Here is a 65,326-nt window from a genome sequence, read left to right as displayed (position 1 = left end):
TTTAATTTTTAACACTTTTTTCTGGCAATAAGAGTAAAACAGGTAATTCTCTGGCAGTCCAGTGGTTAGGATATGGCACTTTCACTGTGGGGGGCCCGGGTTCGATCCCTGGTTGGGGAAGTAAGATCCTGCAAGCTGTGTGGCTAAAAAAAAAAAAAAGAGAGAGTAAAACAAATGGCCAATACACAAGAAAAAATGTTCAATTTAAGTAATTAAATAAAAATGCAAATTAAATACATAAGAAAGCTCAAAAATGCAAAAAAATATAAAGAGTAATTCCATATTTTCACTTTATAACTAGGCAGTTATAGCTAAGAAATAACTGTTATAAGGTCATAAAACTAGTAGCTAACAGATAGGATTTGGCTCTGAGTCTGCTGCTTCAATGCTGAGGGAGCATCTTCTATGTGATGCGTGCTTTTGTATAGTTTTATTTAATATTTTCACACCAACCCTGTGGTGGAGTTCATGTTAATAATCCCATTTATTCAAGGAAACTTAGACTTGGGGCCATTAAGTAAACTTGCTTCAGGTCACACAAATGGCATGCGAATACAGCAACATCAAGATATGGTCACTCTGGAATGGATAAAGAAGATGTGGTACATATATACAATGGAATATTACTCAGCCATAAAAAGGAACGAAATTGGGTCATTTGTAGAGACGTGGATGGATCTAGAGACTGTCATACAGTCTTACAGTGAAGTAAGTCAGAAAGAGAAAAATATCGCATATATGTGTAATGTAGAAAAATGGTGAACCAGTTTACAGGGCAGAAATAGAGACACAGATGTAGAGAACAAAATGTATGGACACCAAGGGGGGAAAGTGGCAGGGCGGTGGTGGTGGTGGTGTGATGAATTGGGAGACTGGGATTGACATGCATACACTGATGTGTATAAAATGGATAACTAATAACCGGATGTATAAAAAAATAAAAGGTAGGGTCACTTTGACCAGTCAACTCACCCAAAACCTACACTTTACTTCTTAGCTTTTTAATTGATTTCTCTGTCCTTTGGCCCAACTCCAAAAGTGTGTTTTACCACTTCCAGATATACCTAAATATACCTAAAATAGATCTTTTGCCTCAAGTAATATGAAAGATCTACTTTAAGGCAGGCCCTCCTCTGTAATAGTGTGGCTTCAGAGGACCCAGGGAAGTTCTTAAATATCTCAGTCATTAGTATCTGAAGTGCCATCAGGGAACTATCAAGATTTTCCATCCACAATTAGAGATGAGGTTTAAAATGTAGCACCCCTCTTTTCCCTGTATGACTGATATTTGATCCTTTCTTAAGAATACGTTTCCATTTGAGAGGAGTTAGAAGCTAAGTACTTAGAGAAGATACTCCTGGCCCAGGGATCGACCAGTGGAACAATAATCCAGATACAAACCCATGCATATATGTAACATTTGTATATAACACAGCAGTCATACAGATTTGTGGGGAAAAAATGGACTGTTGAATAAATGGTTCTGGGATAGTGGGATGTCTAAAAGAAAAACACAACACCTACCTGGCACCATAAACAGAAAAATAAGTTCTAGGTGGATTAAAGGTTTTAAAGTAAAATGGACTTTTGGAAGAATATGTAGATGAAGATCTTTATGACCTTGTATAGGGAATATTTCTTAAACTAGACACAAAAAGATAACCAAAAAGGAACAGATTAATAAATTTGACCCCATTTTAAAAAATGGTAAAAAGACAAGCTCCAAGATGGAAGGGGTTTGTATTTTATATTATCAACAAAGAAACATAAAGAGTCACAAATCAATTTGTAAAAAAAGAATAGCCCAATAGAAAAATGGACAAAAGATGTAAATAGGCATTTCACAATGAGGAAAAATAATTGCAAATAAAAATGAAAAGACCTCCACCAAGAAATGCAAATTAAAATCCACAGTGGGATGCTATTTCACACCTATATTGGCAACCATTTAAAAATTTGACAACAAGAATTGGTGAGAATGTGGATCAAAAAGGAACTCTCACACACCGCTATTTTGCCATTGTAAATTAGAATCACCACATCAGAAAACTGTCTGATATTACCTTGCGGAGTTGACACACATGCCCAAATGTTCAGGATCAGCATAGAATACGATACAACCTCTGTGAAGACAAGTCTCACACACACACACACACACACACACACACACACACATGCACAAACATACTGTTTGCATAAATGATACCATTTAAGAAACACAAGAGAATAATAAACAGGTAGGGAGGGGCACACAGGGGCAGCAGTCCTTCAATAACAAATGTTCTAATGCTGCTCTTTCTTGCATGTAAACTATTTCATAAGAAAAAAAAGAATGAGTAGGAGTTAGCTGGGCCAAGCAAGGGTTGGTGGTGGGTTTGGTGGGAAGGGTCTGGGTAGAGGTGGCAGCATAGGTGAATGGGAGAGAATGGTTAGCTGGGCATCTGCAAGTGCTGTAGTAAATTCTGACGAGCGGGTGAAGTGTGAGAAGTGAGAGCAGACAGGAGGGAGCAGATCACTGAGCACCTGTGTGCCAGGATAAACAGCTTGCATTAACTCTGGGCAGTGTTATGGAGCCCAAGCTCGCTCTGCTCACCACACGACAGGCCAATAAATGGGGAGACCAGTTGTTGGGGCAGGAATAACAACTTTAATTGGAAAGCCAGCAGACCGAGAAGATGGCAGACTAGTGTCTCAAAAAACCATCTTCCTCAGTACAAATTTGGGCTCCTTTTACACAGAGGAAGGGGAGAGTGGGGGCCCACTGCGATGCCTACCAATGGTTGAGTGGGACTGCTATTGGTCGCGCCTGCCCTGCCCTTATTACAAGTGGAGTGAGGTCTCGGCAGGGTAGAGACAAGGTGGCAGGACAGTGAGGAAGTCGTGGTGACCTTGCTGAAAGATGAAAGCCCAAGCAAGGCCATGGCTAGGAGGAGGATGAGCAGAGGAGGAGCTCGAGAGACGTCTAGGAGGTAAAATGGTCTGAGCTTGGTGACTGGGTGCAGGATGTGAGTGGAAACCACGCTGCTGCCCTCAAGGAGGTGGAGTGGAACTCCCCACTCTTTAAGGGTGGATTGTGAAATGACTTCCTTCGAAAGAGTACAATCCAGAAATGGGGAAATTAAAGTAACTTTACAGGGGAGAAATCTGACAAACACTACCTCAGCAGGTGATCAAGGTCAGCCTTGGCAGTGATAAGTCATGGTGATGGTACCTTTGACCTGGTGGCATGAGGATGACACTTTACCTCTGTGGTCTTCCTTCCAAAGCACCCCAACCCCAATCTAAATCATAAGAAAAACATCAAACAAATCCCAACTGAGAGACAGTCTACAAAATACCTGACCAGTACTCCTTAAACTGTCAAAGTCATCAAAAACATGGAAAGTTTGAGAAACAGCTGTAGCCAAGAGGAGCCTCAGGAGACATGACAACTAAGTTTATTTATATTTATTTATTTTTTTGGCCGCGCCATGCGGCATGTGGGGTCTTAGTTCCCTGACCAGGGATTGAACCCACACCCCCTGCTTTGGGAGTGTGGAGTCTTAACCACTGGACCGCCAGGGAAATCTCAACAACTAAGTTTAGTGTGATATCCTGGATCGGATCCTGGAAGAGGAAAAAACAAAACACAAAACAAAAAACGGCATTAGGGGCTTCCCTGGTGGCGCGGTGGTTAAGAATCTGCCTGCCAGTGCAGGGGACACAGGCTTGCAAGGGACACGGGTTCGAGCCCTGGTCCGGGAAGATCCCACATGCCGCAGAGCATCTAAGCCCATGAGCCACTACTACTGAGGCCTGCGTGCCATAACAACTGAAGCCCGCACACCTAGAGCCCATGCTGCACAACAAGAGAAGCCACCGCAATGAGAAGCCCGCACACCGCAGCGAAGGGTAGCTCCCCCTTGCTCGCTACAACTAGAGAAAGCCCACGTGCAGCAGCAAAGACCCAACACAGCCAAAAATAAGTAAATAAATTTATTTAAAAAACCAAAACAAACAAAAGGCATTGGGTAAAAACTAGGAAGTCTGAATGAAGGATGGAGTTATGTTATAAATGCTGTACCGATATTATTATCTGTGATAAACGTACCATACTCATGTAATGTGTTAATGATAGGGGAAACCTGGTGTGGGGCATATGAGAGCTCTACTATCTTCACACCTTTTCTGAAAATCTAAAATCTAAAATAAAGATTTATTTTTTAAAAATAGCCAAATCTATTTGTCTGAAAACTTAATTAAAACCAATTGCTACTCTCCTTAAAAACTGTTTTTTTAAAAAAATTTACTTATTATTTTTTCTGAATTTTATTATTTTTATACAGTAGGTTCTTATTAGTTATCTATTTTATGCATATTAGTGTGTATGTCAATCCCCATCTCCCAATTCATCCCACCACCACCACCCCGCCACTTTCCCCCCTTGGTGTCCATACGAAAAACTCTGTTTTCTGAGTTGAGTGATCCTTAGGCTCACAGAATCAGTCCTGGTTTTCTCAATCCCTCTTCTACGGGCACAACTGAGAAGGCGGTTTGTTTAGGCAGGAAGGATTACAACTCCCAGAGTGCCCCTGTGCGGTTGTCAGGAGCAACCACGGAATGCAGACTAACAGAGCCGCTGGAGTCAGGACTATCCACCGACTGACAACCAGCCAGCCATGGGCCAGGATTATTACTCTGTGCTCCAGATCACTCGCAATTCAGCAGATGCCCAGATCAAGAATGCGTGAGTGGGGGCAGGAGCGAGGCTTTTGGGTTGTGCTGGGACAGGCCTGCCCTCATCTCTTCCAAACTGAGCTTTCCTGCACAGCTTAGGGCAGGCAAGGTAGACCTTGTTCCTTTTCTTGCTTCTTGCACACCTACTTCCTGGCTTTGGGCTGAGTCAGGGTTCCCAATCCATCATTCTTTACTCTCTATGCCCTGTCTGCTCTCCTGGGTACCCTGGTTTTCCTAGCAATAAAATGGGAACAAAGGAGACTTTATGCTTAATATTATGGAGACCCAAAGTATTGTGAACAGGAGAGTGACCTGACCAGATGGATGTATTACATATTTTATTCTGGCTGTCCACGTGGGGTTTTGGCATTGAATAAATTACATCTCTGAATAGTTCCATCAAGTCTCGGGGACTTTGTGGTGTGTCTAAGACAGGAATCAGCACATTTTTCTGAAAATAAATTTTTTGACGAATATTTACTGAGCGCCTACTTACATGGGTTCAGTGCAGTCTCAGCAGCTACAGATATCGTGAATCAGACATGTACAGCTTAACTTTGTTGGTGGATGCAGATGTTGAATAAGTCACAGCAAGCTTGATGAATGTTACAAAAGGGGACATACAGGGCATGTGGAAGCTATCTTGGAAGGAGAGAGACCCCTTCAGGAGCTGTCATGATAAGGCAAAAGATGAGGCTTGAAGCAGGGCAGTGGGCTGGAGAGAGAAGAGAGAATGGACTTAGCTATAAATTGGATCATTGTAGGGTAAAGAAAAAAGGGAGGAATCTAGGACAATTTAATTAAGGTTGTATGATAATAGCTACACTTACTGAATTGTGCAGATGCTGTTCTGAGAACCTTCCATCATTATTTCACTTAATCCTCACAACAGCCCTGAGAGGTAGGTACCATTATTATCCCAAGGCTATGTGCCTACTAACCGGCAAAGCCAGTATTCAGACACCTTGCCTGCTCTAATTGCCTACCATGGGCCAAGTCCCATAGGGGATCTCAGTGGGGTAAGTGGAGAGAGTCTACAGTGTGGCTGGTGAAACAAGACACAAACTCGTTAATCAATTAGAGAACAATTCGGGACAGTGTGTGATGTCACCCACTGTTCATAGCATTTCATTGGCCAGTGAGACCTGTCTAGGGAAAGGTCACAAGGAGGGAGGGCAGTTGGAATGCAGAAAGATAAGCCCAACTTAAGCACTGGAAAGAGCCAGGTCTGAACCTAGGTTCTCCTATCTGCTAGCTGTGTGACCTGGGAAAATTGCTTAACCTTTCTGAGCCTCAGTTTTCCCATCTCTTAAAAAAAAAATGAAAAGTAAGAATTGTTTTGGTATTGAAATAGAATTATATGAGATAATGAGCATGAAAATGCCCAGCAATCATTTGCATCTGAAACCATGTCTTATAAAGAGTGATTAAAAGAACCATATATGTTCCATACAACAGTCCTTAACCTTTCTCCCCTGAAACAACTCTTTTTTTAAATTTTATTTATTCATTTATTTATTTTTGGCTGCGTTGGTTCTTCATTGCTGAACACGGGCTTTCTCTAGTTGTGGCGAGCGGGGGCTACTCTTCATTGCAGTACGCGGGCTTCTCATTGCCGTGGCTTCTCTTGTTGCAGAGCACGGGCTCTAGGCACGTGGACTTCAGTAGTTGTGGCATGCAGACTCACTAGTTTGGCTCCCGGGCTCTAGAGCGCAGGCTCAGTAGTTGTGGCGCATGGGCTTAGTTGCTCCACGGCATGTGGAATCTTCCTGGACCAGGACTACGAACCCATGTCCCCTGCGTTGGCAGGCGGATTCTTAACCACTGCGCCACCAGGGAAGTCCCCCTGAAACAACTCTTAAGGCATGAGTCACATGTTTGACACACTCTCCCATGGGAGTACCTAGATTTTTGACCCCTCCCCCCCAAAAAGGCTAAACTTACATAATGAAGACAAGCACCACGATGATTCATGATCGCCCATGATCGCCCAGCTATTAACTTCTTATTCATCCGAGGCTGCCACATCTGGGCTGTGACTTCGCCACTTTCTCTCCCACTCAGGAAAGCAGGTGAATGAGAGTGATGTTACTGCAGAGCTTAAAACCACTCAAGTTTATATGGAAAACTGAACTCTTCTCAAACCTCCTTACTTTTACTCACTGTTAGTTTTCCTGCAATTCTCACACCTGACTACAACCTTTGTAATTGAGAAGGGCTGGTTTAGAAGTCTCAGGGAGGGTGTGAAAATTGCCTTCAAGTCTGTCAAGGTAGACAGAGCAGATTCTGTCTGTAAGGCCCCCCAGGGCAGAGCCAGGACCAGGACCCTCGTGGATGGAGGCAGAGTCGCAGGACAGCAGACCCAGCTCAGTAAGAGAAAGCTTTGCCTAAAAGTCAGACTGGCCCCATAGTGAAATGGGCTGCCTTGTGGGACAGTGATTTCACAACATTTACTCACTGCACTTGGTGCTAGGCACTGAGGACACAGAGAACTGGACACGGCAACTGGAGGGACTCACAGGCTGGTAGGAGAGACAGATCCATCAAACAACTGAAGCACCATGTGCTAAGTATGAGGATCAAAGGCACTTGGGGATATGGGAAAGAGTATCTAATCTAGCCTGAAAACTGCAGTCAGGGAAGACATCCTGGAGGAGTTGACCCCTGAGTTGAATGTGGAAAGATGAATAAATATTTGCCAGGAGGAGGTGAAAGGAGCTGGAGAGGGGTGAGCATTCCAGGTAAAGGGAGGAGAATGTCAAAGCCATGAGCAGTGCGGAGTGTGGAGCTTGGAGCCTGGAGAGAAGGACAGGAGAGGTCGTGGGAGCAGGGAGGGAGAGCTGTGAGTGAGAAGGGCAGAGAGAGAAGCGGAAGTTGAATCTCAGAGACATTTGAATTTTATGCTGAAGACAAAGGGGGAACCAGTAAAGGGTTCAGGCAGGAGAGTGACTTGGTCAGGGAGCATTTTAAAAACATCAAATTAACAAAAGAGAGAGAGAGATCAAAGTGGTGGCAGCACACAGAATAGACTGGAGAGGGGGAAACTGGAAACAGGAAGACATGGTTCTGCTGTGGTTGTAGGGATGAAGAAGTAGCAAGAAAACATTATTTAGAAGGAAAAGCTGATGTGCCTTGGTGGACTGATGGAATGGGGGTGGAGGGGACGAAGGAGAACTTGGAGTGGAAGATATCAGCTTTTCCGCTTCAGGGTCTGGACCAATGGGGAAAAGTTTAGGGAATGAAAATGTGTGCACGTTTGGGTTCATTGAGGTTGTGGGGCCCGTGAGACACTGGAGAGGAGGTACCGAGTAGGCAGCTAGGTACAGACATCTGGAGCCAAGGGAGCGAACTGGTTTGAGATAGAGATTTGGGAATCATCAGCGTGTAGCTGGTGCTCAAAGCCGTCGGCCAGCTGAGCTTGTCCACGGAGTGTGTGTGGAGTGGAGTAAGAAGCACGGCGGAGCTCTGGGGTCACCGGCATGGAAGGTGGGACCACATGTGTACTGAGTGACTGAGGAGGCTGTGCGGATGCCCTCCTTTTGCTCCTGCAGACCCCTGCCCCACCTTTCTGCACCCTGCTCTCTGCTCTGGGAGACTGGCCCATATGAACTGCATCAGTAGACCTCCTGGCCCTCAGGCTTCCAGATGCATCCTGCAAAAGGAGCACAAGGCAGGAGATTGGGAGGGAGGAGAGTGGGGCAGGAGTATTTATTCCCACCTCCCTTCTTATGGGATCTCTTCAGGTTGGCTATGGCCCTGAATCAAAGATCATAGCTTTTACCAAGGCCCTGTCCACACACTCTCTCCTGTGGGATTTCAGTAACCTCTCCCTCCCCTCACTGCTACAGGCTCATGGGTGGTCAGGGCACCTCAGGACTCATAGCCTCAAGGGACTGTGCTGTCCCTTGTGGTTTCCTGCCCCACCTGTCACACCTTGGTGTGTGGTCCATTATTAAACTCTCCACAAATCTCCAGCTGGTGCCACGTCTTTCCTCCTGAGATGTAATGATACAGATCCCCAGATGCGCAGGTGTGGCATCACTGTGTGGTGGGATTGGGCAGACACATAAATGGGGGAAAGAGGGACTTCCCTGGTCATCCAGTGGTTAAGAATCCACCTTCCAATGCAAGGGATGCGGGTTCGATCCCTAGTCGGGGAACTAAGATCCCACATGCTGCGAGGCAATTAAGCCCATGTGCTGCAACTGCTGAGCCCGCGCACTCTGGAACCCGCACACCACAACTAGAGAGAAGCCTGAGCGCCGCAACAAAAGATCCTGCATGCCGCAGCGAAGATCCCACATGCCACAACTAAGACCTGCCTGACACAGGCAAATAAACAAATAAACAAATAAATAAATAAAAAAGAAATAGGGGAAAGAATGAGCACAGAGGGGCAGACAGCAAGACGACCTGATCTATGCTGAGTGCCTTTCTGTACCAGGCCCACTGACACCTTATTTTATCTAATCTTCCCAAGAAGCCTGTGTCAGTTCAGACACCAAGACAGAATTAGATGTGAAAGAAGTGTTTGAGGGAAACAACTGTGAGGATGAAGCGGGACTAGGAATGTGCCGGGGAGCCTTCACACCATAGTGCAGGTCTGATGCTTGTGAAAGGCAAGAGGGAAGGAAGGGCTGGGTAGGGAGGGCTGTGGCGTCATCCAGAGAAAATCTCAGCCAGGCTGATGGGGAGGCCTCAAGCAGAGGTTGGGCATTGGAGGAGGCCTGGGTCCTGTAGGGCTGGCCCAGCACTGATACCCCAACAAGCATAGGCATAGGTTGGGAGCAGCTTGGGGCCAGTGCAGCTTCAGCACAAACGGCCAGTGGGGCAGCTTCTGGGACTGTCAGTCAACCATGCTCCCGACACTTGGTTCTCTTCCAGGGGATCTGAGTGTTGTGCCTCCCTGGCCACCACAGCCCTGATTTATAGCTGGAACATCAAAGCTCTGAGAGACCACCAGGCAGCAGACAGCAGAGCCAGCTCTGAACCTTGGTCTGTGCCTCAGGATATTAACCCTCCTCGCTCTAGGTACCGGAAACTTGCCCTTAAGAACCACCCGTTGAGGTCCACTGAGCCATCCGCAGCGGAGGCATTCAGGCAAATAGCAGAGGCCTACGATGTGCTGAGCGACCGTGAGTGATTGCGACTGAACATGGAGGGCGGCTTCTCTGTCCCGCGTCTCTGTTAACATCATCCTCACGTCTCTGAGCGTTGGGCTTTCTGAGGGGGCCCAGCAGAGAGTAAGCATTCCTCTTCCCTGCCCAGAATCTAAACAAATTGAGAAAGAAAACATAATGAACTGCCTTTCTCAGTAGACACAAGCTAAGGTGGAGGACGTGGTGTGGAGAGCCCCCAGATTAGGCTGACGTGCTCCGCTAGTCTCAGCAGTGCAGGACCTGGGGCAGGGCCTCACCCCCCTCCCCGCCCCACATGCCCCACATGCCCCACATGCCCCATGCCCCACCCATCCCCTGCAGGACTGTAGAGTGAGATGCTTGCTGCCCAGGAAAGAAGGCTAAGGCTGAGGCAGACACACCCGGTTATTCCCTGATTACCAAGAAGCTAAATCTCCATCTCCTCAAGGACAGCATATGTACAAAGGGACAGAGAGGGGTCTGTGATTAGGAAATCTCTCTCCTATGGAAAACTGAAGCCTAGGGAAAGAGATCCCCCGCCCCTGCCCGAAGCAGTGCCCACATGGGTTCCCTAAGGGCTTGCCCTGGAGATTGTAATCATGGATACTGTGCAGAAGAATGGCCAGAAGATCACTAATGTTTCTCCAGCCCCGTTTTCAGGACTTTGGACTCTAAGATTTCAAAGCTCTAGAATTTGGAAGCTCTAGAATTCTTACATCCTACAATCTCAAGGCTCTAGGATTCTATTTACCCCACAAAAGACAGTAGCTGTGATGACTGAGTTAAGCCAAACCCCAGGATGATAGCCCGACCCTCAGTCTCTCACTGTCTTCTCCAATCCCCACCCCTCCCCCAGCAAGTTTCAGTCTTTGTCATCTCTCCTCTGGGCTATGGGGTCATACCTAGGTCCACCCAAGATGAAATGAAATCCCTAACTTCTAGAGTCGGCCAGACAGCAGGCACCTTAGAAATAAGGCTCTTTTTGTCCTGCCCCTTCCTCTCTGCCCCATATCCTTCTGCTTCCCAGCCCTCCAGCTCTCTTAGCCCCTATGCTGGATCCCTTCTCAAGGTGACACATATCCACAGCTGTGAAAAGAGGCATCTATGACAAGTTCGGAGAGGAAGGCCTGAAGGGCGGAATTCCTGTGGAGTTTGGATCGCAGACCCCGTGGACAACTGGTTACGTCTTCCACGGCAACCCGGAAAAGGTTTTCCATGAGTTCTTCGGGGGAGATAACCCCTTTAATGGTAAGAGGTCCTGCCTGCCCCTTTGCCTTACTGGGAAGGACATAGCTATAGAAGATGCTTTTCTCTGAGTAGTTTTGTTTACTTTAAGAAATATATATAGTCCATGGTAAAAAAAAAATTATTGTAAAAGAAATTCCAGTCCTCCATTCCTTCCCCAGAAGCAGCCACTCACTCACTGTTAACAGTGTTTGTATCCTTCTAGAAATATTCTGTGGATTTATGAGCTTATATTTATTTTTACATAGCCTTTTATTTTGTGAAGGAAATGGGACCACATTATATACACTGATTTTTTTTCACTTATATCTTGGAGATTATCTTATTATACATTATATTATAAACAGATCTACTTTATTCCTTTTAATGGCTGCATAAGATTTCAACGTACAGGTGTGTGTTAGTGAGATGAATACAGGGATGGATGTGTGAATGATCCCAGGTTTGAGGCAAACTGACAAAGAGTTGATTTCCAAGGCTCCGAATCATCATGCAAGGACAGTTTACCTTCAGACCTGTCTTCCTTCCTGGCTCCAGTTAAGCAACTCACAGAGTCTAGATTTTCATTGCCTGGCTGCCCCAGCCCCTTTTCCCTGGCTATACTACAGCTTGTCTGCATTTCAAAGCTTACCTCTTCCTCTTCTCCACATTGATATGTTAAGTGGGCTACAGCCTGCTCAGAGGCCCCTCCTACTGTGCATTGCCTTCTCCTGTCTGCCAGAGGAAGCTGAGTTTATAAACTCCAGGTGAAACTGGAAAAGCAAGGGACTTGAGTCAGAGGGCCTGTTTCAAATCCATATGCACCACCGCTTATGAGCCGTGTGATCCTGGACAAATCTCTTCACCTCTCTGAAACCTCAGCTTCCTCATTGTTAAACAGCCAGTTCCTCACAGGTCATTATCAAATGAGATGATCTTTATGAAAATGGGCTTTGGAGTCAGAAAAATGCCATACAATGGGCCTCTCTCTCCCAGGGACAGGTGCATGGAGAAGAAGCTGTTCAGGGGAGCGAAACCAGAGCTTACAGGGGTATTGCTCATTAGGGAAGGTCAAATTCATGGTATGGGGGTCCCTCAGGCAGTGCCCAGGAGTTATACTGCTGTAGTGCTTCACCCTAGGGGTTCGTGTGTCCCATCTCCCTGCAGAATTGAGGGGCTTGGCTTCCTGTGACCTGGCTTTTGGGGTGTCTGAGACCTGGCACACCATAGGTGCTGGGAGAACAAATGAATTCAACCATGCAAGAGGGGACCCGGTAATTCACAGGCCTCTTGATGACCCATCACATCTTTTTTTTTTTGAATTTTATTTTATTTTTTATACAGCGTTCTTATTAGTTATCTGTTTTATACATATTATTGTATATATGTCAATCCCAATCTCCCAATTCATCACACCACCACCACCCACCACTTTCCCCCCTTGGTGTCTATACGTTTGTTCTCTACATCTGTGTTATGACTCATCACATCTTAAGGGGACAGAGTGTGACACCACCTTGCCCTCCCTAGCCTAAGGTCAATCTAGCCTGCAAAGTTCTTTCTGTGACACTAACCAGGAGGGGCAGAGTACAGGAAATCTTAATTATGATAGTGACGCCTGCAGTTTACAAAGGGCTTCATTAAGCTTAGTGGTTAAGGGCACAGGTTCTGTAGTCAAATCCTCCTGGGTTCACATCCCAACTCTACTACCACTAGCTGTGGCACTGTGAGCATTTTGTTTGACCTCTCTGGGCCAATAAGATAATATCGCAAAGAGTTGAGAACAGCACCTGACACGTAGTAAGCTCTCAGCAAGTTTTGTTTTTAGTTATTTTTTTTAAAGATATTTTTGATGTGGACCATTTTTAAAGTCTTTATTGAATTTGTTACAATATTGCTTCTGTTTTATGTTTTGGTTTTTTTGGTTGCGAGGCACGTGGGATCTTAGCTCCCCGACCAGAGATCGAACTGGCACCCCCTGCATTGCAAGGCAAAGTCTTAGCCACTGAACCACCAGGGAGGTCCCTCTGAGCTAGTTTTAGTTCATCATCATCTTGTTATCTGATCCTAATGGTGGAAGGCAGGTCAAGCATGTTACCCCATCCCACAGACTGAGAAACTGAAGCCCGGACGATTGCAGTGCACCTCAAGGGCAGGGGCTCTTTGCACTAGGATGGAAGGTGGGGCAGCAAGAGGGGTTATGGGTGTAGAGCTGGGAAGGGCCAGAAGAAGTTGAGGAAAGAGGAGTTTGGAAACATGTTGGTGACATCTCTAATTTGTTAGGGATTAACCCTGTCTCTCCCCATCTCAGCTGCTGACTTCATAGAAATTTGAGCCTGGGGTCTCTAGTGGTCTTGGGCTGGGCTGAACAGGGAGGACAATGGAGCCTGGGGAAGGGTAGGGAGGACTGGCATGCTGTGACGCTCCACAAAAGCTAACAGCACATCATTTCTGGCACTACCAGCCACTGCCACCAGAGGACACTCCTGTCTCCTCTGAGGCAGCCTGAGTTGAGGAGCACTTCCCCAGAGGTAGGGGTGGGGTGGGGGAGGGAGGTAGGGAAGTGTGGGTGAAGGGAGTCCAAAGTGGGGGATGAAGCAGTAGTAGAGGGCATCAAGAGATGGTAATCCTTGGATCTACAGTTGAGGATGTTACTGAGTCCAAGCTTCTACTGCTCGCTGCAGGACAGGCCAATAAATTGAGAGATGAGTTGTTGGGGGCAAGGAATAGCGACTATATTTGAAAAGGCAGCAAACCAAGAAGATGTGGACTCATGTCCCAAAGAACCATCTTGCCTGAGTTAGAATTCAGGCTTCCTTTATACCAAAAGGGGAGGGGGTAAAGTCACGTTTCCTAGCTCCCGTCAGCCTCGGGAGGGGAGGTGTTAATTTCCTCCTCCCTGCAGTCATTCACAGGTGAGCCTGGTCAGGATGTTTTCTGTGAGCTAAACAAGGGTATTTTAGCTTATTGCTCATTACCTGGGAGGTAGGGTTCCCAGAGATGGGCCATTACGTATAATTTAAGCTTATAGGTAACATCTGTTTAGTGATTAACTTGTAATAGAATACAAAGGTTCTTCCCTATTACAAGGGCAGCTCGTTGGCCCCGCCAAACAGTCTGAGTCTGCGAGGTGGGAATGGGAGTCTGGGTATTACACTTGGGGACTGAAGAGGTGAGGGGATTGGCTATGAATCCGAGTTTCTGGACACAATTTCTCCTACTCCTCGCCTCTCCCCACCTCCTGCAGAGTTTTTTGATGCAGAAGGAAATGAGGTGGACTTGAATTTTGGGGGACTCCGGGGCCGAGGGGTGAAGAAACAGGACCCCCCAATCGAACGAGACCTCTACCTATCCCTGGAGGACTTATTCTTTGGCTGCACCAAGAAAATTAAGATCTCTCGAAGGGTGAGTACTTGGGAGCCACCTTCTATCCCCTCCAACCCTACTGGTTACCTCCTCCCTGACCCTAACTGGAGACCTCAGGTATGGTCTCTCACAGAATCATGGAATCTTAGATTTGGAGATGGTAGAATTCTAAAATCTGAAGTTTGGAAGGGACAATTGAGGGTATTAGCCTGGTTCTTTCCTGGTGCAGGAATCCCCTCTGTGTGCTTCTAACTGGGACAAGCTCTTTCCGTTCTTCTCAGTTCAGCCCCATCCCTGAGGGAAGAGGGAGGGCTGTGGGTGGGAGGAGTCTCCTGTGAATTCTGCTCTCTGGACAATACCAGACCATACCCTCTGGGTTTCATCTGGGTGTCTGCCTCATGAGTAAGAAGGAGCTGTGTGGGCATGGGGGGTGGGCTGGGGGACAGTTCCCAAGGGGACTGGTTGAAGAAGACCCTCAGTGCCCCAGGGTCCAGACCCTGCATTGGCCCTGTCCCATGGTCTAGCCCTGTGCTAGGCACATGAGCAAGGCCACCTCACACCTTTGCCCAACAGAGGAGATGCCAGCTGTAGCCATGCTTTCCACAGATGGCACCCATCTGGGTACGTGATTGGAGAATAGATGGATGACATAACAGAGGAATGCTTTGGGTGAGGCTGAGATATGTTGCCCTCTGTGGTCTTTCTCCCTTCGGGATTAAAAGACCTGCTAGAGGCTCAGGGCCAAAGCCTCTGGGGTGGGAGAGGAAGTGAGTGCGTGTTCACCGTGTCTGTTAGAAGCCAGGGCCTTGTAATTTCTAGGGCTGGAGTTGTGGCCTTGATCGACTCATGGTGACTGCTTGGCACCTCAGGCCCTAACCCCATGACATGCCCTGCCATCCTGGAATCATAAGCTCTTGGTTCCAGTGGAATAGGGTGGGAGTGGGGATGGCTCAGGGCAAGTTCTCCCCATTGCTAGAGAACTGAGCTGAGCACAGCTCCCATGGAGCATCCCTCACGTGTGTAAAGGCCAGCTGGGAAATCCTGAGCAAATCTCCCTCCCCTGTCATCTCACTACAGGTGCTGAATGAGGATGGGTACTTCTCTACCATCAAGGACAAGATCCTCACAATTGACGTGAAGCCTGGTTGGAGGCAGGGCACACGTATCACCTTCGAGAAGGAAGGGGACCAGGTGAGAAGAAGGGAAGCTGCCTAGGGACAGTCACATGGGTTCATTCGGTGGAGAGACTGAGGGGGAAGGAGGCAATGCTTTTTCTTGCCCCTATGAGCCCTGGTCTGGAAGGGAGACCGGTCTGCAGCGTGGGTGAGCTGATCCCTAATGTCCCTTCCGAGGGACAAAGCCTTGCACAATGCCTCGGGGATTGGGTAGCCCAGGGTTTCTCCCCATTTTGCAGAGTGAGAAACTGAGGCCTAGAGAGGGAAGGGACTTTCCCTGGGCAAGAGCACTGGAGCTGAAAGGAGAATCCAGTCCTAACATCAGTGTTCTTCCTGATTTTCTTTAGTGTTTCTCTGAGTAAAGCCCAACTATAGGAGCTACACAGAAACCATTTATTTATAATAATTTTAAATTAAATACTTACTTAAATAAAAATGTAAAATTATTGTCCAAGGCATGCTGAATCCTCAAGTCCTGAGAAGAGGCAGGATGACGGTGTCTTTAGAGCCAGAGAAATGAATTCCTCTGCCTGTACTTCTTGCCCCCTTTCTCACTTATGAAACACCTACTTTTGAAAACCCCACTTCAAGACCCAGCTCCAGTGCTCTGGGCATCCTTCCCTGACCTCCCCTCTGGGTCAGCGCCTCTCTGAGCTCCCGCCTCTGTGTTCCCTTTATCACATTCTTGAGCCTGCTGAGGATTCACTGTGTGCCTATTTCCTCCACCAGACTGGAAGCCCTTGGTGGGGGTGGGGGGGTGGCCAGTCTGATCCCTTTGTCCCCAGTGCCCAGAAGAGACCCAGCAGAGTTCTGGAACTTAATGAAGCTTGGCAGGATAGACTTGCAGGCAGTTCTCTGTACCCAGGACAGTGTTCTGCCCTCCAGCTGCGTGCATCTACTTGGGCTGCTCAGTAGAGGATAGTAATGTGGGTAGAGCAGGATTCTTTGCGGTAGGCTTCTCAGAGGAGGGGCTATGAAGCCAGACTGGAAAGGCCCTTCCAGAAAACCTGGTCTAATCTCCTCATTGTTCAGGGGAAGACATGGGGACAATAGAGGCAGAAACTTGGCCAAAGTCACACAGCCAATTAGGCCTTGTCATCCCTTGGCTCACCCTGCCCAGGGTCCCAACATCATCCCAGCCGATATCATCTTCATCGTAAAGGAGAAGCTACACCCTCACTTCCGCAGGGAGAACGACAACCTCTTTTTTGTGAACTCCATCCCCTTGGGCAAGGTGAGTGGGCAAAGTGGAGGAACAAGGGGTGGGCAGATCAGAGCAAGGCCCCCGCACCCCTGGGAGGCCCCGAGGCAAGCAGGCTTCACTCCCCTCTCCCCCTGGTGCATGGCACAGGCCTTCAGAACGTGGTAAGTGCCACACAAAACCTTTGTGGCTGTCTTCACTCCTGTGTGTGAGTGGCCCCTCTGTGCCTTCACAACCCAAGCAAGAAATTGGGCACCGGCCTAGACTTTGCCGCCCCTCCTCGACCCCACCTGCGGTCATGCACTAAGTCCTGTTAATTCCACCTCCAAATCTCTTTCCACTTGGTCCACTTCTGTTCAGCCCCACTGTCCAGGTCTGTACACCTGGGTGTATGCAGCAGCCCTCTCAGTGGCCTTCCTGCCTTTCTTTTCATCTCCTTCAGGCACTTCCCCACCAGGGTCTTTCCACAAAGTCATCTGACCCTGCCACACTCCTGTCTAAACATCTTTGCATGGCATTCAAGGCCCTCTGCTGTCTGGCCCCTGCTGATCTCATCCCCTGCACTCCAGCCACTGCCACTTAGAGTCCCTGCCCACTGGGTGCATTCTTTTTCACACCCTCATTCTCTTGCTTATGCTGGGCCCTCTGCCTGGAGTGCTGTCTGCCCACCTTGTCTAACTGGCAGGCTCCTCCTCACCCTTTAAGGCCCTCATCAGCTGCTACCACCACTATGGAGCCCTCCTGCCCCAGCCCAGAATGGTTCAGTGGACCCGCCACCTTGGCTCCCACCGACCCCTTTACTTCCCTCTGTCATAACATGTATCAACATCACTCTTATCTCCCAGACTGTGAACTCCTTGAGGGCAGGTGGTAGCCCGGCTCACTCACCTATTAGTCCTTGAACATCCTTCTGTCTCCAGTGTGTAGGGCCTGGCACTGAATAGTCTCATAAAGTGCCTTCTAAAGAGAATGGACATGGGGACCTCCCCCACTCCCACCTTTGGCCTTAATGTCCCCTAGGCTCTGACCTGCTGCACCGTGGAGGTGAAGACCCTAGATGACCGTCTGCTCAACATCCCCATCAATGACATCGTCCAGTGAGTCCATCTGCTTGGGCCCCAATACGCAGAAGGGCTGCCTGGTCCTTAGAGGGTGTGTTGGACAGGCTGGCCTGGTATAGTTGTTCAGGTTGTACCCAGCACAAAGGGGTGAGAGAGACTGAAATCCAGCCCCCTCTGTGGCCAAGCCGCGGGCCGCATTCACTTGGCAAATGAAGTGCCTTTTTCTAACGTGCATGAAGCCATTGTGGAGGCCAGAGGCCCCCTGTGTTGGGAAATCCTTGTTGTCTTCATCCTCTAGAAGTTCTAGAGTTCTGAGTTGTATCTCCTAAGCCCTTTTCCAAGCAAGCCCCTCTGCATGGGAAGCCCAGCAGCCCAGCACTCCCCCACCCCAACCCAGGGTCTGCTGCTTGTCCTGTTTCCCATCTAAAATGGGATTCCTGGAATCCACCATCAGAGCCTCAGTGTAAACAGTTTTCAGGGAGCAAGTTGTCTGGAACAAGCCAGTCTCCTCTCCCCTCCCACTGGTTCTAGAAGCTGCTGACTGCCCCACGCCTGAGGTTTTCTGGGCAGGGGCGGGTGTGCTGCTCTGGGGTGCCCTCCGAGCCCCCTTCTTTCATCTTCCCGTCTCAGCCCCAGGTACTTCAAGAAGGTGCCAGGTGAGGGGATGCCGTTGCCAGAGGACCCCACCAAGAAGGGGGACCTCTTCATTTTCTTTGACATCCAGTTCCCCACCTGCCTCACACCCCAGAAGAAGCAGATGCTGCGCCAGGCATTGCTGACATAACTCTGGTGGGCTGGGGACTGGAGCAGGGGGAAGAGAAGGCTAGCTGGGCCTGACCCCACCCCTACCCCCAGCACGGGGTGTGCACGGGAGCCAGCCCACTGCACAGGCATAATGTGAGGACCGGATGGCATGGGATTTTAAACTGATACAATAAAGTGTTATTTCCTATCCTCCAGCTACACCCAAGAGTGTGTGTGTTGGAGGGAGAAGAGCTTCATACAGCCGTTCTTGTGGAGCAGAGGGAAGGGCAGGGCTCAAGAAGCTGAGGACCTGGGACCCTGTCCTGGCTGTGTGAGCCTGGCCAGGTCCCTGAGGGTTCAGAGCCTCTGTGCTCCCACCTTGATAGCGTGGGGCAAGCTGCATCGTCTCTGAGGGTCCCCAGCTCTATTTCTCATGACACATGATCTTTGGAAGGGCAGTCCCTAGTGTGATATAGTCACATTGTACTCAGGAAAGCAAAGCACAAAGCAGGTCACACAGGGCTCAGTGGCAAAGCTGTCATCAGAATCTTGAAGGCCACTTCTCACAGCCTCACTCTGCTTCGATTAGAGGCAGCACGAGGGACACAAGTGCTAGAAATGGCTTTGGTTTCTGCCTGGCCTGGGCTGCCTCTAGGCAGGTCTTAGAACTGGGCTCTGCTCCCAGTCCTGCCGCTCACCCTTTGGATGTTACTCTCCATCTTGTTAGTGAAGCAGAACCCATAACCCTTCTCAGGCAGCTCACTGGTGTGAAAGTGCTTAGTGAACTCACTGCTTAGATTATCAGGGTTACAGCATTGCTACCAGTGTGGCCTGGGGGAGTGCCTGCCTCCAAGCCCAGCTGGGCCTTTGCAGACCACACCTGCTTCCCCAGCCTGCCTTCCATCGACAGTGCAGCATGCACTTCTTCTGTGCCAGGGGAGGTGCCCTTCACTTGAGTCTGGACTTGGGCTAGGAGAGATCCAAGCTTATGACAGAGAGGGTGGCCACCTTTGTGAAGTGACTTAAGAGGTGCCAGAGGGACTTCCCTGGTGGTCCACTGGTTAGGATTCCGCGCTTTCCCTGCTGAGGGCCCGGGTTCAATCTCTGGTCAGGGAACTAAGATCCTGCAAGCTGCGCGGAACAGCCCTCAAAAGAAAAAAAAAAGAGGTGCCAGAAAAGGGCCCCATAATATTCATATTGCTTGGATTCCACCATTCAAAGCATCATATTAGCTTAAGGTCTTTTTTCTTAAATGGGGGCTCAGTAGCACCAGTCAGCCACTTTTAAACCATCAGGGAGAAAGCAGCAGACCTTGAGACAGAGTCTGACCCAGGGTTCACCAAAGAATGGGGGCTTTGGAGTTAGATGCACCTCAGGTGTTCTACTTAACCAGCTGTGTACCCTTGGGCAAATCGCTTCACCTCTGAGCTATTTACAATCCCTATCTTGCAGGGCTGTGGAAACCAGAGGAGTGAAGCAGACTCTGCCCTGAGGTAGGACCCAGGTGGAGAGGTGGCGGCAGGTGCCCTGTTCTGAGAGCAAGCAAGTGGGTGAGGGCCTGCCTTGTGAAACAATGGTGCTCCAGCTGTCCTCTAGGGCAGCAGCAAGGCCTGCTCTTAACCTTTTCCTCATGGTGAGACTCTCAGGCCTGTGAAAGCCATTTATGAGATTGTTGTTATTACCTCAGTGTGGCCTTCAGTGCTACCTTGTGTCAGGTATTTTATAGGCATTAAGGGTTGAGGAGTTACGGAGGCCTCCTGGTATGCTGTCCAGTGGTTCCTCCCACCTTTCCCAGCCCCTCATTGTCTCAGGGTCATGCCTAGAACCGTGATGAAGTCTGGTGGCCTCATGTCCATGCCAGTGTCTGAAACACAAGGCTGGTGAATGAGCCAGCTGACAATGCCTAAGGCAACAAATTGCCCCTCAGCTTCCTCTGGTGCAAAACAAATCCTGCCTCAGAGGATTAATGTGCGAATTAAGGTGCATTAAGTACACTGACCGGGTCCTCCACTTATGCTGACTCCCTGCCACCTTCACCCTGGCTTGACTCCTGCCCCCAACCCTGTCCCTCTTGGGGACTATGAGACTTCAGCTCAAAAGTAAGGTGAGGTTGTAAATCAACTATACTTCAATAAAAATAAAAAGTAGCGTGAGGAATCCTGGGCCCTCTTTCCTTCTCTACAACCCTAATATCCTGGACCCCTTGCCCAAGCACTGAAGGGCCCAGCCTCCTGCTCTGACCAGTGGGGAAGGCACAGTAGCACCAGCCGACTTCAACAGGAAGGTCATGTTCTCTGGGCTTGGCTCCACAGCTGCCCAACAGGATTCCTGAAGGACCCCAGCCCCTAGGGGAAAAGTGCACAGGGGGAGGGCGGAATCTGATCCTAGTCCCAGTTCAGCGGCTGATTTCCTGTGTCCTTGCCTGCATGACCTGTCTCAGCCTTCAGCTTCTTCAGACATCTATAAAACGGGCCTGGATGGCTTAATTCTAAGGGCCCAGCCCTTCACGAGATGCCTTGGGATTCTGGAACCTCAGAGTCCCCTAACCCTTGAAACAGAAGTAGCCCTGCCCACCTGCTTTCCTGACTGGAGACAGATGGTAGGAACAGGGACAGGGAGGCTGACACCCCTGGTTTGTCACCACCTCCCTGGGATCTCTAGCCTGGGGTGAGGGTGAGACTCTAAATGGAAAGACTCCGGCTGAGGCTGGGTGTCTGCTCTACAGCCTGTCCCACCCAATGCAGTTATACCGCCTCCTAAGGGTATGACTGGAGGATGGGAAGCAACCTGACTTGCCCTCACTAAGCCTGGGACTTGGGGGAGGTGGATTTCCCATTTGTAAAATGGAATAAAATAAGCCTACAGCATCTAAGGTTCCTAAGTTCCTCTAAATCTTCCAAGCAGCCCAGGAGAAGCAGGGCAAACAGGGACACTCATTTTGCAGATTAACAGGCCCGGGGCCAGCTGGGGGGGTTGGAAAGGCAGGTACTGGAGTACCAGACACTGGTGAGTGAAAGCTCAAGTGGTGTGGCGAGAGAGCAAGGCCACTGCTGACTCCAGGCCGCTCCTTTACTTGCCACCTCAGCCCTGGCCGGGTCTGGAAAGAGAAGCAGACCGGATGACCTCCACCCAGATTGCTGGAGGAAGATGGGTCACACGCCCCTTTCCAAGTCAGGTGGCTCCTCCCCTGCCTACCAGGTGCCAAAAGGGCCCATTAGACCAAGACCTCTGGTAACAGAGAGGGAGGAGACGCCAAGGTTGAGCTTGTTTTATGGGTGACGTGCTAGTCGGGCTCAGGGGCAGGAGGCAGGACGAAGAGTCAGGCTGAACTTCTCAAGGGACTGAGGGCTTGAGATGCTGCCTTGCCCAGGCTTCCCACAGTGTCAGCTGGGGTCAACTCCATCAGGACTGTGAGAGGCAACGGGGAGCTGAGGGGTGAAAATGTGGGGAGAGGGAAGGGAGGTGGTGGGAAAGGGAGCAGAGGGAAGGGGTGGGGAGAGAGGGAAGGGGTGGGGAGAGAGGGAAGGGAATGAGGGGAGGAGGAAAAGGGAAGCAGGTCCAGGCTGCAGCCAAAGCCAGAGGTGATCAGCAGGGGAGGCTCAAAAGGGAGCATCCCGGGAAGCACAGGCAGCCATGAGGGCCCGTTTTAGCTGTTCATAGGTGACGAACATCACCACGTTCCAGGAACCCAATCGGAGAAAGGAGGGCATGAACCTACAGGGGAGAAAACACACGTCATCTCTTTCACCCTGCTGGGCCCTGGCATCCAATCCAACCCAGATGCTCTGTCCCAAAGTAAGCTGGGAGGGCCCAGGGAATGGAGCTGTGGCCTGTGAGCAAGAGTCCCCTGTGAGTCTCCATTTTAACACCCACAAAGTAGGCATGATAGCAACTCTGAGAGGAAGGAATTAAGAGCACGAGAATGCCAGGACCAGGATCAGAAATAGTTTGACACGTGGTTGCCACAGCAACCACTCAGTTCTGGGTGGTTCTCTCCCACCTGTGTGATAGGTACAGGTGGCCAGGAGGCCTAGAATTGGGTGGGGTGGATCAGAGGCTCACCCTTTGTAGAAGGCTTGGGGACCCTCCTTCTGGAGCATGGTGAGGGCGCAGTGGCCAGCACTGCGGTACTGGCATAGGGCAGAGTTCATGTATCTCGTCTTGACCACGTCGACAGGGGAGGCGATGATGGTGGTGCAGAAGCCCGCCGCGAAAGCGGAAGTGAAGTGGCAAGGGAGGTCATCTGCCAAGAAGGAGGAGCAGGGGAAGTAGTCAGGACTCCTCACCCCATAATTCCAGAAGGAAAGAGATGATTTAAGTAGCTAAGGTCTCGTGGTTTTAGAGACACAGAGACTGCAGCTGGGACCTCTCCCAGTGTCTCTGAGAGTCACTTTGCCAATCTAGCCTCAGCGCCTCAACGTGCAGAGTGGAAACTTCACCCCAGTTGGCTTCAGTTCAGTGAAAGAGAAACTCATTCCATAAGCAAAGGGGAAATGGGATGAAAAGATGTGGTCTCCAGGCAGACCCACACTGGCTACTGGTTTGGGGGAAGGTGAGACCCAGCATCATCTACCCTAACTCACCTGTCATTAGGTTGGCCTTCAGGAGAGTGTCCTTGATGAGGTCGTAGGTCACAAGCTCAGCACAGTTGACAACAGCATTACGAGCAACATTGGGAGAGGTCCCTGCAGAAAGAAAGGGTGCCTATGTGAGACCAAGGAATAGGGGAAGAGGAGGATGCGGAAGGGAAAACACCTGGTACACACCTTTCCAGAGTCCCCGAAACCCTTCCTCTCGGGCAATGGTCTTGTAGGCCTCAATGGTGCTTTGGTACCTCCGGCCACCTCCAGCCTGGGCGTGCGCTTGGAATCGGACCTTTACCACATCCGTTGGCTGGGCCACGGCCACAGCCAAGGCACCTGTGGTGCTGCCTGCCAGGAGGTGGCTCCCGATGCCGGCATCTGTGGGAGAACCATGGGGGTCAGTGGCCAGCTGGGTTTACACTCATTTCCCACCTCTCCTCACCAAAACCACGTCACTGTCATTTCCTGTCTTCACTATAACCTTTCGGTAATAAGACACAGACTAGCTCTGCTCTGAGAACTTTTTGCATCATACAGTATATCACTGGGAGTGTCTACTACGTGCTGGGCACTGGGACAGAGCGAGGAGCAGGACAAAATGAGACTTAATGCTTTCTTTCATAAAGCATTTTCATTCACTTCATTTTACCTACTCAGCAGCCCCGAGAAATCAGAACCTTTTCTTTTTTTTTTTGGCAGCGCTGTATGGCTTCTGGGATCTTAGTTCCTGACCAGGGATCAAACCTGGGCCCTGGCAGTGAAAGTCCTAACCACTGGACTGCCAGGGAATTCCCAAGTATCATTTCCATTTGACAAATATGAAAGGCTCCGAGAGAAGTGGCTTTTCTCAAGGACTGGGATTCATAGTACTTGGGTTCTCATCCCTGATCTACTTCTCCCTGCCGTGTGATCTTGGGAAAAGTCAACCTTTTGATCTGGGTTCTCATTTTCCTCACATGTAAAATGGAGGGTGGGCATGGCATGCTGAGAAGGTGCAATGGAAGAGTGCTGGCCTTGGAGGCACAAGTCCTCAGTGTGTTTTCTTTCTGGCTCCCCATTATGTGCCCTTGGCCAAGTCCCTCCCGCCCAAGCAAGCCTCAGCCTCTTCATCTGTAACACAGGGATGATACCACCTGCTCCCGAGGTGGTTGTGAGGACTGTTATGAGACGATGCCCTACTTGGAGCCTGGCACAGCCCAGGTGTTCAGGAATCATTAGAAGAATCAGGGACCCTTCTAGTTCTCAGTTCCTCTGATCTGAAATTCCTCCTAGAGGTCTTGGGGCCTAAAGGAACTGTGCAGCTAAAAGAACGAGGATCAACCATCATTGAGAAGAGGCCAAGAGGCCTATGGCCCAGCTCCACACTCACGCTCAGAGCCCTTGGTGTAGAACTGCTTGACAGAGTCGTAGAGGCCGATGCGGATGGAGGCAAAGCTCATCTGGCGCTGCAGGCCGGCGACCAGCCCTTTGTAGAGGCTGCGGGGGCCCTCGGTGCGCACCATGGTCAGGATGGTGCCCAGCACCCCGCGGTACTGGGCACTGGCCGCAGCGTGCACTGGCCCCTGCCTTTCTCCTTGGATCTGCAAGGCCAAGGCAGGTGGTTGCCCTCCCCATCTTCTTCCATCCCTACGCTCTAAAATTTACAGCGCCGAAAAACCCCACTGGCCCTTGAGGAGTCTGTGTCTTGGAGAGGGAGCAGACTAGCCACCATCAGAACCGCAGGCTTCATCCCCTCACCTGTAGCCGGACTTTAGCAGTATCCAGGGGAAAGGTGATGAGATCTGCAATGCAGGCAGCTGTGCCAGCCCCCAGGAACTTCACAGTGGCAGTAGGGGGCACATCTGTGGCCTTGAACCCAACCATAATGCCAATTCCTGCTACCTCCCAGGAGATGAAGAAAAAAGAAGGGGGCACCTTCAATCAGCAACAAGACGAGACAGAGGAACTCTGCTGGAATCTAAGCCAAGGAGAGAGAAGGTCCATCAGAAGCCGAAGCTCCAGACCCCCCCTTCTCACTACCCCACCCCACTTTCCCTGATAGCACCACCTCCCTAAGCAAGGACCCAGAGCTGCCCCTGGAGGGCAAATAGGAGTGAGCTCCACAGGCACTCAAGCAGGGGCTGGAGAAGCAATTCATTCCTGAGAAGTCCTCCCTTTCACCACAGGGAGTGTCTGGATCACAGCTATCCTAGTGCTACCTCACAGGCACTGGCCCAGCCCTGTGTCTGCTGGGTGCAGAAATTTCACTGATGCCCACATTCCTGATGCTGCAGATCTGTTTAAACGGCAGATAGAAGTGGGGAAAAGGTTTCAGCTAGACCAAGACCTAACAGGCACAAACCCACAGGCTTATGCCCTGGATGTCTTAAGCAGGAGAGGTTCCTATGGGTCTTGAACTAAGTCTAGAAGAAAAGGAGTGAACAAGACCTATTCAGCTCCTTCAATTCAGTCTAATTCTCTTCCCCACCAGCCCGCACACAGCTTGGGCTCTCTAGAGGCACTCTTTCAAGGAGTCTGCTTTGCTGGGCACTGGCTCACTGAGGCGCAGGAGACAATATCTACCCTAGAGGGGGGCTTATTGTCTGGCATGGGATGGACAGGTGATTCAAGCTGCATTTGGGGCTTGCAGAACATAGTCTCAAAGTGCAAAGGAGGGAACATCCAACTCCACTGGGAGAGAAGAAAGGGTGGGTAATCAGAAAAGACTCAGAAAAGGTAGCATTTAGCTGGGCCTTGAAGGATACTGAGCAATTCTCAGGGCTGAGAGTAAGTGCATAAGGTGCTCTACCCACCCCCACCCCGGGGGGTGGGAAAACTATTCCCTCTCTGGCCAGTTTCCTCTCCTCCTATAACACAGAGGGATCCACATCTTCATGAGAGGTGGGGATGCGGAAGTGCAAGTCAGAGCTATAGTGACAAAGGAAACCAAAACCTCCATTTTGTTCTCAGAATTGCAACAACACCTTCCTCCCCTGCCTTGGGAGGAAGTGAGCCCAGCACCCCAGTGGAGGAGGGTGACCTGCTTCTCTCCCCTGAGTTTCTTTCTTACACTACATAGGAGTGGCTGCTCTGAGCCTCACCTAATGGGCTGCCCCCATTGCTGGGGCCGGGAGGAAAGTGCTGGCCAGCAGAGGAATGACGTGGTGGCAGTCAGTTGTGAACACACAGACCCATGGAAACAAGATGCTCACCAGGCTTCTTCCTCCTGGCTTCTCATCCCAGGTGGCTGGGCCAACAGGGAAGTCTAAAGGCGACTCACCACTCAGTTCCTGGCCTTATTCATGCTTCCCTGGAGCCTGGCCCACATGAGGCTCAGTGAAGACTGGCACTCAAGCAGCAGAAGCGGTTGGTGAAGGTGTTCCAGAACCCCCAGCGTCCCTGCCCTGACATCCTCGTTCCCCAGGAAGTGCTCCACACCTTTCCTCCCCCCTCTGCCTGGCACATTCTACTAGCTCACTTACTTGTCAGTGCAGCCCTGTGAGGTGGCTGCCCTTACTTCCATGTTTCAGAACAGGGAACTTAGTAAGCGTCCTGTCTGCAGGCTCCAAAGCTTATGCTATTTGCTTTGCACTGTGCCCAGCTCATTTCTTTCCTGCTGTTTTCTCAGCCCCAGGCCTTTCACGAGGAGGTCCAACACCGAAGTTCTCTCATGACAATGTGACAGTTCTGAGAAGGTTCAGGCAAACGGCATTCCCTTCTCTGGGCATCAGAGACATGATGACATGAGTCAATCATGTCCTGACCTTGATCTGGGTTGCAACGTGTTGTGAGGGCCAGAGAAGAATAAGGCCCAGGCCCTGCCCACCTCAGAGACAAGTGCAAAGGCTAAGTTGCCATTTTGAATGTTGCCTTGGCGTTGCCATAAGTCAGGTCCTTCAGAGGCATGGGTATGAAGGCAAAGGTCTCTGTGCTAAAGACCATACTAAGAAGATTAAACTCAGGCCTAACGAGAAAGAGTTAATAATATATTACAATCCCCAGCAAATAACCAGTTTCACCTGATTACTAACTGCAAGCTTAAGGATAGTCAAAAGTTTGAGTCAACAATATGTAGTTAGAACAACAGGGTCCTGTCCTAACTCTGCTGCTGACTCCTAGGGTGACCTGGGGCTAATCACTGTCCCACCTGGGCCTCAATATCCTCCTTTGTAAAATGGGGATTACCATCCTTGGATTGTCAGGTCAGCTTAAGGGCTCTGGCCCTTAAGTGCTTTGTGAACGCTAAGAGTGACTTTACTGGGACGGTGGTGCTAGTTATTTGTGTTAATGTCCTGCTAAACCTGCCCCCAGACCACAGGGCTGAGGCAGTAGAAGACCCCTCCCTTAGAATGGACTCTTACCTGGCTCTGTTAGATCTCACGCTGAGGCCTTCAAGATCAAGCTTCTCTAAAGGCATCCCATTCTTCAAAGCTGCCAGTGGCTATCATGGCCTGATCCCTTTGGTTTTCCATAGAAAATGGCTGGGAGATGAAACACCTAATGGTCATACTACGTGTCCTGCAGGTGAGGGCAAAGGAGGAGAGTTTAGAAAGGGAAATGGACCTTAAAGGACCACACCCCAGCAAGGAAAGGGCCATCTGTTCAAGGCACATAAGCCCACTCAATCCTTATCAGGGGAGTGTGAGGGTAGGGCACAGGGTCCATTTCCCACAGGGCAGCTGGGGACTAATTGGAGGAGGGGGACACACTGGAGGAGAGGATGAACCCAGGAGTCCTCCCTCCCCCGTCTGCTCTCTTAGTATCACACATTGCTCTGTTGCAGATTTCTCCTTTAGTGGAACTCAGTATTCTGGAGAAGCGTCCCGCAACACAGCAGACTCTGGTGAGCAGGAGTGGGGCGGTGGTGGGGGAGTCACGATGGGTCAGAGACTCGCTGAGTCAATTAGGAACCAGAGCGGGGCTGCGAGGAGGTTATAGGGGCTGGAGCGGGCCCTGCTGAGGCTGCATCAAGCAGCTCAAAGCCTCCTGCCAGCAGAAAGAGCCCCAGGAATGGCCTGGGGCCGCCTGGAGTGGCAGAGGTCATTCTGGCCTTCGCTGAAGGTCCCCCATCCCGGCCGAGGAGAGGAAGTGGAAGGGTGAAGGCTTATATTACAGCCATTCGAACGCGAGAGGTAAAGAGCAAGACATGAAAAGAGTGAAAGAAGAGAGAGAAAGAAAAACAACAAAAGGTAAAATACAAAATAGGGTGGGAGGTGAGGAGTGAAATTAAAGGTGGCGCGCGGGTCCCTTCCGCCGGGGTAGCGGGAGTAGGGCAGATATAGCGGGCGCAGGGCTGGGGCGGGCCGGGGCCGGGCTCACCGGGCCGCAGGGAGAACAATCAAGTACTGGCAGATATGTCAGTCGGCGGGCGGAGCGCGCATCCACGGAGAGCAGACTGTTCTCGACCCAAAGACGCGGCCGGCCGGGCTTGCAGAGACGTAGGCAGAGGGTGCGGCGCGACTTCGGTCTATGGGGAGTGGCCGGCTGGGCGGGGGCGGGACCTGCGGTCTCCGAGGGCTGGGAGGCGGCCCTTTAGTTGCAGCATTTCCGCAGAGACCGCCACGCCCAGGGTTTTCTCCGCGCCTTCCTCCACTTCCATTTTCGGGAGCCGATCCCAGCGTCTGCCCCATCGTTCCCCCATAGGGTTACCCCTCGCCGCGCCAACTTCATCGTGAAGATGGCAAGACTGACTCCCGGAAAGAAGCAGAGGCTGCCCAGGGTCGTACACGCCTCTGGCCCCTAGCCAGGGCTCTCTCTCTTTTTTTTTAATGTATTTATTTATTTATTTATGGCAGTGTTGGGTCTTCGTTTCTGTGCATGGGCTTTCCCTAGTTGTGGCAAGCGGGGGTCACTCTTCATCGTGGTGCGCAAGCCTCTCACTATCGCGGCCTCTGTTGTTGCGGAGCACAGGCTCCAGATGCGCAGGCTCAGTAATTGTGACTCACGGGCACAGTTGGTCTGCGGCATGTGGGATCTCCCCAGACCAGGGCTCGAACCCGTGTCCCTTGCATTGGCAGGCAGATTCTCAACCACTGCGCCACCAGGGAAGCCCGGGGCTCATTTTAACAGCGCCCAGAGGCTCGGGTAGAAGAGCACTCTCTCCTTTTAGGGATGCAGTCAGCTGGTCCCAACTCAGCCGCCAGTGATTCCGCAGACCGCCCGCACTCCCCAGGTGCCAGCGCGGGACCCCGCGGGGCGGGGCCTCCCTACCGGCCTCGCTGGCGATTGGTTAAGGGAGCCGTGGGTCCAGAGGAAGAAGCCAATCTGGGCTGCAGCAGCAGGTGGCCGATCTCCGCCAACAGCCGTTGGGTGCGGCTGGGTTTCCCGCTGCCTCCGGGTCCTGTCCTGGGCTCCTCGGGGACTTCAGGACGGGGAGGGGTCACGGAGCGTGACGCTCCCGCCCCCACTTACAGAAGAGCCAATGGTCAGGAGCCCCTCGAGTGAGAAGGCCGAACAGGGCGTGGACCTGCTGCGTGTCTAGGCCCCGGCATGAGAAAGGGATGGTAGGTGAACGGGGACTGGGTCGCCCTCAGGTTGTTGGTGGTCTTATGAGGGTGACAGACACGTAAACAACCGGTAATTGTGTCCTGTGGCCGGACAAACACGTGCACGTGGAGTGTAGAAGCAGATAGTCTATGTTCGCCCTTGGACTCTATGTCCCTACTTTTGTGTACCTTCTGACTCCCTCTACCTCTTTTCAGTCTTGTCGGCTGTCTGGGACTGTTGTAAGAATTCGTGGAGGTCGTGGAAGCCATATCGTTGACTACATTGTAAGCTCTTCTAGAGCAGGAAGCTATTTCCTATATTTTTAGTATCTCAACCTTCTAAGACCCGCTTTAGATGTGGACAGGGACCGTTGCCTGCCATTCTGGTAAACAAAGAATGTTGCCCACCATTCCAGTTCCATAAGGATCTGGCCATTAGTCACGGCAGCCTTCCACCCACGGTGAGCCCTGAAAGGAATTCAGGGTGGAGAAAAACAGGAAGTATTCTGTGCTTTGGATTCTATTGGCCCTAGGTAGTTAAGATGCATACCTAAGGAATAATTTAAATGAACTTGGATTCTTGCATCTTCCCATATACAGAAAAGCACTAAAATCATTAATTTGAGATGTCTGTTCTTTGTGATTGACAGTAATCTTTTGATGTTCAACTACATTTTTTTCCAGCAAAAAACTCCTATTTATCCTGGCTTCTCTCTTACCTCTTCCGAGCAGTTCCTCAAAGCTATCTGAGAGGCCATCTCCTGGGCTGTTGTCTTCAGTAAGATCCCCAAATAAAACTTAACTCGCTACTTTTAGGTCGTGTGTTTTTCTTCAGTTTACATATAGTAGAGGCTCAATGCATGCTGTTTGGGCTGCTGTTGAAAGTGCCCTTGGTAAGTGTAATGGGAGGATCTGGGAAGATGAACATTTAGTGAGTGCAGTTATTATGTTCAGATTCAGTGTGGATACTTCACATAACCCTGTGAGGCTGGTATTAACCTCTGATCTACAGATGCATGCCAAAGAGGTTAAATCATCTGCCTAATGTAACACGGTTAGGAATGGTGCGCCATGACTTAAGCCCTGGTTAATCAGCCCAGTGTGTGTATTTTTTGTCCACAAGCAGAAGGAATTGTCAGCCAGGAGACTATAGCTGGAATGGGACTGGATAATTATAGCAGAAAAGAAAAGACACACTGAGCATATGATCCTGGCAGAAACAAAGTGGAAACTGAGAAATCCAGCCACAAATTTATTTCTGGCACTGTGGAGTCTCCCATCCACTGCTGGCCTATCTTTTGCACATAAGCTTCTGTCTTTGGCTGTGATAAATGGATTCCCAGGATACTCAGCAAGTTTGTGGTGAGACTACTGAACTGGTCGGTGATCTTTGAGGAGACATGAAAAATAGAGTAAAACAAAGGCTTGGAAATAAATGTGTTGCCCTGATTGCCAAAACAGGGAAGAATCTGGATTTCAAAGACTATATACCTGTGAGATGTTTGTTCATCCCTAGCAAAATTCAAGGGACTGTTAAAAGGATGATATGTGGATACTAAAAAGAGAAGTAGATATCACCAGGATTCAACATGGATTTCTTAAGAAGTCCTGTTAAATTCTCTTTTCCTTAGGATGGAGCCAGGCAGATCAGGGTGTTGCTACAGACACTGTACCTCTGGATTTTTAGAGGTACAGCTCATCCAAATCATAAGATGTCTTATGGAGAAAGTGAAGAATGTTTGGTGTCAACTGAAAAAAACACACAACCTAAAAGTTGATAATTATATTTTATTTGGGGCATTACTGAGGCCTTAAGCCCAGGATACAGCCTCTCAGATACCTCTGAAGGACTGTTCTGAAGAGGTAGGGGAGGAGCCAGGGTATATAGGAGTTTCTGCAAAACTGAACATCAAAAGATTGCTGCTAATTAAAGAAAAACCAGATATCTCAAGTTAATGAATTTAGCACTCTTCTATGTATGGGAAGATGCAAGGGTCTGGGCTAAATAAAATTATATCCTGTTTTTCTCCATCATGAATCCCCTTAGGGTGCACCATTGGTGATGGCTGCAGTGGCTGATGGACTGATAGTCTCAACATCCTTTGTTTACTGATACGGCAGGCAGACATTCTTTGTCCACAATGGGTACAGATAAGTGCATTTTACAAACCTGTTTCACAATCTAGTTCACTGAAAAAAGAAATATGTATCTGTACTTATAGTTTTGGAACTTTAAAATTTTAAAAAAGTTGTTTGAAACACTGAAAATGAAAAAGACACAAGAAAGACACTGATTTTTTTTTTTTGTAAATTTATTTTATTTTTGGCTGTGTTGGGTCTTCGTTGCTGTGCGCAGGCTTTCTCTAGTTGCAGCGAGCGGGGGCTACTCTTCATTGCAGTTCCTGGGCTTCTCATTTGGTGGCTTCTCTTGTTGCGGAGCACAAGCTCTAGGCACGGGGACTTCAGTAGTTGTGGCTCGCGGGCTCTAGAGCCAGGCTCAGTAGTTGTGGTGCACGGGCTTAGTTGCTCCGCGGTATGTGGCTCTTCCTGGACCAGGACTCGAACCTGTGTCCCCTGCAATGGCAGGCGGATTCTTAACCACTGCGCCACCAGGGAAGCCCCACACCCACCCGCACCTCCCCAACCCAGTCCATATCTTTTTGTTGTTTGTTCTTTTTCTTGATTTCTTAAAAAAAAAAAAAAAAAAAGGTGGGGGAAATGGCCACCCAAAACGAGGTAGAATTACTTTGAACATTTGCAACAACAAAACTGGATTAAATTCTTTAATGAATCTTTGTTGTCAAGTAAGAAACCCTGCATTTTAAATATTAAATTGGGGGCTTCCCTGGTGGAGCAGTGGTTGAGAGTCCGCCTGCCGATGCAGGGGACGCGGGTTCGTGCCCCTGTCCGGGAATATCCCACATGCTGCGGAGCGGCTGGGCCTGTGAGCCATGGCCGCTGAGCCTGCGTGTCCGTGTACCGCAAAAAACAAACAAAAACAAAACAAAAAAACAAAAAACAAAATTATATTGGGAAAACACTCTTAAGAGTTAAAGATGCTTCTCTGTGTGAATTAATGTGTGATTGAAATAAAGCTCAGTTCATAAAGCAGAGCACGAACATAGCAGTTGTTCACATTTTGCTCATAGCTCTGAAAATGCAAGTTCTCCCCCAGTTTCTTTCTTTTTTTTTTTTTTTGGTACGCCGGCCTCTCCCTGTTGTGGCCTCTCCCGTTGCAGAGCACAGGCTCCGGATGCGCAGGCTCAGCGGCCGTGGCTCACGGGCCCAGCCGCTCCGCAGCATGTGGGATCTTCCCGGACCGGGGCACGAACCCGCGTCCCCTGCATCGGCAGGCAGACTCTCAACCACTGCGCCACCAGGGAAGCCCTCCCCCAGTTTTTTTACAGGATGATAGGCCTTCAGCTGGTGATCAGATGGCTAACATTTCCATTTTTATATAAGAAACAACTTGATCACATGGTTTTTCAGTGCCTTCCCTAAAATCCATGATTGTTAATAGATTCTATTTTTTCCTCCATTATTTCTCAAAGGAAATATAGCAGCAAATTCATTCACTGCCAACCATTACAAATATTCAGTCGTTTGTTAAGGTACATAACATTACAGTAGGCTTAGAGTGCTAATATATAGATAATAAAATAACTATAGCTAGTAAAACAAAGCAAATGAAAAGAAAATTAAAGAGCCTTGATCAAATGAAATACTTACAACTTTCAACTGAAACACTGTAGAAATTATATATTGAAAAGCACTAGGAATATACAATAATTCAGTAACAATTATTGAGGGAATAAATGAAAGAATCACAGTGATTAGAAATTATTTTCATATTAATATGTATATTAGGGGGTTCTCCAGAGAAACAGAGCCAACAGGATATGTGTGTATATGTAAAGAGAGATTTTTGGGTGGTTGCGGGGGGCATGCTGCGTGGCTTTCGGGATGTTAGTTCCCCGACCAGGGATTGACCCCTGGCCATGGCAGTGAAAGCACCAAGTCCTAACCATTGAATCACCAGGGAAGTCCCCATAAAGAGAGATTTTTTAAAAGGAGTTGGCTTGTGCAATTATGGAGAATTGACAAGCCCAAAATATATAGCATAGACCTGCATATGTAGTTAGAGACCCAAGGAAGAGTTGCAGTTCAAGTCCAAATGCAGTCCTCTGGTAGAATTCCTTTTTGTTTGGGGGAGGTCAGTCTGTTCTGTTCAAGCCTTCAACTGATTGGATGAGGCCCACTTAGGTATGGGGGCAGGGGTAACCTGCTTTACTCAAAGTCCACTGATTTAATGTTAATCTCATCCAAAAAACACCTTCACAGAAACATCCAGAATGTTTGGCCAAGTTTCTGGGCACTGTGACCCAGCCAAGTTGACACAAAATTAACCATCACAGTATGTATTAGTTTTCCTTATATAGATAAGCATAGCATATATTTAGTTTCCAGTTCATGTAAGACAAATTAGAAAACTAAACATTATTACATTTACTCCAATTACAGCACTGACTGAGCCACAGGTAACTTGGTCTAAAATTTTTAGTATTGAACACATGGTTGTGTTAACAGTTCAAAGAAAGACATATATTTCTAGAAGTAAGTTAAATGCACATGTAGTTTTATAAAGAACAAAAAACCATCAGTAAAAATATTTAGGTTATAATATTCCCAGAGTCTATTTTCCACATTCTTGTTTGGTTAATTTGGTCACAATTTTAAACTGTAAAAATTACCCTTTAGAGGAACTAAACTATAACATGACATAAACTTCCTAAGGAAGGTAACTTGAAAAATATAAAAAGTGATTCCAATTTTTCTAAGTAACATTTGAGATACTACAAGAGCAAATTAATTAAGAAAACCTTTGAAATTATTCAATTATCTTTAAAGTTATACTGGTATAATTTAATATCTAGAATGCCTAAAATAATGTTTTCATAGTAGATTTATCACTAGAATATTTTGATCTTGAAAGCCTCAGTGCTTCTTTTTTTTTTTTGGCTGCATTGGGTCTTCGTTGCTGTGCGCAGGCTTTCTCTAGTTGTGGCGAGTGGAGGCAACTCTTCGTTGTGGTGCTCAGGCTTCTCATTGTGGTGGCTTCTCTTATTGTGAAGCACGGGCTCTAGGTGTGCAGGCTTCGGTAGTTACAGCATGTGGGCTCAGTAGTTGTAGCACGTGGGCTCAGTAGTTGCAGTGCATGGGCTCAGTAGTTGTGGCTCATGGGCTCTAGAACGCAGGCTCAGTAGTTGTGGTGCACGGGCTTAGTTGCTCCGTGGCATGTGGGATCCTCCTGGACCAGGGATACGAACCTGTGTCCCCTGCATTGGCAGGAGGATTCTTAACCACTGCGCCACTAGGGGAGTCTAGCCTCAGTGCTTCTGATGTGTAGCCTTAACCTGAAATCATAATCCTCGGTTTGCAAACATCAAATTCAATTTTATGTTAGTTGATATAGAAACGAAACAAAAAATTCTTAAATCAAGGTGATAGCATGCAGCAACCATTGCTACCAAAATGGAAAAGTTCTATTTTTCCTTAGAGATTCTATGAAAAGAAAACCCACAGTGAGTGACAAAGTCTACACATAAACATTGTTTAAAAATAGGATATTTGCCAAAAATAGAAAATAATCCAAATGTCCACCAATTGTTGAATGGATAAATAAAATGTAGTATACCCAAATAATGGGATACTATTCAACAGTATAAAAAGCAATAAAAAGGAATGAAGTACTGATACATGCTACAATATGGATAAGCCTTGAAAACATTATGCTAAGTGAAGGAAACCAGTCACAGAAGACCACATAGTGTATGTTCCCATTTATATAGGCAAATCTATAGAGACAGAAAGTAGAGCTAGGGAGGATGGGGGAACTTGGGCATGACAGATAACAGGTAAGGGGGTGTGGTTGTTTTGGGGATGAGGAAAATGTTCTAAAACTGATTGTGGTGATAGTTGCACAACTCTGATTTACTAAAAAGCATTGAATTTTACTCTTTAAATGGGTGAATTGTGTGATATGTGAATTATATTTCAATGATGCTGCTACCAAAAAAAACAAGAGAGAGAGAAACAAAACAATATGCAAATCAGACCATGTTAACATCCTTTCAAGGACTGCTCTTGCACTCTGAATAAATTCTAAATGGGTTAAAAAAAAAAAAAGAATGTTTTCCAAAATTTCTCGCGAAATGTCAGTGAAACTTTATAGTCTGAATTAAGACCTTATAAAACAAGGTTAAATTATACATAATTTTGCTGATTTGCATTATCTTCCACGTATAAAACAAGGTTAAATTGTACTGATTTGCATACCTTCAACAAGGTTCAGCTGATATACATAATTTATAGGTATCTACAGGAATTCTTTTTTTTTTTTTAACTTATTTATTTTTTTTGGCTATGCTGTGCAGCTGCTCGGCTTGTGTGATCTCAGTTCCCTGATCAGGGAGAAGTGAAAGCACGGAGTCCTAACCCCTGGACTGCCAGGGAATTCCCTCCATAGTAATTCTTAATGTCTCATCATATCTTCTCTCAGTAATTGTTGTTTATTGTTTTATACTCTTTCTATTCTAAATACCAAGAAGTCTTTTCACAGGGAGAGTTAAATCACTTTCCATTATCCCCAAAAGTGTAGGTAACAAAATATAAAATTAAATAAGATTTGTTAAAGTAACATAAAATCTCCATAACAATATTCAGTGACTGCTTATAAATGTTACCAGTTATCATAAAGTCTATAAAGTTTATCCTTAGATTAATAAAAAGAAATGTAGGGACTTCCCTGGCGGTCCAGTGGTTAAGACTCTGCACTTCTAGTAAACTCAAAATGGATTAAAGACCTAAATGTAAGACTGGACACTATAGAACTCTTAGAGGAAAACATAGGAAGAACACTCTTTGACATAAATCACAGCAAGGTCTTTTTTGACCCACCTTCTAGAGTAATGGAAATAAAAATAAAGATAAACAAATGGGACCTAATGAAACTTAAAAGCTTCTGCACAGCAAAGGAAACCATAAACAAGATGAAAAGACAGCCCTTAGAATGGGAGAAAATAATTGCAAATGAAGCAACTGACAAAGGATTAACCTCTAAAATATACAAACAGTTTATGCAGCGCAATATCAAAAAAACAAACAACCCAATCAAAAAATGGGCAGAAGAAGACTTCCCTGGTGGCACAGTGGTTAAGAATCCGCCTGCCAATGCAGGGGACATGGGTTCGAGCCCTGGTCCAGGAAGATCCCACATGCTGCGGAGCAACTAAGCTGGTGTGCCACAACTACTGAGCCTGCACTCTAGAGCCCGTGAGCCAAAACTACTGAGCCCATGTGCCACAACTACTGAAGCCCAAGCACCTAGAGCCTGTGCTCTGCCACAAGAGAAGCCACCACAATGAGAAGCCTGTGTGCCACAACGAACAGTAGCCCCTGCTTGCCACCACTAGAGAAAGACCATGCCCAGCAATGAAGACCCAATGCAGCTAAAAATAAATAAATGGAAAAAAAAGAAAAAAAGGGCAGAAGACCTAAATAGACATTTCTCCAAAGAAGACATACAGATGGCCAAGAGATGCATGAAAAGATGCTCAACATCACTAATTATTAGAGAAGTGCAAATCAAAAGTACAATGAGGTATCACCTCACACTGGTCAGAATGGGCATCATTAAAAACTCTACAAACAATAAATGCTGGAGAGGGTGTGGAGAAAAGGGAACCCTCTTGCACTGTTGGTGGGAATGTAAATTGATACAGCCACTATGGAGAACAGAATGGAGGTTCCTTAAAAAACTAAAAATAGAATTACCATATGACCTAGCAATTCCACTACTGGGCATATACCCAGAGAAAACCATAACTCAAAAAGACACATGCGGACTTCCCTGGTGGTGCAGTGGTTAAGAATCCACCTGCCAGTGCAGAGGACACAGGTTCGAGTCCTGGTCTGGGAAGATCCCACATGCTGCAGAGCAACTAAGCCCGTGTGCCACAACTACTGAGCCTGCGCTCTAGAGCCCGTGAGCCACAACTACTGAGCCCAAGTGCCACAACTACTGAAGCCCACGTGCCTAGAGCCCGTGCTCCACATCAAGAGAAGCCACTGCAATGAGAAGCCCACGCACCACAAGGAAGAATAGCTCCCACTTGCCACAACTAGAGAAAGCCTGCGCGCAGCAATGAAGACCCAATGCAGGCAAAGATAAATAATAAATAAAATTAATTAATTAAAGAAAAAAAAAGACACATGCATCTCAATGTTCATTGCAGCACTATTTACAATAGCCTGGTCATGGAAGCAACCTAAATGACCATCGACAGACGAACGGATAAAGAAGATGTGGTACGTATATATAATGGAATATTACTCAGCCATAGAAAGGAACAAAATTGGGTCATTTGTAGAGACATGGATGGACCTGGAGACTGTCATACAGAGTGAAGTAAGTCAGAAAGAGAAAAACAGATGTTGTATATTAATGCATATATGTGGAATCTAGAAAAATGGTACAGATGAACCGGTTTGCAAGGCAGAAATAGAGACAACAGATGGAGAGAACAAGTATATGGACACCAAGTGGGGGAAAGGGAAGGTGGGCTGAATTGGGAGATTGGGATTGACTTATATATACTAACTAATATGTATAAAATAAGTAACTAATGAGAGCCTGCTGTATATCACAGGGAACTCCATTTTGCTGTACAGTAGAAACTAACACAACATTGTAAAACAATTATACCCCAATTAAAAAAAAAAAAAAGACTGTGCTTCCAATGCTGGGAGCTTGGGTTCAATCCCTGGTTGGGGAACTAAGATACCGCATGCTGCTTGCTGTGGCCAAAAAACCCCTAAAAAACGAAAAAAAACCAAAAAGTTTTGCCTTAAAATAAAAGTACAGTGCTGATTCCTAAAAAGTTCTTTGTTAAAAAGAAACAAACAACCTAGGGATCAATCAAAAAAAAAAAAAAAGGAGCTTTTTGTTGCATTAGGATGTGCTGTAATGAGCAAGACTCCAGACAAAATTAAATGTTTGCCAAACATCAATACAACACACTTTTAACATCATTAAGTGTAAGTTATATTGCACCAGCAGAATAGTTTTTTTGACTGGCACTATAAAGCTAACTTTAAGAAAGAAAAAAAGACACCAAGTGTGAATAACAAATGGTGTAACTAAATTACTGCAAATGAAGATTAGCAGTGAGAAGTGAGGAAGGTGACACTCTAAACCATTCTGATACGATGGCATCTCTAATTTACAAGAAGCAGAACTCCCGTATCAGCATAAGATGGTAAAGTGGACTTGAAAAAGTTGGCCTCAGTGTGTATATCCAGTGTTGAAGCACCTTCCCTGAATGAGTGAGCAAAGTTAAGGACATGTAGAGAGAATTTTATGCTGCAATGTCAGAGTCTTTGATGGCTTTCTTCTCTGCAAAAGGTGTATGTAGCAGTTTTCCTACAAACTTCTCATTTAATTCAGAGCTAAATAGTGGAATTTCAAAGCACAGCTTAAGAGAAAGCCAGTCACTTCTGCTGTGGCAACATCAGAGTTGTGTTTTGTTGTTGAATCTGTTGTTGCTTCCTCAATGACCATTTCACAGGATTCTTCATTTGCTCTGAGCCAGAAGTTAAATACGGTAAATCAGGTTCTCCTTTCTCATCAGAAGCATCACCAGGTTTTCTGTTTACACGTTGACTAGAAGCTTAGATAAGGTGACACATTCACAGAAATCCCTGCAAGCCCACTTTATTCCTTAATATTTGCAATGTTTTATGAACATCCATATTGATACAGCAAACTTTCCTTATAGTTCTGTTTTAATCAAATGGAAAAGGTTTTTCTCATCCCATCATTTAACATCTGAGCTAATCTGAAGTAGGAATTACTTCAGGATTATGACTCCAAAACATTATTAATACTCAGTATTAGCTCTGAAATATATCTGATGGTTTTTGAAGTCTTCTACCTTTGTCCAGTAAAAGAAATAGGGATCTGACTTCTGAGCAGTGGCTTCTGGATAACTGGTCTAATATTCTGAGGAGTACTATTGCTGATGGGCTGTATTCATAAATGAGAGGAGCCATGGAAACAAGCCATGTGTAATTTTGTTTAGAACTCTGCTGCAAGTCACAGGGTCCAAATCTAGAAGGCTCTCACACCTTTTAAAAGATCCAGAAGAAAACCATAATTGATTGTTCTGGCTATGTAGTTGTGTGACTGTATCATTATTATACAGAGACAGTATGGTGTTTCTCAGAGTGAGTGCCTGATCAGAATATCTCTGCAGTCTGCACTTTTTCTTCATCAGTGTTTTGAACCTTTTCTAGTTCTGTAAGGAAGCTGTCCAGAGACTTATGTGAAAGTCTGCCAACTTTTGGTACAGGATTTCTCATCATTACAAAGGAAAGTGTTGAGTCAAATAGGCAAGCAATATGCTTTGTGAGTCCTGTAGACAGATCCAAATTGCTTATACTGGCTGTGTCAGCTGGATCTTGACTATTTCTATCAGTACCAGAGCTGACAAAACTTCTTTTCAGGACTCCTACTTTCCTTGCCATCTTTTTTTTTTAAATTAAATTTAATTAATTAATTAATTTTGGTTTATTTTGGTTGCATCGGGTCTTAGTTGCGGCACATGGGATCTTCCGTTGCAGCGCACAGGCTTCTCTCTAGTTGTGGCGTGCAGGTTTTCTCTCTCCAGTTGTGGCCCGCGGGCTCCAGGGCACGTGGGCTCTGTAGTTTGCGGCACGTGGGCTCTCTCGTTGAAGCGCGTGAGCTCAGTAGTTGCGGTGCGCGGGTTTAGTTGCCTTGCAGCACGTGGGATCTTAGTTCCCCGACCAGGGATTGAACCCACATCCCCTACATTGGAAGGTGGATTCTTTACCACTGGACCACGAGGGGAGTCCCTTTCATTGCCATCTTATATCGAATAAAAAGAGTATCTTTTGTGGATGGAAAGTCCTTTTAAATCTTTTTGCAGATGGAACATTGCACCTTGACGAATGTACTTGCTGCACATTTATTACTTATGTCTCTTCTTAGGGGCAGAGCCCAGGCAGCAATACATGGAAACATTCTTAGCCAGTGACATGTCTCTCTCAAGGACATTTGCAAGCTCTGCAACATTAGTATGCTCATCTATTGAAAGAAATATAAAGTTTCAAAGTAATCACCTAGTCATCTTGAACTCAATTCATTACAAAACCTTCAGGAGAATAAAATTCAGATAAATAATAAATAATTCAAATAAATCCTTTGTTGTATAAACTATGTAGCATATTATAATATAGGGATTCAGAGAGTTGAGTATATTTCTCAGGCAAAATGCACACCTTTATGTCATTTTTGAGTTCTGACCAGCCTACACCACTCACCATGCCTCTTTGGCAGTTTCCACTGGCTTTATTGGTAGAAGATGTGACCATTCCTCAAATTTCAAAAAGAAAAAGTTTGATGATCTACACTGATTCATAATATCAATGTACTGCTATCTTTTTATTGCCAAGAAAACTTAGATAGTCAGCCCTAATAAAATTGGGCAATGAAGCATAACTTTTTTTTTGGCCATGCCAGGCGACTTGTGGGATTTTAGTTCCCAGACCAGGGACTGAACCTGGGCCACGGCAGTGAAAGCCCGCAATCCTAACTACTAGACCACCAGGGAACTCCTAAAGCATAACTTTTTTCATTGTTCATAATGTCCTCTATAATCTCAGCGTAATATGATAATGGTGTTATCCTCAGACCCTTTACCACAATACCCAATAAATGGTAAATATACAGCGTGAAATAATCTCGACTGTAATAGTTCCTCAGAGTATTTGCATTCAATCTTTCTTGACGTATTTAAGTTATATTTCTGTATCATAACTGACTGTGGGTATGTAGAGGACAATCTGCTTTGCATATTTCCTCTGTGAATTTCCAAGACCCTATCACGTGTTGGTGGGCAGCCTGTTCCGTGAGTGGCTGTGCCTGATGTGGAACTTCCTATCCATGGTGCAAGGGCCCTGGGACAGCTGGTGGGGAGCCTGCAGGAGGCCTGGTGCCTTACACTTTGGAATGCCCGGCTGCCCGGTGAGGGCTCCATACAGCTCAGCACGGCAGAGAACAGTGTCAGGGGTGCATCAGAGAATCTCAGTTTCTTCATTAAATTATACTTTAAGGAAAAAAGAGCTTTTAAAATTAAAATCATCATTCTTGTAAATAATTATGCAGGTTCACTCATCTACTCTCATATGTGACTGTTCCTCAAATTTCAATGAAAGGATTGGAGAATGCCTTCATTTTGCTTCTCTCCATTTCAAAATTCTTGCCTATGTGACTCTTTTATTTCTAGGTTTACCATATCCTTTCCAGAGTGATCCCTCCTACCTGCACGCATTATTCTATGCTCTTCTGTTTTCTCTAGGACCTTTCCTCCTATCTTCAATCTTTCCTTTCTTCTACTCTGTGTGTGTGTGTGTGTGTGTGTGTATAAATTAAAAGATAACCTCAGGACTTTCCTACTCCTTTTACAGTGGCTATTTTTTCTCCTTTCTTTCTCTGCCAAACTTTCTGGACAGTTGGCTGTCCTCTGACATGTCAGCTTCTGGCACAGCTCTTACATGTCTGATGAATGAATAAATGAATGATCTCACATTCATCTCTTCATTCACTTTACGCCAGCCACACAGGTCTTTTTTTCTGTTCTTTGAACATGCCAAGCTCCTTCCCATAGGACCTGTGGACTGCTTGTTCCCTTTTCCTGGAACACTTTTCCTCAGATCTTTACGTGGCTAGCACCTCTCATCATCCCTACAGACACACACACACACACACACACACACACACACTTCTTGGAGATCACCAGTGGTCCCTTCTTCAAGTTGAGTGCACTTTTTTTTAATTTATCAATTTTCTTTTATTTATTTGTGGCTGAGTTGTGTCTTTGTTACTGCGCACATGCTTTCTCTAGTTGCAGTGAGCGGGGGCTACTCTTTGTTGCAGAGCACGGGCTCTAAGCGTGCAGGCTTCATTAGTTGTGGCTCATGGGCTCTAGAGCACAGGCTCAGTAGTTGTGGCGCACGGGCTTAGTTGTTCCGGGCATGTGGGATCTTCCCCGACCAGGGTTCGAACCCGGTCCCCTGCATTGGCAAGTGGATTCTTAACCACTGCGCCACCAGGGAAGCCCTGAGTGCACTTTTAAGTAAAATTTTTATAGAAGTATAACATACATATTAAACAGTGCACAAATCATAAGTGTACAGCTTGATAAACTTTCATATAGTGAATGCCTCTATATAATTTGCACTCATCAAGAAACATTAACATTATTTGTGAATTATTCTTCAATAAAGCTAAAAAATTTTAAAAAGAAACATTATTAACACCGCAGAAACAACCTGTCATGTCCCTTCTCAGTCACTATTTTCCCAGAGAATAACTACTGTACTGATTTTTAAAAATATATTTATTTATTTATTTGGCTGCATCAGATTTTAGTTGTGGCATGCAGGATCTTTTTTTTTTTTTTTTTTTTTTTTTTTTTTTTTTGCGGTATGCGGGCCTCTCACTGTTGTGGGCTCTCCCGTTGCAGAGTACAGGCTCCAGACGCACAGGCTCAGCGGCATGGCTCACGGGCCCAGCCGCTCCGTGGCACGCGGGATCCTCCCGGACCGGGGCACGAACCCGCGTCCCCTGCGTCGGCAGGCGGACTCCCAACCACTGCGCCACCAGGGAAGCCCCCATACTGATTTTTAACATCAAATATTTGTTTTGCCTGTTCTTAAACATCATATACATGGAATTGTACTATTTTCTTTCTTTCACTCAACATTAAATTTGTGAGATTCAGCCAAGTTACATGAAGTTGTAGATCTTTAATTATCGTTGCTGTATAGTCTCTACTGTATGAGTATATCCAGCGTATTCACTCTACTGTTGATGGGACATTTCAGTTGTGTCCACTTTTTGTCTGTTACAGTAGTACTGCCATGAACTGTCATAACCTTTTGCACTCTTAATAGCCTTATTGAGGTACAACTTAAATACCATACAATTCACTCATTGCTAAGTGTATGATTTAATTAATTCTTAGTAAATGTATACAGTTGTGCAATAATGACCACAATCCAGTTTTAAAATACTTCCATCACCCCCAAAAGTTGTGTTGTGTCTGTTTGCAGTCATTTCCTTCTCTCACCTCAGCCCTGGATGACCACTGATCTACTTTCTGTCTCTACAGCTTTGCATTTTCTAAAATTTTCATATAAGTGCAATGTAGTCTTTGGTGTCTGGCTTCTTTCACTTAACATAATTTTTTGTTGTTGTTTTTGTTTTTTTTTTGCAGTACGTGGGCCTCTCACGGCTGTGGCCTCTCCCGTTGCGGAGCACAGGCTCCGGATGCACAGGTCCAGCGGCCATGGCTCACGGGCCCAACTGCTCCGCGGCACGTGGGATCCTCCCGGACCAGGGCACGAACCTGCGTCCCCTGCATCGGCAGGCGGACTCCCAACCACTGCGCCACCAGGGAAGCCCCCAACATAATGTTTTTTGAGGCCCATCCATGTTGATGCATGAGTCAGCAGTCTGGTCCTTTTTTATTGCTGAGTAGTGTTCCATCAGAGTGATATAGAACATTTTGTTTGTGTACTCACCAGTTGATGGGCATTTGGATTACATATTTCCAGTTTGGAGCTATTATGAATAATGCTGTTATTGATATTCATGTACAAATCTTTGTGTGGACATATGATTTCATTTCTCTTAGGTAAATACCTAAAAGTAGGATGGCTGGATCAGATGGTAAATATATATTTAATATTTTAAAAAATTCAAAAATTTCCGAAGTGGCTCTACCATCTTACATTTCCACCAACAATGCATGAGGAATCCAGTTTGTTTCCTACAAAGTTTACCACTTTTAGTTGACAAAGCTGTGGATTTTTGCTGTCTGTCAAATTATTACCCATGTTTTATAGGTAAATAAACTGAGGCTTAAGGAGACCAAGAATTTGACCCATGTCACATAGCTAATAAGTATCAGAACGGGGATTTTAACTTTGGTTTTTGTTACGAGGTTCATACTCATTCCATTGACATGAATTGAGATGTATACTTGAATACTCAGGAGATCCCCACCCCCTCTGCAAATATAGATTATTCATTGTTTTTTGCTCTCAAAGGCAAAGCTCTATTTTAGGAAGGGGTTTTCTTTAGCTCTTAAAAATTTATTTATTTTAGAGAGAACTTGGATCCTTACCTAACATCATACACACAAATTAAAATGGATCAAAGACCTAAATATAAGATCTAGAGAACTATATGGACTTCCCTGGTGGTCCAGTGGTTAAGACTCTGCACTTCTAATGCAGGGGGCACAGGTTTGATCCCTGGTTGGGGAAATTCCTCATGCCTTGTGACCAAAAAAAACCCCACAAACCCAAAAAACCTATAAAACTCTTAGAAGAAAACACAGGATAAAAGCTTCATACCATTATATTTGGCAATGATTTCTTAAATGTGATACCGAAGGCACAGGCAACAAAAGAAAACATAGACAGGGACTTCCCTGGTGGCGCCGTGGTTAAGAATCCACCTGCCAATGCAGGGGACACGGGTTTGAGCCCTGGTCCGGGAAGATCCCACATGCCACAGAGCAATTAAGTCCGTGCGCCACAACTACTGAAGCCCATGTGCCTAGAGCCTGTGCTCTGCAACAAGAGAAGCCACCACAGTGAGAAGCCCATGCACCAAAACGAAGAGTAGCCCCTGCTCGCCACAACTAGAGAAAGCCCGTACGCAGCAATGAAGACCCAACGCAGCCAAAAATAAATAAATAAATAAATTGATTTAAAAAAAAAGAAAACATAGACAAATTGGAGCTCATGAAAATTAAAAACTTTTGTGCATCAAAGAATACAATCGACAGAGTAAAAAGACAACCTACAGAATGGTAGAAAATATTTGCAAATCACATATCTCATAAGAGGTTAATATCCAGAATATATAGAGGACTACTAAAACTCAAAAACAACAACAAAAACCCAATTCAAAGTTGGGCAAAGGACTTGAATTGACATTTCTCCAAGGAAGATACACAGATGGCCAATAAGCAAATGAAAAGATGCTCAATATCACTAATCATCAGGGAAATGCAAATCAAAACCACGAGATACCACTTCACACTCATTAGGATGGTTATTATTTTTTTTAATGGAAAATAAGTGTTGGTGAGGATGTGGAGAAATTGGAACACTGTGCACTCTTGGTGGGAATGCAGAGTGGTACAGCTGCCATGGAAAACAGTATGGCAGTCCCTCAAAAACTGAAAAACAGAATGATCCAGCAATTGATCCAGCAATTCCACTTCTTGGTATATACCCAAAATAATGGAAGGCAGCGTCTTGGAGAGATATTTGTACACCGATGTTCATAGCAGCATTATTCACAATAGCCAAAAGGTAGACGCAACCTAAGTATATCCATTGATGGAAGAATGGATAAGCGAAATGTGGCATACATATATATATATATATATATAAAATGGAATCTTTTTCATCCTTTTAAAAGAGGGAAATTCTGACACATGCTATAGGATGAACCTTGAGGACATTATGCTAAGTGAAATAAGCCAGTCACAAAAAGATAAATTCTATATGATTCCACTTATATGAGGTACCTAGAACAGTAAAATTGAGAGACAGAATGTATAATGGTGGTTGCCAGGGCTTCCTGGGAGAGGGAAATGGGGAGTTATTGTTTCATGGGTATGGAATTTCGGTTTTGCAAGATGAAACAAGTTCTCGGGATGGATGATTGCACAACATTATAAATGAACTTGAGGTCACTGAACACAAAAATAGTTAAGATGGTAAATTTTATGTTGTGACTTTTATTACAGTTTTTAAAAATCAAAACATTAATTCATTCACTCATTAAGTTTGCAATATTCCAGGCACTCTACTAAGGGCGAGGGATACAAGTATAAACAATACCCTGTTCATGCCTGCAAGGAACTTATAGGCTAGTGTGACCATCAGACAGGTGGGCACAGTGTGACCAGGGTTGTGGGAGCCTGTCAGAGGGGCATCTTAGTCCCCTATGTATGTCAGACCCAGCATATGTTTAACAAATAACAGAAGTCGGCAAAGCAATAAATGCTACAAGATCTGTGCCTTTGATTCATTATCAGAAAACTTTCTACTAGGCAGAGCTGGAGATGGTGAGTCTGCTACTACCCAAGTGGTTTGGTTCAGAGGCCAAAAAATGATTTGCTGGGAATATTACTGAGGGTATTTCTAAGTTACTTGGAACATGTGAGCATTGTCCTTTTTTCTCACTACTCCTTCCAGATGGAATCTTCTGTTGATTTTATTACTATTCTATTCACTCAACTCCCACTTCCAATACTCTTGTCTGGGTTATGACAACAGCTTCATCTTCCTGTGACCAGAGTCCACCCCACTAATTCATTCTCTGCACTGCAGTCAGTCATCCCTACTTGAAACACTTCAGCGGCTCCACATTACCCTCAGAATACCCCAGACTCCTTAGGGTGGTGTCTTAGCTCAGGCTGCCATAACAATATATCACAGACCTAGTGGCTTTCGCAACAGGAGTTTATTTCTCATTAAGGTCTGGAAGCTGGGAAGTAAGATCAAGGTGCCCATCCATTAGGTTCCCTGGTGGGGGCCCTCTTCCTGACTTGCAGACAGCCTTCTCACTGTGTCCTCACATGGTGGAGAGAGAGCACTTTGGTCTTTCTTCCTCTTCTTATAAGGACCCTAATCCCATCATGGGGGTGCTACCCTCATGACCTCATCTAAACCTAATTACCTCTCAAAGGCCCAAACTCCAAATACCATCACATTGGGTGTTGGGGCTTCAACATATGAATTTTGGGGGCAGAAATATTCAGTCCATAATATGTGGCTTCTCCAGCCTTTCAGGGCCCCTGTTTTCCTCTTTATCCCCATCTCTCTCACTGCTTCGTTTTAGTCTGCAACCTAGCCATGCTGATAGCTGGCAATATTTGAATGCCCCTTGTTCTTGCTTCTTTCTAGGCCTTTGTACAAGCCATTACCTCTACCTAGAATGACTTTCCCCTCTTTTGCTAGGATAACTCCTATCTGTCCTTTAGGTGTCCTCTGCAAAGAAGCTTCCTGGGCCCCAAACCAGGTCAGGTGTCCTTCATCTGGGTTTCTGCTCTTGAGTGCCTTGTGCATTTCCCTACGGTGGCTCTCATCACACTGCATCGTTGTCTCTCCTGCCCCACCATCCACCACCCCAGTGAACTCCCTGAAGGCAGGACGGGCCTCGTTCACCTCAGCACCTAGTACAATGTGTGGCTAACGATGTATGCACTATGAATACTTTGGTTTGTATGGCGCTCTGTACTTTTCAGAGTGTCCCGACACAAATTAACTCATCTATAGAGGTATAATTATATTTCCTTACTTAACATTCATTCCTCCTGAATAAAATTTTCCTTTAAAAATATTACTTTTACTAACAAGATTTCTGTGAAGTCAATAATCCACTATGTCACGAATGTGACTGAGTCAGGGGTCAAACTATCTCATTTTTCCTGATATACTAGAAGAGCTTGTGAAAAAGCAGATTTCTTTCTATAACCCAGCAGGACCCTATGGGGCCTTCCTGGGACAGACCCCTCTCCTATAGTCTCTGCTTTAGCTCCTCTGTGAATTACCTAGATAATCATATCTGATGCTCATTTCCTGAGTAGTTTTACAGATGTTAAAACTCCCACCAAATGGAAGAAATTAACTACTTGATGATGATGAGCCCATAGCCCCCAGACCTACTGGCGCCTAAGGATTGATAATGTTACCCCTGTGACATCATCCTGTTACCTTACCATCAACCAATCAGAGAATTCTGCACAAGCTGTTCACAGACCCTGGGATGCCCCTCCTTCACTTTGCCTTTAAAAATGCTTTGCTGGGACTTCCCTGGTGGTCTAGTGAGTAAGACTCTGTGCTTCCACTGCAGGGGGCACTGGTTCAATCCCTGGTGTGTGGGGGGGGGACTTCCCTAGTGGTCCCTGGTGGTTAAGAATCCGCCTTCTAGGGCTTCCCTGGTGGCGCAGTGGTTGAGAGTCCGCCTGCCGATGCAGGGGACACGGGTTCGTGCCCCGGTCCGGGAAGATCCCACATGCCGTGGAGCGGTTGGGCCCGTGAGCCATGGCCGCTGAGCCTGCGCGTCCGGAGCCTGTGCTCCGCAACGGGAGAGGCCACAACACTGAGAGGCCCGCGTACGGCAAAAAAAAAAAAAAAAAAAAAAGAATCCGCCTCCTAATGCAGGGGATGCGGGTTCGATCCTTGGTCGGGGAACTAAGATCCCACATGCCACAGGGAAACTAAGCCCACGCGCTGCATCTAGAGAGCCCATGCACTGCAACTACCAAGCCTGTGTGCCACAACTAAAGACAAGCCTGTGCACCACAACTAGAGAGAAGCTTGTGTGCTGCGACGAAAGATCCAGCGTTTCACAGCTAAGACTCGACCCAGCCAAAAACAAACAAACAAAGCAAACAGGGAGTTCACGTTTTGAGTACTAGCTTTCCTGAACTCCTTGCTTGGTGCCCTGCAATAGGTGCTGTACTTTCCTTCACCACAACCCAGTGTCAGTAGATCAGCTTTACTGTGTGTGGGCGAGAGGATTCAAGTTTGGTTCCATCCACCTCACTACAAATAACTCAATTTTGTTTCTTTTTATGGCTGAGTAATATTCCATTGTGTATATGTGCCACATCTTCTTTATCCATTCATCTGTCGATGGACACTTAGGTTGCTTCCATGTCCTGGCTATTGTAAATAGAGCTGCAGTGAACATTGTGGTACATGACTTTTTTTTTTTTTTTTTTTGCAGTACGCAGGCCTCTCACTGTTGTGGCCTCTCCTGTTGCGGAGCACAGGCTCCGGATGCGCAGGCTCAGCGGCCATGGCTCACGGGCCCAGCCGCTCTGCGGCATGTGGGGTCTTCCCGGACCGGGGCACGGACCTGCGTCCCCTGCATTGGCAGGCGGACTCTCAACCACTGCGCCACCAGGGAAGCCTGGTTCAGTAACATTTTGAAGGACTTGATGGAGGTAGGTGTCTGTGAGGGTGCAGTGGGGGAATGGGTATTGGCCTCAGCTGGTGATCTGACCTCGGGAGTTTGCATCCCTGGCTTCCTGGTGGCAGAAAGTGGGAGGCAGGACTAGGAAGGGAATGCCTGTGGCTTGGAGGAAGCTCTTAGTTCTTAGAATCACAGAACTTTAGTCTTAGGTCATTTGGTTCAACCTTTACCTTTAAGAAGTGGAGAAAGAGATCTAGTATTTTGCCCAGAAAAACCTCAGAAGACCTCCCACCAGTCTTGTTTTCCCTCTCCCAAAAGCCTGAAGTTGGAGGTCACTAGGCTTCTGATCTCAATCAAAATATCTCTCAGAAGCATTTATCCCCTCTTTCAGCAGCATCATCTGAATAGTATGCTCTGGATAGATGATGGGTTAATATTGCTACATAGAAGCTCATGGAAGGCATAGTCCTTGGCCTCTAGGAACTAGGAACTATCAAATCAAGACCAAGTGTTTAAAAATGATTTGCACATGCCGTCAAGTCAAAAGAAAGTTTTAAATATAGCTTTTATTTGAAAGCTGAACCAGACATTAAATCAAAATAATTTTTATTTTTTTGCTTTTGCTTGGACTTTCCACTTCGTATATGTAGATGCTCAAAAATTATGATTTAGATTTAGGAAAGTGCTGATTTCGGAAAGTGGATGTTCGTTGTTCCCCAGGGTGCAGAGGAGTCAGAGTAGGGAAGGAAGGATGACATCACTGAACACCTCCTGCAAAGTGAGGATTGTCATTCCCACTTCTCTGTAGGACTCTGAGGTGCAAGGATTCCCCATGGTTAGGTTGCTAATAGTTGTGTGTGTGTCTGTGGTTTGAACCCAGTTCTGACATCAGAGCCACACAGGCTGCTAAGAAGCAGAAAGTCTGGCATTCTGGGTCCCAATTATCAATGTGAAATACGGCCAGTTAAGTTCAGAAGGAGGTTATCTGGTTCAAGCCTGCCTTTTACATATGGAGGTGCCGAACCCCTAAATGACAGAGCAGCCAGCCTGCAGAAGGGCAGAAGGCAGTGTATGTGTGTGGGCCAGGTGTGGCCCAGCGCTGACACACAGGAAGCCTGAAGCGAGAAAGGGTGATTCCATCCAAGAAAGAGAAGGCAGAAAGGTGGCTATTCTCATTCCCACACTCAAGGTGTGAATTCCTTTATTGAGTCATAGTAATTTTCCAAAAATTCTGATTCCTGGTACTTTAGGCTCTCAGCTCAGTATTTATCTTTGTCCCCAAACTCCACACCCTTCAAGGTGCCTCACAGTCCAGCACGGAGTGGGGGGCTCCCACAGCTGCACATCATTCTCTGTCACCCCTGGCCCCCAAACCCCTGGTTCCTTTGGTCTCACCTCTAGACAACTGTGTCCTTCAAAAACTTCTTCCCTGGCACTTCCTCACTGACTTACAAAATCTTTCCCAAGGCATGGTCCTTCTATTTACATTTGTACAGAGCTTTTGCTTTTATAGTGTGCTTTCTTGCCCACCTTCTCACTTGATCCTCATAAACACTCCAAGTGAGGTAGGAGGAAAGGGATTATTACTCCCATTTTACAGGAAAGAGACTGAGGCTGCCCTCTTGATTCTCCAGTGTCATCAGCAAACATTTATGGGTCTAAGCCTCACACTGGCTCAGCAGTGCTCCTTTGACACAGGTTCTAGGTTTTCTTTTCTTCTCACGTTTCCTGGAATCCCGGTGGGTTTTACACAGCAGGCACGCTACAAATATAGCTGATGATGCATGGCTAACCGAAGGCTGCAGTCAGAAGCTTTGTGTTGCTTTGGCGATGCCCCTGTAGACTCAGCTGATTTCCAAGTGAATCGCATGCCACTCCTGTCCCTTTCCTGTTTATAATTCATCGTCTAATCAGAGTTTTCAGGGGACGTAAGTTTGCAAACTTCCGTTTTATCCAAATGGATCTGTTTTGTTTTTCCTTGCCTAAACGTTAGGCATCCAACCTGATGGGTTTCACAAATTAATGTAATTTATTTTCCATGTTGTCAGTGCAAAACAAAGGTGTTCTTAAGACAAAGCACTGAAGACCACAGTCCTTCCTCCTCTTCTGTTTCTTGAGTCAGCAGCAAGTAAACAGTTCTGTAAACATGTGTGGGTCTATGTCCTTGTGTGTGTGGACCCGCTGCTTTATTCCATCCTTAACTGGTTTTGTCCTACTTAAGTACCAAGTGGCCTTGTCTTAGTCAAAATGGAGATTCCCGTAGCATCTGGACTTTCATCAAGGCCCGTTTCAGTTGCTCGTAGGTGACGAACATCACCACATTCCAGGCTCCCAAACGCAAAAATGAGGGTGTAAATCTGATGAGAGAAACAACCACATGGTCAGGTGGGTGGACTGGCGTCCCACATGGATCTATGTGCTCTCCCCACTCGGTGCTGGTGCCAAAGGACTAGCCTTCTGTTAGTCACGAGCATTTTCTGAGATTGTTCAGTCATTTTCTTCTCTACTGAAGGAATTTAGGCAGAAGCTGGAGTTGGGAAAGGAAAGAAAACTAACATTTTGAGCCGTGTTACTGTGTCAGGCAGTTAATTCTCACGGTTCTATCAGGTAGCTATGATTGTTGCCAGTTCTTTCTCTTCAGAAACCGACGTTAAGTGGCTCAGTTAAAACCACCTGACTCCATTCTGCTGCTGGGTATTTCTGGGCTCATTTACAACCTGAGTGGCCACCCCTGCGGAGACCTCGGCCTCCAGCTGGAGGGGCAAAAACAACGTGACACCAAATTTAGTTACTCTCCGGAGAGCCTGCCAGTCCTGCGGTGGGTAGCGCGGCTGGGCGATAGCCCCCCTCGGCTGTGCTTCGCAGACTCAGGGAGCGGCCCGGCCCCTGCCTCTTCTTCAGCCTCTCTCTCCGCTAATCCCCTCCTGGTCCTCTCAGCTCCTGCCAGACGCTTCCTCCCACACCTTTGCCCATGTTGCTCCTTCTGCTTGGAATATCTCCTTCTCTCCTTGCCGGGCTGTTCGCTCTTGGCTCCGTGGGACTCAGCTTGGGCACCAGAACCTCCCACCAAGGCCTCTCCTGAACCCTCAGCCTGGGCCCCTCACAGGGCGTATAGCACGGGGACAACGAATGTGAACTCTGGCGTTAGACCTGGATTCACATCCTAGCTTGACCAGCTTCTTGAACTTAATCTTTCTCAGCCTCAGCTTACTTATCTGTAACATGAGGACAGCAACACCTACCGCACGGAGTTGTCGAGAGGATTAAATGAGTTAAGGTACAGCGCATAGCACAGGGCCCAGCACCCGCAAGATGCTCAGTGAATGTTTGCCAAGTGAAAGTACAAACCGAGACAAGTGGCTACAGCTGAAGAGTGAAATGATGGCGGCACTTACAGGAAAAGAACTGTCCGCTGGAACTCAGTTTTGTGACGTCATCCCAGGGTCGAGAACATGGTTGCTTGCTGGGCCCAATCTAACGCTGGGCGCCAGAAAACTATCCTCAGTGGTGGAGGTAAGAGGGCCAAGCAAAGAGCTTAGCGTGGGATGGACGATGTGGGTGGTATCTGATGGCCCGTGTTTGAGCCGTGGCTCTGCCGTTCAAACTCTGTGAGCTGGGACAAGTTCCATGACCTTGCTGAGCCTCGGTCTCTTCCCCAGTAAATGTGGAGAACACGGCCCAGTCCAGGGGGGTGAGATAGTATTTGTAAGTGCTTAGCAGAAGGCCTCATACTTAGGGGCTTAGCAGTCACGATGATTGTTAATGACTATAGAGTGCTGCCTTGGTGCTGGGGACTCTGGGGTATGGAAGATGTATACAGTTGACCCTTGAACAACACAGCTTTGAACCGTGAGGGTCCACTTATACACAGATCTTTTTGCAATATTAAATACTACAGTACTGTATGATCTGCGGTTGGTTGGATCCATGGTTGGTTGAATCTGTGGATGTGGAACCAGGGATATGTAGGAACCATGGCAATGGAGGAACCTCATGTATGGAGGGCCGACTATAAATTGTTCACGTATTTTCAACTGCATGGGGTCCATGCCGCTAACCCTCGCATTGTTCAAGGGTCAACTGTATAAGCCACAGTCCTTGGCTGCAAGGAGCCTGCACTCTAGCATGGGGGATAATTTAAACTTACAAATACTATAATATTGATACAAAGTAGGAAGTGGTAGATCCCATAAGAGTGGTGTGGAGGAAGTATCACTGAAGTTCACAGAGGGGGAAAGTTTACACCTGAGAGTGTTAGGGAGGAGGTGGCATTTGAACTAGTCTTGAAGGACAGCTAAGATGTAGAGCATGTGGATGGCGCAGGAAAGGCATTCCACGCAGAGGGAACAGTAAATGCCAAGGCAGAGAAGCAAGAAAACATGAAGCACATTGGGCACTAGGGCTGCCGACTGTGGTGATCCACAGTGATGGCAGTGGGTCAGGGAAAAGTCTCAGGATTACCAACCACCTTTCCCTCCTCCTCCCCTGCCCAGGACGTTTGCGGATGGCACTTTGACCTATGCCTAGAAACCTTTTTCTCAGATAAGCCTCCCTGACTCTCCAAATCAGACCTGGTCCACTCTTTCTAAAAATCATTTCCGTAGGTCTTTATACTTGTCCTTTGTGGCATTTATACCTGTGCTGTTCACCAGTGTGTTTCCAGGTGGACCCATGGTAGACACAATCCACATGGCGGGAAGGAAGGGAGCTGGGGAGGGAGGCCTGCTTCTCTAGGAGGGAGTACTGGCAGCAGGAGGGGAGGCTCACCCCTTATAGAAGGCTGTGGGGCCCTCCTGGGTCACCATCTTCAGCATACAGTCGAAGGGGCTGCCGTACTGGCCTGGGGGTGAGTTCATATACCGGGTCTTCACCACGTCCACTGGGGAGGCCACCACTGTGGCACAGAAGCCAGCTCCAAAGGCAGAGACGAAGTGGCAGGGGAAGTTGTCTGTCGCAGGTTAGGGAAGAGCAAATGTTGGGCTGTGAGACAAGGCGTGCCCTTGCTTTCTGTTTCATATGTGTCCACTGTTTGTCCCTCATGAAACTGTGAACTCCCTGAGTGTAAGGATAGTGTTTTCCAAATCTCTTACAGTGCCCAGGGCGGAGCTCTTGGTAAGGACTCGTAAGACAGAACTGGGCTATCCCAGGGTTGGAAGGTAATCCAGTCCAACCACCTAGTTGGAGGAAACTGTAGTCAGAGAATGTGACCCTTGCTTAAAGGTGCACGGGGAGAGGTGGCACGGGGCTGGAAGCCAGGTCTCGGGCCTCCTGTCCAGGGTTCTTTCCTACTCATCATAATGATGTGCTGGGCACTTTTTGCTGGGCACTGCGCCTCCCTCTACTCCTTCTGAAGCCCAGTTGCCTGTGGGTGGTGCCCACTCTCTGGTGTCCCGGGTCCCCTCTCTGCTATGGGAGGGCCGTCTGCCTGGAGCCCAGGGCCTCACCGGTGAGCAGGTGGTAGTTTAGCAGCTTCTCCTTGATGATGTCATAGGTCACCATCTCAGCACAGTTGATGATGGCATTCCTCGTGATGTTGGGCAGAGTTCCTGTCAGGGAGGGGGTGGGGCTGATGAGTGGGGAAGAGGAGAAATGGAACCCCTGGCTGCAAGGCCACAGGCCCCAGTTGGGGGGACATGGTGCCCCATTCCAGGGGTCTCAGAGGAGCCCACCTCAGGTGGGCAGATTCCATACTTTCCTTTCTGATGTTTAAAAACTCTCACGTTATCCATGTCCATCTTAGAGACAAAAAACAGAGAGGCCCTCTTGTATTTGTTTCGGCCACAGTTCAGAGGATAATCTGCAATATCTATCAAAATTAAAATATGCCTCCCTGAGACCTGGCTAGAGGCAGAAGAGGAAGCCTTTCTTTGGAAGAGGGAGGCTAGGCTCTTGGAACAGTGACAGGATGTAGCCCTGGCAGGGCCCTTGGAGAGCGTCAAGACCCCCCCCACCACCACCGCCCCGGTTTCACAGATGAGGGCTGGGCTCCAGGAAGGCACACAGCAAGTGAGGCTGTGACCCAGGTGTCCTGCCTTTAACCTTCACTGGGTCACTGTTTCCTCTGCAAGATTCACGTGAGCCCCAGCCACATGTGGGAGAGACAACAGCATTTGTCAAGGTGGCCACCACTCAGACACGTAGGGAACCCTAAAGCCTTGTTCCCAAGGAAGCCCCCTCCTCATGGCTGCTTCCCCCAGTGGCCTCTGTTTCCTCTCCATGCCCTGCAGTCGTCCTCGTTGGCCTCTGCTGGGGAGGCCCTTCCCTCACTCTCTGCTGAGCCGGCTCAGCCTGTGAGGCCTAGATTGTGCGTCACCTCCCCCCCACAACCCCCAGCCCGCAGGGCCTCTCCTGCCTCCGGCCCTGCCCCTGCGCGTGAACCCAGCACATCCTGCCCTGTGGAGTAGCTGCTCCTTGACATGTCCCCTCTCCTCTGTGTGACTGTGAGAGCCACGAGGATGTCTTCTATTCATTTCTCTCTCCCTCACAGTCCTGCACGTGGTGAAGAGTTGGCAAACTGAACTGAATTTGGGGCAGGGTGGCGGGTCAGCTGGGATGTTGCAATGGTTGGGATGTTCCTTTAGAGTCGCTGAAATACACGTGCTGGGCTCCCCCCTTGCCCAGTTCCCTGCTCCAGCCCTAGGGTAGGGAAATCACTGCCCAAGACCCCCTGAACCTGGAGTCCAGACCTACCTTTCCACAGGCCCCGAACCCCTTCCTCCCTGGCGATGGTCCTGTAGGCATCCATTGTCCCGCTGTACTTCCTATTGCTCCCGGGCCCAGTGTGCACGCTGGCCTGAAATCGGATCTTCACCACATCCGTGGGCTGGGCACAGGTCACTGCCATGGCCCCGGTGGTGCAGCCCGCCAAAATCCGGGTAGTGATGCTGCAGTCTGGAGAGGAGGAGAGTGAGTGGGCCAGTGTTCCGCCACCCAGCGCCTCTCTGGGCCTGATGCTGACCTCTGGGGGCTTCCCCTGCTCGATGCCTTCCTCTCTTGGGCCAAGGTTCCAGAGCCTCCTTAACAGAGGCTCAGAGTCTTCTCATGAGCATGTTACCAACTTCTCACGCCCCAGCTCTGCCTCTGAGTCTGCACTGCCCTGGTCTTCTGACCCACAGCCTAGATTCTGCTTCCACCCACCCCCTCAGCACTCACGGTCCGATCCCTTGGGGGTGTAGAACTGCTTGACGGAGTCATAGAGGCCGATGCGGACGGAGGCGAAGCTCATCTGGCGCTGCAGGCCGGCGACCAGCCCTTTGTAGGGGCTGCAGGGGCCCTCGGTGCGCACCATGGTCAGGATGGTGCCCAGCACCCCGCGGTACTGCGCGCTCCGGGCCGCCTGGTTCTCCCCCTGGATCTGAGGGACACCCCGCAGTGGTGTGAGGGGCTGGGTGGGGGGTGGATGGGGCTGTGTGCAGGGGGGCCTGCTTGGGGCTGGACCTTGGAAAAGCGTGATCACAGCATCACATCCCGGTAAAAATGACAGTTTTGTGTAGCAGTTTCCAGCCCACAAACTGTTGTACACAGTGTGGTGTTGGATCCTCAGGGAGAACAGCGTGGATTGTTTTTCTTGGTACAAATTGTCAGTGGCTTGCCCAAGCTCACCCAGTAATTCCTTACTTCTACTTCTCACTTTTTGGCTTACAAAGTAGGGCAAGGCCATGAAGGGCCCTGGCATGTCCTGCCGAGGAATTAAGATCTTTTGGTCTTGGGTGATGGTGATGGGGAGGTGGTGAGGCAGGGTTGTGGGCAGTGGGGTGAGTGGCCCGCTCAGGGTCCTCTGTGAGGAAGAGCGAGCGGGCAGACACTGCAGGTGCCCCGGTGGAGAACTCAGCCCCTCCGCTGATGGGAGTAATGACCCTCGGCCAAAGGGCGCCTACCTGCAGGCGGACCTTGGCCGTGTCCAGTGGAAAGGTGAGGAGGTCAGCAAAGCAGGCCGCTGTGCCCGCCCCCAGGAACTTCACAGCCGTTGTGGGAGGCACCTCTGAAGGCTTCAGTCCAACCATGGTCCCAGGGGCTCTGCCCGGTCCCTCCAGGGCCCAGTGGAGGTCCAAGGAGAGAGGCTGCTGCACAGCCCTGGGCTTCAGTGCATGGAGGAGGCTGCAGGAGACAGGCCAGAGGAGGGGATAGAACCCATGCCCTCTGGGTCCGACCCCAGGCCCCCCTCAGCATCAGGAGGGTGTTTATAAGGGAAAAGCCTGTGCATGGCTGTGCTTAGCTGTGTGGATTTGACTTAAAAGAACAGGTCACTTTCCTCCCTTATGTCTTGCCATCTTCACCCTGACCCCTCTCCCCTCCCGGTTGGAGGTGGGTCTTCACTGTATAAAGGCTCAGGCAGGGACAGGCAACCCCCCAACCCTGTTCTCCTTCCCCAGCCTCAGGCTGCTTCCTGCGAAAGGCCTGCTCCCTGAGGTGTATAGAGAGACAGCCTGCCAAGTCTCATCGCTTTAGGCCCTGCCATCCCAAATCAACAAAATAAATGTGCCTCATGGCTCAGTTAAACTGCTAGCCATCTTGGATGAGGGGTTGTAGTTGTTGTTTCCTCCAAGCCTGCCTGAATGTACTCTTCTTTACTTAAAACAAACACAGTCCTTCTCAGCCTGTGATTGCTTCTCTGTCACCAAAGGTATTTAGCCTGTGACTAGAGATGTTTCCTCCCAACACTGTAGGACTCCCGGGCTGGTGTTCTGCTGTGGAGGGACGGGGTGGGGGGGCGGTGACTGACCCTGGGCCCCTCTGCTGCTCGGCCTCCCCAGGGCTCTGAGGGGGACTGTGCCCCCTCCCTGCCCCCAGGGGTGCACTTGTGCCTGCACCCATCTTACTGCTGGTGGACCAGGGGCATGTGTACATGAGGGTCCTGGTTTAGCCTTGGTTACCTTGGGAAGTGGGCACAGGCCTTTGGTGCTGATGCCATCTCTTGGCAGTTCATGCCCATGGGCACCCCAACTCACACACTCGGCACCCCCCAGTGTGCTGGGATCCTGGACCCTTCAGCATTGTCACCCCAGGAGCCAGGGCCAGTCCCATAGAGTTAGCTGTTAAGTGGGCTGACTGTGTGCCCCCTTCTCTATGGTAATAGAAAAACTCTGGTCCTGTGGTGAGGAAACCTGAGTTCCTGCCCTGTCTTCATGGCTTACTAATGGGTGAGGGACATTAGATACATTATTTAACCTCTCTTGGGTAAATGGGAATGATATATTACCTATTCACCAGTGGTGAAATGGATTCCAAAAGATAGGGGTGACCACCTGAGGCTTCTTTCAGGACTGTGGTCTACAACTCTGGTTCTCCCTGTCCTGTCTCTTCAACCCACATGGCTCCCTGGACTCTTATGCTTGCTGTCGCCTTTCCCTAGAAAATTCTGTTCTTAGGAAGGAGCTGATGTTTCTAATTCATGCTAAGGTGTAAGTGACTATCTTAATGATCAGCTATTTCTTGAACACTATGGCAGGTACTAGGGGAGGAAAGATATGGAATGAATCATGTTTGGCCCTTGCCCCCAAGGAGCTTACATTCAGGAACACAGATAGGTGTAGAATTATCCAAAGGGAATGAAGGAGGTGAGATGGAGGATGGGTTGAGATGGGAGCTCACCAGCCACTGGATCCCAGTCTGGAAGCCTGGGTCATAGTGTGGAGGGACAACTTTTGAATCCTGCCCCGGGGAAGGGGGTGCTTTTATTTTGATCTCTCCCGGCATGAAGTTGCACTTAACATTTTACTTTTATTTTTAAAACTTTAAAAATTGAGATATAGCTTACATATAAGGATTGTATGCATTTTGAAGTTACTGAGTCATAAAGGGAATTGTGCACCGATTCTGGAATGTTAGGCCTGGACAGCAAATGCAGGAGGAGATTTTCTGGATGGGGACCTAACCTAGTGTCCAAGCATAATTCAGATCATGTCACTCCCCTGTTTTAAAGCTCTCCAACCGCCCCCGCCCTGCCTGGTTATTCAGAACAAAGTCCAAAGTCCTTGTCGTGGCCTATGGACCTCCCTAAGACCCAGCTCATGCTAAGTTCTGTGCTTGGCGCTCCAGGAAATCTGGAGATGAGTAAAAACAGTCTGTGTGACCTGCCCGTGGGGAACTCTCAAGGAGTCTTGTGGGGGCGTAACTGCAGTGCAAGATGGGCTGGATCAATGTTGGAAGGAAGGAACCATCAAGAAGGGACCCCAAGGAGGGAGAAACCCTCTCTCTTATTTGTGAGGTAGAATTAGGACAGTTTCATGGTGGGGGGTGGGAGGAGGGCCTTGAAAGGTGGGCAAAATTTCAGCAGCTGGAGAAGTGGGAGGGGGGTTCCAGGTGCAGGGAAGGGCGTGCGCTTGTGCAAGAGTCCAGGGCACCACTTAGGGTAGGAGGAGGGAATGGCTATGGGGCATGAGGCTCTTGCGGTGGAGCTTTACACACAATTTCACTGAATTCTCACAACTTTCCTGAGAGGTAGGCTCCCCCTTCCTCTCCCTGCGTTTGAGCAAATGGAGGCTCAGAGATGTTGGCTTGCTCAGTGTTACCAGCCACCAGTGTCAGAGCCTACTAGGCTTGAAACAGCCCTGGAAAGAGGGCAGGACAGCATTTAAATCCATTTTAAGGTGAGAAAAGAGAGGCTTAAGATGGAAAGAGACTTCCTCAAATTCACAGAGCTCCAACCAGGTTCTTGTGGTAGCAATAAGGCCCCCTTCACCGTTCATTCCACTCAGGGGCCCCAGTGGATGTGGTAGTGTGGATATCCACCATCTTGCTTTTTTGTTGAGGGCATTCAAAGCCCTTTAAATTGCATACAAAACCCCTCTCTGGGGAATCAAGTGCTAAGCACATAGAACAAGAGCTTGGCGAGGAGGGCTGGGTGGGTGGGCATTGGTGTCCAGTTTGGCAGAGGAAGAAAATGTGCCCAGAGAGGCTGAGACCAGCGCACGGCACGCAGTCAGGTCTCAGGCTCCCCCTGCAGTGCTCCTCCCACAGCCCGTCTGCCTGCCTTTCTGTGTTGCCTCCCTGAGAAGGTCCAAGGAGGCTCTGGCCCTTTGGGAGGCTGGCGTGGAGCTGAGCCTGGCTGAGGGGACAGCACTGCAGGCATGCGGGGGGAACACTGTCCTCCTTCCCCTTTGCCCTGCAGAAGCCCAGCAGCTGCCAGGCAGGTTCAGTCCCCAGCAGGGAGGCTCTGGCTCCTCCGTCTGGGGTTGGAATGAAAGTGCCTGGTTGTGTGTGGGAACAGCTGCCAGTGCCTGCATCCTGTCAGCCTCTCTTCCCTAAAGCCCTGGCCTTTCCCCTCTTCTGACAGGAGCTGTGCTGCTGGGAACCTCGGCTTCAGGAATGTGAGGGCCCGACTCTCAGGGCAGGGAGGCCCTTGGGAGGTGTGTTCTCTAGTGTCTCTTGCTGGTTGTACAAGTGTCCCTTTTTCAAAACCTTGGTGGCCACCCAGGCTCTAATAGAAGAATCCTGCAAGTTAGGTATTTTAATTCCACTTTCAGAGTTAGGAACTGAGGAGCAGAGGTGGGATCCCGCCCAGGGCTGTGTGACTCAGTGCATTCCCTGCCATTGGCCCCTGGCATGGAGTGTTTGCGATGGGCCAGGCCCTGCAGGGAGCACTTGGTGGGCTTTGCCTCATGGGCTGGGTCCGTCTCCCAGGGGCCGCCTGTGTCCTCTGGCCAGAGGGGCTGAACCATCAGGCACGGCTTCCCTTCTGAACCTCCTTTGTCCTCAACTGCCTCTGTCCCACACCTTCTTTAGGATTAGCTCTGGTTTTTTTTTTTTTTTTTTTTGGCCACGCTGCGCGGCATGCGGGATCTTAGTTGCCCAACCAGGGATCGAACCTGTGCCGCCTGCAGTGGAAGCGTGGAGTCTTAACCACTGGACCCCAGGGAAGTCCCTAGAATTAACTCATTAACTGCAATGGTTTCCTGCCTAGATGGGGGGGGGGGGTGTCCCAAAGCAGGGACTGGGGCTACTTATCTTGGTTCTCTGTGCAGCCTGGTACAGGGACGGCCCAGGGCCAGAGGGGTCCAGGGAGGACCAGTTGACCAAGGGACCCCACTTGCTGAGGTGGGGAAATGGGCAACAAGGTCTGAGATGTCCACAGTGTTCTTTGGTGGAGGGCCTCAAATGCCACAGCTGTACTTAGCGAGAATGGGGACTGGTTGGTGTTTTCAAGGTGAGAAATGACACCATCAGACCTGTGTTTGGATCAGGCTGGTGCAGGTGTCAAGGATGGACTGGAGGCTCAGAGACAAGTGAGGCTGAAGGGATGGTGCAGCAAGAGGTGTTGGAGCCTGAACTTGGTCAAGAGCAGCGGCCAAGGGTGAAGCTGGAGCCTATTCCAGAGGCTGTCCCGAGCCCCCCACGGGAGGGTGGAGTGGACTCAGGTGCGACGGGCTCTAGACTTTCACTGGTCAAGTGGGGGCAGGGCAGGGGGGAGGCCACAATGGTGGGCACAGGCAGGGGCCCTGAGGCCAGTGCTCCTTAACCTCCTTCCCCCTTTACTCCAGCCTCCTGAATTGGTACCCAGGGAGCCCTAGCAGCCAGCAGAACTTTCCCACTGGCAAAGGTGAAGCGTAGAGCAGACCCTCCTTCCTGTGCTCTGCTGGGGCACGTGAGGGATGGGACATTTCAGCCTGCACGCGCAGAGTCATGGTGCCCCATTGACATCTGCCGAGTGCTTCCTGCACCAGGCACCGTGCTGAGGGCTTTACAGGCATTGACTAGTTCAACCCCTTTATACGGCATACAAGGTAGCTGCTATGATTGTCCTCATAAACAAGGGCCCTGGGGCTTCCAGGGCTTCAGCTAATCGTAAGGCTAATGGGATGGAGCTGGAATTAGAGCCCAGGTCTGTCTAGCACCTGTTCCTGTTCCACCACCCAGTGTGAGACTTCAGGGAGAGCTCAGGATCCCTGAGCTGCTTGTTTACAGAGTGGATTCTTGGCCCTCAGCCCCGGAGATTCAGGTCTGAGCTGGGGTCTGGGAATCTGCATTAGAAACAAGTTCTCTGTGGTGGCTCTGAAGCAGGGATCAGAAGCCCCTTTTCTGAGATACGCTGCCTGACTCCACCCTCCTGGCAAAGCCTCTACTGCATCCCCACTGAGGAAGCTGTCTGAGCAGAGCTGGGGTGGCCCCCCTACTCAGGAGAGGGGGCCTCATGGGGAAAGGGCTTTATGCTCTGGGGAAATCCTGGGGACTCTGGGTCAGACTAAGGAGAAAGCCACCTCTTTATCTATGGGGATTTGCAAAATCACAGCAGAGGCAGCCAGCAGGGCAAGGGGGAAGTGAGTCCTGGGTGAGTGACACAGGAGCTGGGGTGGAGTCCCAGCCCCGCCATAGTGCCCTCGTCAGGGCTGCCGTTCCCTCATCTTGACTCAACCTCTCCCGGCTCTGTCCTGCTATTGGTTAGCGACCCCTGACAGCTCCTGGCTGCTCTCCGTAGGCTGCTGCGAGGGGAGAACTTGGAGGAGGAAGGTGGGGTGGAGATTGGGGTCTTACCTGTGAGTCCAGCCAAAGTGGGGGAAGCATAGGGTCTCTTTAAGGCTCCTCAGGACTCCATCCCAGGAGGTGGCAGCAGGGACCTGATCACCCCTCTGTCATTTGCTGTCGTCCCTGCAGCCTCTGGCTTGGCACCTGTCTTTATACACTCTGGCTGACCTGAAACCTTATCCTGGAGAAGCTAGTTGACAGCCTGGTCACTTGACCAGAGGCAGCTGGTGAGGGGCAGGAAGGTGAGGGGGAAGCTTGGAGTTCCAGACCTGCTTCAGCTCCCTTGACTTGGGGTTCTTTAAACTAGCCCTTTCCAGCTGATTAAAGAAGTGCTTCCTCGGGTGATGAGGGTATATATGGGGTGGGGGGTTTGGACTTGTCACTTTTTTTTTTTTTTTTTTGCGGTACACAGGCCTCTCACTGTTGTGGCCTCTCCCGTTGCGGAGCACAGGCTCTGGACGCGCAGGCTCAGCGGCCATGGCTCACGGGCCCAGCCGTTCCGCGGCATGTGGGATCTTCCCGGACCGGGGCACGAACCCGTGTCCCCTGCATCGGCAGGCGGACTCTCAACCACTGCGCCACCAGGGAAGCCCTAAGTTTTTTTTTTTTTTTTAAATAGCTTTATTGAGATATAATTCCCATACCATACAATTTACCTATGTAACTGGTACGATTCAACGGTTTTTAGCGTATTCACAGTTATGCAACCATCAGTTTTAGAACACTTTCATTACCCTCCCCAATATCCCCGGGCACATCAACAGTGTCGCTTCCTTTCTCCCCTCCCCACAACCCCAGGCAATCACTAATCTACTTTGTCTCTACAGATTTGCTGATTCTGAACATTTTGTATAAATAGAACCACACCATATGTGACCTTTTGTGACTGGCCTCTGACTTAGCAGTGTTTTCCAAGTTCATCCATGTTGGAGCATGTGTCAGCACTTCATTCCTTTCTATGGCTGAGGATCCATGCATTTTAGTGCTTAGGTTGCAGAGGGGAAAACAGAGTCTTAGGGAGGGACAGTGACTCACCCAGGTCGCAATACTTGGCAGGGCCTGACTTCCAGCCTGCAAACTGTAATGTACTTTGGATCCATCTGTTCTCCATGATATGACACTGTTCTCTATGATATGACACTTGGGGGCTTCAGCATGGACACGCCTGAAGCCGAAGGGCTCTGGGGAGGGTGTGAGGGGTGGGGCGGGAAGGGTTCCTCGCAGCAGCCGCTGAGGCCCCGTTGGTAGGCACGGAGGGTAAGGGGTGGGCGAATCTGAACCTGGGATCCAGGTGACTGAGTAGAGAGGAGGGAGGGGCAGGGGAGGAGAGAAGAGAGGTGGGAAGGGAAGGGAGGTGACTGGGTGGGGCAGAGGAGCAGGCAGAGGCCACTGCTAGACTTGGGCGCAGAGCCATGGCCATGGTCACAAGTCCAGACACTCAAGTGCAAAGGTCCTCCTTGGAGCAGTCCCTGCCCCAGTGTCAGCAGAACAGGCAGTTGGGTTAGTCCTATGAAGGGAAGGGGCTGCTAGGGCTGCTGAGGTGGGGAGCGTTCTGGAAGTAGGTTCTTGGCTCCAGCTGAAAATGGCAGTCTGGAGGTGGTGGGTGAATTGCAGCCAGGAGGTGGGGAGGGGTAAATAGTCGGAACCCAAACAAGGGGGCGGTGGTCCCTGGAGAGACCCAGAGGGAGGGCAGCTTAGCTCATGTGGGCTTGGGAGCTCTTCGAGGGCAGGGCCAGGTCTGTCTGCTTTGGCTCCGTGTCCCCAGAATCCAGCCTGTGCTAGAAGTTCCAAATCTGGCTGCCATGGGCTGAGATCAGCCAACCTCTGGGTGATCAGAAGCACCCATTTTCAGGGCTCTGTGGAGGGAGCGCTGAAAGGGAAGTAGGGAGACGCTGGCTAGTTCTGTTGGTGGTGGTGGAACAAACATGTACCTCATGCCCTTAGCGGGTGCTGCATGCTTGGCAGGGTGTTTCTCGTCTGAGCTGTTACTGCAAAATAGATCCAACTTCTGGGGAGAAGACACTGGTAAATAACACACTCTGTAAGCGTAGGGGGAGGTTTTCAGACCCTAAGGGTGCCTCTGTGTTATCAGAGGCCGCCCTCA

General features: G+C 48.4%; 3 protein-coding genes, 1 non-coding gene and 2 pseudogenes across 9 annotated transcripts; 2 read left to right on the top strand and 4 right to left on the bottom strand.

The window, feature by feature from the left end:
* The first annotated feature begins 4,617 nt into the window (after window positions 1-4,617).
* DNAJB13 (DnaJ heat shock protein family (Hsp40) member B13) lies at window positions 4,618-18,840 on the top strand. Its single transcript, XM_065882071.1, has 8 exons — window positions 4,618-4,726; window positions 9,748-9,851; window positions 10,941-11,102; window positions 14,326-14,483; window positions 15,522-15,635; window positions 16,740-16,853; window positions 17,841-17,917; window positions 18,512-18,840. The coding sequence occupies exons 1-8, from the start codon at window positions 4,659-4,661 to the stop codon at window positions 18,663-18,665; spliced, it is 951 nt and encodes a 316-aa protein (XP_065738143.1). The 5' UTR covers window positions 4,618-4,658; the 3' UTR covers window positions 18,666-18,840.
* A 3,038-nt stretch (window positions 18,841-21,878) lies between these two features.
* Window positions 21,879-28,617, bottom strand: LOC136127296 (dicarboxylate carrier SLC25A8). Of its 3 annotated transcripts, XM_065882793.1 has the most exons (8): window positions 28,507-28,617; window positions 27,549-27,705; window positions 24,946-25,165; window positions 24,578-24,788; window positions 23,392-23,586; window positions 23,209-23,310; window positions 22,688-22,868; window positions 21,879-22,339 (listed from the first exon to the last, which is right to left on the bottom strand). In XM_065882793.1, the coding sequence occupies exons 3-8, from the start codon at window positions 25,069-25,071 to the stop codon at window positions 22,225-22,227; spliced, it is 930 nt and encodes a 309-aa protein (XP_065738865.1). In that variant the 5' UTR covers window positions 25,072-25,165; window positions 27,549-27,705; window positions 28,507-28,617; the 3' UTR covers window positions 21,879-22,224. The 3 variants fall into 3 exon arrangements, with proteins under 3 accessions (XP_065738865.1, XP_065738867.1, XP_065738868.1); XM_065882795.1 differs by lacking the exons at window positions 23,209-23,310; window positions 27,549-27,705; window positions 28,507-28,617 and having other exon boundaries at window positions 22,225-22,339; window positions 24,946-25,071; XM_065882796.1 differs by lacking the exons at window positions 23,392-23,586; window positions 27,549-27,705; window positions 28,507-28,617 and having other exon boundaries at window positions 22,225-22,339; window positions 24,946-25,071.
* Window positions 28,618-38,875: 10,258 nt separating this feature from the next.
* LOC136127375 (protein FAM91A1 pseudogene) lies at window positions 38,876-39,482 on the bottom strand (annotated as a pseudogene).
* A 1,125-nt stretch (window positions 39,483-40,607) lies between these two features.
* LOC136126933 (protein FAM91A1 pseudogene) lies at window positions 40,608-41,696 on the bottom strand (annotated as a pseudogene).
* A 3,314-nt stretch (window positions 41,697-45,010) lies between these two features.
* Window positions 45,011-45,083, top strand: TRNAR-UCU (transfer RNA arginine (anticodon UCU)). Its single transcript has one exon. It is a non-coding gene; the product is annotated as a tRNA-Arg (tRNA).
* A 6,684-nt stretch (window positions 45,084-51,767) lies between these two features.
* Window positions 51,768-57,912, bottom strand: UCP3 (uncoupling protein 3). Of its 4 annotated transcripts, none has more exons than XM_065883113.1 (6): window positions 57,639-57,912; window positions 56,914-57,115; window positions 56,452-56,652; window positions 55,206-55,307; window positions 54,529-54,709; window positions 51,768-52,118 (listed from the first exon to the last, which is right to left on the bottom strand). In XM_065883113.1, the coding sequence occupies exons 1-6, from the start codon at window positions 57,762-57,764 to the stop codon at window positions 52,004-52,006; spliced, it is 927 nt and encodes a 308-aa protein (XP_065739185.1). In that variant the 5' UTR covers window positions 57,765-57,912; the 3' UTR covers window positions 51,768-52,003. The 4 variants fall into 4 exon arrangements, with proteins under 4 accessions (XP_065739185.1, XP_065739186.1, XP_065739187.1 ...); XM_065883114.1 differs by having other exon boundaries at window positions 52,004-52,118; window positions 56,452-56,645; window positions 56,910-57,115; window positions 57,639-57,764; XM_065883115.1 differs by lacking the exon at window positions 55,206-55,307 and having other exon boundaries at window positions 52,004-52,118; window positions 57,639-57,764.
* Window positions 57,913-65,326: the final 7,414 nt, after the last annotated feature.

This window comes from Phocoena phocoena, chromosome 8 (genome assembly GCF_963924675.1).
Source record: "Phocoena phocoena chromosome 8, mPhoPho1.1, whole genome shotgun sequence".
NCBI lineage: Eukaryota > Metazoa > Chordata > Mammalia > Artiodactyla > Phocoenidae > Phocoena > Phocoena phocoena.
Note: the sequence above shows the minus strand (reverse complement) of the source record. Positions and strands in the feature narration are given on the sequence as shown.

Bases quoted from the DNA above. Each gene is read 5' to 3' on its own strand.
- UCP3 (XM_065883113.1), bottom strand. From the start codon at position 57,764: ATGGTTGGACTGAAGCCTTCAGAGGTGCCTCCCACAACGGCTGTGAAG. The intron at 55,308-56,451 runs GTAGGTCTGGAC...CCTCCCTGACAG, and splicing joins GGTTCGGGGCCTGTGGAAAG to GAACTCTGCCCAACATCACG. The intron at 52,119-54,528 runs GTGAGCCTCCCC...TTCTCTCATCAG, and splicing joins CCCACAGCCTTCTATAAGGG to ATTTACACCCTCATTTTTGC.
- DNAJB13 (XM_065882071.1), top strand. From the start codon at position 4,659: ATGGGCCAGGATTATTACTCTGTGCTCCAGATCACTCGCAATTCAGCA. The intron at 4,727-9,747 runs GTGAGTGGGGGC...TCCTCGCTCTAG, and splicing joins GATGCCCAGATCAAGAATGC to GTACCGGAAACTTGCCCTTA. The intron at 9,852-10,940 runs GTGAGTGATTGC...ACATATCCACAG, and splicing joins CTACGATGTGCTGAGCGACC to CTGTGAAAAGAGGCATCTAT.
- LOC136127296 (XM_065882793.1), bottom strand. From the start codon at position 25,071: ATGGTTGGGTTCAAGGCCACAGATGTGCCCCCTACTGCCACTGTGAAG. The intron at 24,789-24,945 runs GTGAGGGGATGA...TTGGCCTTGCAG, and splicing joins CTGCTAAAGTCCGGCTACAG to ATCCAAGGAGAAAGGCAGGG. The intron at 22,869-23,208 runs GTGAGTTAGGGT...CCTTCTTGGCAG, and splicing joins GAAGGCCAACCTAATGACAG to ATGACCTCCCTTGCCACTTC.